The sequence below is a fragment of the Ricinus communis genome, chromosome 4 (assembly GCF_019578655.1).
Source record: "Ricinus communis isolate WT05 ecotype wild-type chromosome 4, ASM1957865v1, whole genome shotgun sequence".
Classification (NCBI taxonomy): domain Eukaryota; kingdom Viridiplantae; phylum Streptophyta; class Magnoliopsida; order Malpighiales; family Euphorbiaceae; genus Ricinus; species Ricinus communis.
The window spans coordinates 26,523,533-26,588,787 of NC_063259.1; the positions used below are offsets into that span (position 1 = coordinate 26,523,533).

Here is a 65,255-nt window from a genome sequence, read left to right on the forward strand (position 1 = left end):
CTCTTAAAACTTTTTTCTCTCTTCTTTTTCCTCAATCCAAAAAAAAATAAAATTAATTAAATTGGTAAAAGAGTACTCATTTGAATGCTTATTTAGAATGATGATCGTCTATCCCTCTTAGAAAGCACTAAAGGATTGTGCAATTTAGAAACGAAACTAAAATCAGTCCACTGCTGAGTGTGATGGGGAAATGAAAATAAGGAGATTCAATCCGTGCTTTAATAGTTTTCTGTTGTATGGATTTCAAAGAGAAATAGTTTCTGCTGTCTGGGCTCAACGTCACAGACAGGTGAGAAGCCAAAACGTGATAAACAAGTGCACACTGTCAATCTATAATATAGGGACGGAATACTTCAATCCGTGACAGAATCATTCATCTTCATGGAAAATTCAGTCCAATCTCTAATGCCACTCATGGCACCTATACTGCAGGGGTCTGACAAGATAATCAATAAAAACATTTATCTAATAGCAATATATATATTGATTGTGGAAAATTAGCATCTACCATTCCAGCAGAAGACTTGGTTGATTTTTTCCAATTATACTTACATTTTGTTTTTTGAACTATTTTTGCTTCACATTGAATATTTACTTGGTGGAATAACTTTTTATACTCTCACTCATTATACCATTAATAATTCTTTTGTTTCCTTATACCAACACAATTTCTTTCTTTTTTTGCTTTCCCTTTTTTGAGTAAAAATGTTTTTATAATTTAACCAAATTTATTAATTCAAATTTAAAAATAGATACTTATTATCTTAGTTTTATCAATGATCGATACATCATTATTTATGAGAAAAAAAATATTAAATAGATTATTTTACCACGTTATTTATAGATAAAAATAATTATATTTAATAATATGTGGATAAAATTAAAAACAAATGAACAACTCGCATGAAAACAATATAAAAAGACAAAATAATATAATAACTCAGTATGATAACCATGTAAAAAGACAAAATGACATATAAATAGAGAAAACTGAGCTTAATACCAGCTAATATGATTTGGGGGAAAGAGGTTGGGATCCCATTCATATATTAGCCATCTTTCTTCTTTTTATTGGAAAGGAGAATTGATGAAACTGAAAGCAGACATACATATGATGAAGTAGCTAACTAGTATAGTAGTACCATTAGTATATACTCAGGCCATTCCTCATAAGTCCACATCTGCATCAAGAAAAGAAAGCAGTGACATGATAGCTGATGAGTCCAAGTCATCAGCCTGAACACATTCATCCCTTTCCCAGTTCTTCGCTGGAAATTGATCTGATACGTCACTCTTCAATATTCCATTTGTATTAATACCACCATCCCCTTCTCTAACATTATTAGTTGCATGATTGGTATCATTGGCAATGAGAGTTGATTCAGGAATCTGATAAAAGTCTTCCGCATCAAGATCAAATAAGAAGTCATATGAAATGTCATCACCAGATGCCCATGATGGTGATAGGTCACTCGATTGATCAGTTCCATAGGTCCCAGTAATATTAACTTCAGGACTTTGATATTTCCATTCACGCAGTGCTGTGGCACCAACCACATTAGTGCCAGTTATTTCAGTGCTTCCACTCGGGCCTGGTACAGCCACATCGCAAGGTCTCGTTACAACCAGTTCCTTGTCAGTTTTAGGTAGTGTTAACTGCATTTCCTTCGCTTTCTTAGATAAATTGGAATTCCAATAATTCTTTATTTCATTATCCGTTCGTCCAGGAAGTCTCCCTGCTATCAGAGACCATCTGCTCGTAGATAATAAAAGAAAGAAAATCAATTGAGAATCTTAATTCTTTCAATTACTTCTTTCAGAAGAATAGTTTCTAATACTCCAAAAAGGATTAAAAAAGAAAAATAAAATTCTGAAGACAGTAAAAATGGGCTCTACGCATGCAAACCTATTGCCTAAGAGCTTGTGGAGCCTGACAATGAGTAGTTCTTCGTCTTCAGAGATGTTCCCTCTTTTAATATCAGGTCTCAAGTAATTAAACCAACGAAGCCTGCAGCTCTTTCCACGTCTCTTTAAACCTGCATGCATAGACTAATCAATGAATTAACTAATTCTGGCCAAAAAGAGCATATGTACGTGCATAAGACTCTACTCTAGGCAGTTAACTCGAGTAAAACAGACCTGTATTTTTTACGACATTGCTCCATTTACCTTCACCATGGATGGAGATATAATCAGTGAGCAATTTGTCTTCAACTGCAGTCCATGGTCCTCTGTTTAAACCATCCTTTGAACAGCGAGGTGTTCTTCTCATCTCCGTCTCCGTCTCTCTCTGCTCTGCTGCTTTATTGAAAGAAGAGAACCGCAGCTGTGATGAGGAAGAGGGGTTCACTTCGCTTCCATATATATGCTGTCCAAAGTGGCCCATTGTTTGGAGACGTGCTGATTGAACATCGATCGATCAACCAATACAAATTTCTTTCAAGAAAAAAACGTGAAATTTGAAGGATCACGTGGCCCTTTCCGATGAAGACAAGTTTGCTCATATTTTTATTTTCTTTTCTTCAACTGTTCAATTTCCAGTACAAGGCATTCGCTATTCCTGTAGACCTGTTGTGGTGCTGCTCATTGCTCAGAAAAATAACGCATACACCTATTTTGCTGTTTTGCATTAGACACGAACAATTACATGTTTGACAATATTGCATCCTTTAATGAATGCTAAATTACTATTTTCTCCCTTCTGAAAAGAACTTCTTTTTTTCTATCCCAAAATTATAATTTATTTTCTTCTTTCTTTAATTTTTTTATTAAATAAGTAATGGTATAAAATATTATTAATTTATTAACTTAAATTTTATTATTTAATAATAAATTTTTAATTTTTAATTTAAAATTATAAATTTTTATTGAATATCTCATTGAGTTTTAATTTAATATTTTAGATTTTTTATTTAAATTTTACTAATTATAAATCATATGGCAATAATGGATTAGTTGAGAAGTCCAACAAAATTAAACATCTGATAAGAGTATTTCAACATGATTTTTTTATTTAAGATCTCGAGTTTGAATCTTATATATATATAGTTGTATTAAAATTTTTAAGAAAGTGTTTTGTCACTTATAAGAGTCCTACGCGACACGCTCTAAATTAATTTTAGATATATATATATATATATATACCAAAAATATATATAAAATCTCATATACTCTAAATTAACTTTAAATATATGTATACCAAAAAATATATATAGTCACAAATTATTCGTGCATGAAAACCTCAAAGCAGTTTGTCTAGATTCGAGAAGGTTTCGACTAGCTAGCAACACAAGGATTATTATATCCATACTTTACATGCCATATTTTTTCTCAGTTTTAATTTGTTCGCTTGTTGATTAAACCCTTCTCATTTTCTGTCATACTTAGCGATGGAGAATGGAGAAACATAAGCATGTAGGATATTCAAATTGGAACTCTACCGATTTCTGCCATTGTTTCCGCAGCTTTCTCTCGATCACACTTCTTTAGTGTTTCAGTTCAAAGTTATATTTACAAAAATAATTATAAATATAATGATTTATTACATGAATACTTATGGAATTATTAAATAAATAAGAGATCTCTTCTGTTCCTGTTCAATGAATATTTAACTAGTTATTATAATAACTATTGAAATATTATATCAATCAATTTCCTTTTGTAATTAAGTAAATGAAATAACAAAAAATAAAAGAAAATCTTAAAGGATATCATGCATTAATAGTAGTATCTAAACATGGTAATGTTATTGACCTGTAAATATGCTTATTCGATAGAAATAGGGGACAGTTGCATATTGGCAGTATGCGGTTTCAATACAATGAAGGATTGGATCAGTCAGTTTATACTAGGCCCGGACGGAGGGACAGGACCTTTATGCAGAAGATGAAAGTAACTTGGTGTGGATGGTTGAGTAGGATCCCTCTTATGCAACATACCAAAAGTCCCAAGCCGCCTTTTCTTAAATAGGGGTGATGGAGGTTCTGAAGTGCGCTCACTAGGCCCAGATGGAGGAATAGGAACACCTTTAGGTAACATGCCGAAATTCAAATTCTTGTTGAACGGATTTCCTGTAAGTGCTGGTGGTGGTGGAGAACGCCTGCTAGGCCCAGATGGAGGAATAGGGACGCCCTTAGGTAACATGCCGAAACTCAAACCCTTGCTGAATGGCGGCGGAGAACGCCTGCTCGGACCAGATGGAGGAATAGGAACACCCTTAGGCAACATGCCAAAATTCAAATTTGATGGTTTTACAAGAGGTGGTGGGGGTGGTGAAGGAATTGAGCTACGTCTACTGGGTCCCGATGGGGGAATAGGAACACCCTTAGGCAACATGCCGAAGTGTAGTCGTTTCATACTTAATGGATCCGCATTCATTCCCTCACCATAGACAACAGTGGTTTGTGTCGGGCACAAAGCAAAACAAATGAAGAACAGAAGAACAGAAGATATCCATACTGGATTCTTACCTACTTCCTTCATTCTTTTCCTTTGTGTTTTCTTTTTAGTTTCTCTAATTAATGTATCAAGACATGTTCTCTCCTTTATATAACAATGGACTGACAATGAACACCCAAAAAACTCGTTCGTATCTTCATAATTGCGTGGATTTGGAAATATCTGCTCCATTAGTACATCCCAACAGAAATAGGATTTCTTACTTTATTTAGCCATATGTCTGGTTGGATTTTAGGACCAGAATTTTCATTTATATCGCTAAATCAGGCAAAAAGAGAGAAAAGAAAAGGGAAATCGTTGAAAACATTTTGATAAATATTGGCTATTTTTTGCGGGAACAAAAGTCAACGCTTATGATACATATTTTTAGCATTTGTTGGAACATTCCCAAACCGGGATTGTGTTGTTATTTTAAACAACATAATTTTTATTATGAAAAGTATTTAAAAAAATATTTATATATAAAATATATATAATATTTTATTTAAATCGAATAGATTTTTTATATTTTATTTTATTTTATTTTTATAAACGTTAATAATTTTAACTTTTTTTACTTTTTAATTTTTATTAATAGAAAAATAAGAATTGCAAATATCAATTAAATCAAATATATAGAAATTTACTATGCATTTATTAAATATAGAGTAGAGAATGAAGTTTGGCTATAGAGAATTAAATTGACTCTTTAATTTATATTTAAAAATAAAAATATATTAAAGTATTATTTTATAATAGAACTATTTAAAATAAAGAGTTAGACATATATAAAAGATGCATTAGAAATAGTCTTAGTTAATTGAAGTTGCTTTAGTTTAGAGGTTAAATTTGCAACTAGATTGTTTTAGCTACATCATCGAGGAAAGTTTGCATGCTTATATACTGGGAATGGAGAAGCTACTGTATGAAATTATTCACCATATTATTAAAAAAGTTTGCTATTTTTTTTTCAAATTAGCTTTATTTTTAAAAATTAGAAATAAATACATAAAAGAATTATATGATTTCATTATTTAAAAACTTTTAATATATAATATTTTTCAGATAAAAAAAGACATGTGATCACAAATCATAATAAAAAAAATATTCACGGTTAAAATGTCTCGATTTGTAAGAATTTAACAACTTTTACGCTGATCGGTCATTATTATCATGGTTATCTTTATTTGATAACGTAAGCTTAAAGTTTAATAACTGCTAATTTCAATATTTGACCATTAAATTGTAATTTAAGAAATCATTGATTCGATGGTATTAATTTAATGGTCAAATAATGATGTTCTAAGTTGTTAAGCTCTAAATCTAAGTTATCAAACACAAAAAATATGATAAGGATAGCTAATTGGAATAAATATGGCTAAATCCTTACTAATTAAATTTTTTTAATAGTGAGATACTTTTTTGTGTCACAATTTATAACTACATGTCTTTTTTTATCTAAAAAAGAACTGCATATTTAAAATTATCAAATAATGAAACAACATAGTACTTTTATATATTTATCCCTAAAAATTAATTTGTTAATTCTAGAAATATGACTAATATATAAAATGATGTCCAATATTATATAAATTCTGGAGTTGTAGTTGAATAGCTTTTATACTTTTATGTATTTATTGAATAAAATCATAAAATTTTAGATAAATTTACATATAAAAATATTTTAGTATTTATATTACATTTTAAAATATTTTATTTAGATTTAATTCAAATTTTATAATTTTGTAAATAAGTAAATAAAAAATATTATAATAATGACATTATAAAATTCATCTAAATATTATTATTTTATTAGATAAATTTTTTAATAAGGTAGTAGATCAATAATTATATAATAACTTGGTCCTCGACACGACCATTGAGAGGTGATTTCGGCTTTCCAACCATGCCATACAAAAACAAAAAAGGAGAAGAAATGTTTGTGAAATGTGAAAGCTTGGTCATTGATATGGAAGCAATTGTAAGAGGTTTCATTTTGAAAAATGAAATATATATATAAAAGATTACGATAAAAATAAAATGAAATATCAAAGCAAAAGGGTGGCTCTCATGCAGTGGGGCCTCAAGTTATGACAGTATTTGAGGAAGTTATCTTGAACCAAACTCTCTCCCTCATTTTATAAGCCACCCAGATCAATCATCATCGTCTTCACTTAACTCGACCTTTAGCTATCCACGTCTTTAATGTATGCAGTAGCAGTAGTAAAGAGAGGGATTCCTGTGAATGGGTTTGAGCTGCTATTATTTCCTTGTTCCCGTTGCATCAGCACCGACGACGTTATCAACAACTCCGGCGATGCTTTCCTGTCAACTCTCTATTAACGACTTTTGAGCTAGCTAAATGCTTGCTCATCCACTTAACCTCGATCTGATTATCAAATTTAACCAGTCCTCAGGTAAGTAAATTAGGTTCTTTAAACTCCCAATTATGCCAGGTTTTTCAAGGGGTTGAGAACTAAATCCATTCTTATTGAAATTGGATGATTATGCTGGGTTACTTGAATTGGGTTCTAATTTTATTTTTTTTAAGTTTATAAAACTATATATAAGGAAATGTGAGCTGAAGGATTAGTATTTATTAATTGGTATCTTCGTTTATTGTTTGAGTATTGTAATTATCTTAATGAAAAATTGAAATTTTAAAACATAAATAGAATTTTATATATCTTAAAATTATTTATTATATTTTGAAACATAATAATAATTTAAAATACTTTTAAATGTCTTGTTTAATAGAATTTGTAATATTCTAAAATACTATTAATGAAAAATCATGTCAAAAATATATTTATTAATTATATATATTAATATAATATTTTTTAGAATTAAAATCATTATTTAATTAAAAAATAATTTGAAGTAATTATATAATAAATATAATAATTATAGATCAATTTTATACATATATATCAAAATTGAATTAATATGAAAATTGAAGTATTGGAGGAATGACTAATTATTGGTTGATCAAACGAGTTAAATGTATCAAAATTATATTTAGTTATGGAATGCCACTTAAATGCTGGCTATGAATTCTTAAATATATAATATGTGGTTTTGATGCTAAAAGACGCGATTATTTATATTATATAATTCTATAAAAATCTAATTTGTATTTATATATATGGTATATATGATAAATTATTTTTGTTTGTTTTTTCTTGTTCTTCATTTATTATTTAAGGAATTTGTACTCACCCTTCTCCACCTGCAGTTTATGCAGGATGATATTTAAGAGTGGATTTCGGATAGCTGTGAGAATCGGATGCAAACTTTGTTTCGTTTAGACCGCACGATTTTATAAAAGTAAAACAAAAATTGCCAAAAATGCAGACCATAACCACCAGACCTCCAGCATCCCTATCTCCTTCCTCGTCCATAACGACCACCACCACTGCCGTCACTGCTTTCCAAGACCCTGACCATTTCCTTATTAAATCCATAAACCGTCGCCACCTCCTCATTGCAATCTCCATCTCTCCTCTATTTGTACCGGTGGTCGCTAATGCTCGTGGTCTCTTTCAAATGCCGCCTTTCCGCCTCAGCAACCGGTATTTTCATTACCCCATAAAGTATCTTACTTTACAAATTCTTTTTGATTGGGGTTAAACTGAACACGTCGTAATTTTAAAGACCACACAGTACCATTAAGCCAAAGCTCTTTGTTGTATAAATTTAGTGGTTTTTACTATATACAGTATAGGATACATTATTCAAGATTTCTGTGTATTTGTTCTAAAGTTTCAGCTGGCAATAATCTTATTGCTCTTCTCATTATTGGTTTTTTGGTGTTGAAATTGTTTTTGTGACTAAGTGAAGGTACTACTTAGTGAGAGCTGGGGAATCAGAATTCGAGAGCCTAGGAATTATCAACACAAACCCAGTTGCAAAAACATCAGTTGATAGTGGTTTGTCTGAGAAAGGGAAGAAGCAGACAGCGAAGGCCGCTTTAGAATTGAAGAGAATGAGAGCTTGTGACAATGGTTGTTGGATTTGGCCTTCTATTACCCAGAGAGCTTATCAGGCTGCAGAGATTATTGCTGCAGTTAACGGAATCAGTAGAAGGTACTCAAATTGTTTTTGAATTTCTTGCTCTGAAATTCTTCCTTATTTTTGTTAGGATACTACGCTTAGACAAATTATATTTCTTACGTCTCTTTTTTCTTTTGGCTATTTTGAAAACCCAATAGTTTGGTGATTATCGTTCTTAACCAGTGTGGAATTAATATTTAAGAGTGTTTATTTCTTTCGGTGAAAGACGTAATTGGTATTAGTCTTTGGCATTTGTTGATGTAGAGCAGTTTAGTCTATTGCTTCAACAGTGTCCTGTTGGTGGCAGTTATATCGTTCCAGAGTACAGCTTCCTGGATGCTCGTGGATTAGGAGCTTATGAAGGCAAGAAATTGGAAGCTCTTTCAGAAGTAAGATTCTTCTGTCTTCTTTGTTTATGGAATTAAATGGACGTGACTTGTGAATCTAAGGTTTTTTTCTTTCAGTTGGATCATACATTTCTTGTTTCTCCCGCAGCTGAATTTGTTTAGAAGTTTAATTGAATTTAGATGTAGTATTGACAAAGATTATAATAAGGAATTGAATTTAGGATCCAGCAGCTGAGCATCTTCTCACTCTTTTGAAATGGTTCAGGTATATGAATCGGATATAATTTCTCCAAGAAACAAGCCTCCTCCCATAGACGATGGCACCCCCAATGAAAGTGTTTCAGATGTATTTGTTCGTGTGACACAACTTATGTCAATTCTTGAAACCCAGTACTCTGCAGAAACAATCGTTATTGTCTCTCCAGATTCTGACAATCTAACAGTCTTACAGGCTGGTTTAGTTGGACTTGACCTGAGAAGGTAATAAGGGAATCTTTGCTGTCTAGTTTAAAGTCTATAAAGGAAGCATCATTTGTTAAGTGATAATTTTTCGTTGTCCATTGTTGCAGACATAGAGATCTTTCCTTTGGCCCCGGGGAAGTCAGATTTGTTGATACCAGTAGTATACCTACTTATAAGCAACCTGCATCTGCTTTATATAAATGTATAAATCCACCAATCTGTAATTGAAACGATTTATTGATTTGCTCGTCTAAAGAAATGACAACTCGTCCACGTGGAGATTGGTACTAAATTATTGTTGGCACAATATGGGACGACAGTGTCAAGTACACCACAAGTGCGTTGAATATATTCACCAAACAGCTATACATGACAGCCGGACCTACTAGATTTGGCACACACATTTTAGGCAATTCATAGTCAGTGCACAATTAGAAGAGGAACCCATGTAAAAGCCGAATGAAAGGCGCAATGATGTACGCTTGTGAGGCCAACACATTCAGAGGTGGAAGCCCTCCACTTATTTCCACCTCTTTTTAGGCTAAAGTTGCAGATCAGATAATGCTTCTCATTTCCGTCGTGTAAAAGTTGGAAATGATAAAAAGCTACAGTATCTAAATACTATCACAAAGAAAATATTTTACTAAGTGTTTGATGCATGGATCTAAATAGTTTTCGAGGTTGCTTCTCGATCTTTTACATGCAAAATTTAAAATTCTTATGGAGATTCCTTTTAGTCCAATATCACACCAAAGTGGACTTGATTTTGTGAGGATGATTGTTGGTTAGTTGATAATAATCATTGGTCCCAAAACTTAAGGTAAGTTCCTCAATCTACAAACCTCTCGATTTAAAGAGTACATTTCTGAAAGCTGCCTTTATCTTACTGACTTAACATAGCAGCTTATTAAAAGCAGCTAAATACGTGTGCATATGTGTTTTTGAGGAATTTCTTTTATTTCACTGATTTAGTGAAACAATTTATCAAAACCAATAAAGTAACTTCTCAACTCTCATATTCACTTTAATTAATACAGGTAAACTCAATAAGCCCCTCAACTAACTAATTCCTGAATAAACACATAATTCAATTCACCGCATCCAACTCCAATTAAATATCCAAATTAGTCTTTGAGATGTACTTTACATATGCAAATATACAAAGTCTAAAAGCTGTTAATATTGTTAAGAAAAAGAAATCCACAAGTGGATAATTTAACGCCGTCAGCACACGAAACAGAGACTCCCGTCAACCTTCCGTCTCCTTTTTTTTTTTTTTTTTACACTGCTTTCTTCACTTCATATCTCTCTTCATCTGCTTCAAAGAAAAGCTTCGATCTTTTCGTAACATGGAAACTTATTTCTTTTAATCTCTTACCCTACAAAATCTCTAATTCCGGTAACTGCATCAACAAAAACGAAACTCGTACATGAAAGATTCGGATTCGTTTCTTCTGGGCATCGGATTCGGGGCTTTTTATTCTATTACTAATGTTAGTCAAATGAGGGTTTTGTAGTGCTTGCTGCTGTTTTTCTTTCTCTAGTTATGGCTATCAGAGGCGTGGATTTCAAGTGGTTAGTTTTTATTTTAAAATTTATTTTATTTTACACTTCACTTCCATTTTGATTGCTTTGGATTTGCTAATCTTGAAATGGGTTTCTGCAGGTACGATGGTTTCTTCTTGTCCATGTTGGCAACAAGCGTGTATCTTTTTCTTTTATTATTGTCAATTCTTTTGCAATTTAGCATTCGCATTCTTAAAGCATTTGAGATTTTTCCAAAAAAGTTGTTTCTTTTTATGTGGGTATTTCCTTTACAATCTTGTTTAGAGTCATTGTTGCAATCAATTGGAAACGATATCATCATTGTACCTACCCCTTGCACATATGGATCGTGGTGAGTTTCTCTTTATTGGATGTTTTTTCCCTTTGGTTTTATACTTTAAATTTATGTCTACCTTTGTTGCCTCAGGTTGATTATACTACTGTTTTTGTTTTTCGCCTGTTGATGTTCATAGATAATGGACTTGCTGCTGGAATGGGTTTGTAAGTCCTCTTTAATTCTTATCTTAATTCTTTCTAGACGAGATTTTGTAGATTGTGGTCTCATTTTCATTTTATTTGTGTACTTTTCTGGGGTGAAGCAATAATAGTATTAAAATATTGTATTAGATCAAGTTACATATCAGCATTGCTGTCTCTGAAAATGAGTCATGACGAAATGTGAAAGAGTTCTAATTTTATTGCGTTGCTTAATGTCTAACATCTTATAGAAGATTATGATAATTCTGATACTAGTTTTCACCAGCTTTCCTAAAGAGGCTTACTGAAGTAGCTGAGAATTTGTTGCTTTTTCTTAATTCAATGAAGTCACTGTTGAATTTTGTTTTTCATGATGATTAATCCTTATGTTAAGAAATGGAACTTTCTAGTCCAAAATCGCCTCTCCTGTTATTTTATCAGATATTCAATTTGTTCGGAAAGTTTTTGCATTTTAAGTTGTTCTTCTTACTTCATTTATCTTCATTTGCTTTTAGGGATTTTGGGTGGCAACAGAGATATGCCCGTTTTTGTGGAAGAATTGCGGTTCTCTCAATTCTTTCTCTATTACTCTATCCATTTCTTTGGGCTTGGACTATAATTGGGACACTCTGGTTCACGAGTGCAAGAGATTGTGTAAGTTTATTCCTCTTTTTTGTGAGATTCATAATCAGTAAGAGATCAACCTTAATGAAGGAGATGATGTATTTAATTGCTTGCAGTTGCCAGAAGAGGGTCAAAAATGGGGTTTTCTTATTTGGTTGGTTTTCAGCTACTGTGGACTCCTTTGTATTGCCTGCATGTGCATGGGAAAGGTTAGTAAAGCACTCTTTGCACCTCATGTGGTGTTCATAGACCCAAACTAAAATGTGTTCTACGAAAGCCATGATGATCATGAACTGTCTTTTCGTCTCTCTTGTTTGCATCTATGTTTAAATTGCACCCTTTTGGGTGGGGAAAATCTTCTTGATGTTTTCTTATTGCAACTGCTCCTTCTCATACTTGTTGTTGGACTTCTTTCAACAGTGGCTGACTCGAAGACAAGCACATCTATTGCGTGCGCAGCAGGGCATTCCTATTTCAGAATATGGGGTAACATTTCATGCATCTGGAATATTTTAACATTTATTACCCTCTTTTGGGTGGTTTCTGTAATTAGCCTTCATATGGTAATCCAGGTTTTGGTCGACATGGTCCGGGTACCAGATTGGGCATTTGAAGCTGCAGGTCAAGAAATGAGAGGTATGGGTCAAGATGCTGCGGCATACCATCCTGGACTCTATTTGACTCCTACACAGGTGAATGCTGGTTAATTTGCGGCCAAGAATTGGCTTTCCTTCATTTTTTTGCTTAACTATGTTATCATGGTTCTTGTTGCTGCAAATAATATGAAGTCCTACTTTAGGTTTCCGAGCCCATACTTTACATTTTCCTCCTTATCTATATCTAAAGGTACAATTTGGCAGGAGATAGTTTAAATGGAATATGGTCTTGTATAACTTAAAGTTAATGCGGTTTGCTTTTGTTCCCAATCGGATAAAAATTGGTTAGATTTTGTTTTTTCCAAATGTTAGCAATTATTTCTCTTACCATGCTTTGATGCCATGTACTTTTATTTATTTTCTCTTGACATGCTATATTTTTCATAAAGTCTGTATCAGGCCTTGACTTTGATGGCTGTATTTCTCATTTTGTTTTTTCATAGAGAGAAGCAGTGGAGGCACTCATTCAGGAACTTCCAAAGTTCAGGCTAAAGACTGTTCCAACTGATTGCAGTGAATGCCCTATCTGCCTAGAAGAGTTCCATGTAGGGAATGAGGTAATTGATTCATCTCTCCAATAACTAATAAAAAAACACATGTTTAGTTGATTGTTTATATGCCAGACTTGTCCTTGAGGGATGGGGACAGTCCCTGGCCATCCTCTATCTCTGCTTCTGCTTTTGCTACCTATTTCATTTCCTTTGTCTCTTAAGACTGGCTACCTGTAATGCCAGACATTCCCTAATGTGGTGAAAAAATTACAATTTAACCACTGGAAACCTGCAGAAAGGCACATAAAAAATAAGTATAAGTTGTAGTACCCTGGAAGATGTAGTTCAACAGAAGTTTTTTGCTGGTAATGGTGCAGGTCCGCGGCCTGCCTTGTGCTCATAATTTCCATGTAGAATGCATTGACGAGTGGCTTCGACTGAATGTGAAATGTCCACGCTGTCGTTGCTCAGTTTTCCCAAACCTTGACCTCAGCGCCTTGTCCAATCTTCGTGCTGATCCTGAACGGCCTCCTGCTGCTGATGTGACAACCAATCGTTATGTGAGAACCCAACCTTCCAGCCAGAGCTATCTGTTGAGATTGCAGGGTCTGCTCCGGCCAATTCGCACTGAGGATGCAGGGTCTTCCAGTGATGTAGATGTTGACTTGGAAGCCGTTGAGCATGGACGTGAAGTTGTGGCAACCAGAGAGGCAATGGTTATGGAGCCAGTTTCTTTAGTGGGAAGCATGCTCGTTGGTCAATCCTCCCCACCCCAACACTAGTCTATTAACCTACTTCTAACCTGACGCAAAGAGAAGCTGAAGGAGTTTTTCCATGGCCATTAGCTAGTTGAACTGGTTCTCACTTTAATTGAAAAAAAAGAAAAAAAAAAACTCATTCATCAAAAGCGCCTTACGAATAGAAAAATCAGTGATGATATTTCATCTTTTTGTTTGGGCAAGAGGGAGAAAGTCCAAGTCATGTTTGTTGATGGCCACTGCTTAATCACTTTACTAATTTCATAGTTATATGAAAGGAGAATCATTCTCCATCAGCTAGCACATGAATCTGTATGAATAGGTAATGATTCCTTTGTTGATGCTCACTGTGCAATTTGAGTCCCTCCCACATGCAGAAGAACTGTTATAAGCAATGATCAAATCCAATGCATGGATTGTAGGATGGCTATTTGATATTGGAAACATACGAGGTCGAAAGATTTGAGCTTCAGTGACATACTTTCCCAGTAAGATGACTTTATTTTTCGCGTAGTTATGTGAAAAATAAAATAGGCCCTGGGTTGAGCAAGGAGTCTGTATAGTGAGAGTAGAGTGTATTAAAGAAATTTGATATTGAATGTAAAATTTATGGTTGTTATATGAAGAGCTGAGAAAATGAATTGTCTGGTTTAAGACATTCACCAAGTGAAGATAGGGGAGGGGCCACTTTGATACATCTTCATAATAGCATCTCCATCTCCATCTCCATCTCCATCTCATTATCATTACATACATCTTCTCCTTTTCATCATTTTTCCACCGCTCATTTTACTTGACTACTGTGAAATGGATTCCTTCTTCCTTTTCACTTTCTAGTTTTTCTTTTTCTCCAACTGAGATAACTTGATAGATTTACACCAATTTCCTTTTAGCTAATAATAACAAAAAATAAATAAAAGATTTTTTTTCCTTCACTCACAATTTATTTGCATAGAAACCGAAGCAAAGCTCAGAATTAAAATAAGAACCCCGAAAGAGTGGCAATTGGCAAACACAAGATTTTGGATCCCCACGTCACATTCAAAACTCACATGTGTGTTTGTGCGCGTGTGATTGTCTAATTGGTTTCTCCAACTTTATCCTTTCATGTGTCTAACCAAAACCTATCTATCCCAAAATTTTCTATAATCTTTTCATCCATCACCATTAAAACCAGAAATAAAAAAGGAGGACAAAAAAAAGAAAAAGAAAAAGAAGGCTTACCTGTTAGAGAAAGGGATGACAGGAGCAAATGGATTCGGTCTGGGGCAAGCAATGACAACAGTGCCTCACCTAAGACCCTTTTGTTGCATAGATTTCTCAGCTAAGAAATCTAACAATTCTAGCTTCGTTCTTTTTCCTGATAACCAACACAATAACAAGAACGTCAAGAAGCCTTCTTTTTCTCTTAGTAGAACCCGCAGTTTGCATTGTTGCCGTTGCAGTCACAGTAACACTAATTCTAACTCCACTAACCTTGCACCTTCTCCTTCTCCTCCTCCTTCTTCGTTGGATTGGGATTGGATTAGATGGAACCGCCATTTCTCTGAGATTGAACAAGTTGAGAGTTTTGCCTCTGTCCTCAAGGTACGTTCTGCTTTTCTTTTTAATTTTATTTTGGATTTCTTTCTTTGTGAGAAAAAGTACTGAATATTGTTACTGAGAATATGCTTTATCCAGAAAACAATTGGGATAAAATTGCTATGCTATTGTCTGAATTCTCTCTTAGAACCTGTAAATTCTTTTTCAAATTTTTTTTTTATGCCACAAAGAAAATGAATGAATTTTACTTTTGGGTTTCAAAAAGCTGTTTATATTTTCGTAGTCAATATCAATGTGATTTTTTTCTTTTCCAATTTTGATATTTATTTGATCAGCTGTTGTTAATAAACAAGTTGCCAATCAGCTCTTGGCAAAATTGATTACTGGTCTTACTTTATAATTAAGCAAGAAATATACCTGCTTAATGATCTTCTAGTTTGCACTATGCGTGAAACTTGACTCTAGTACCTGCGTTCAATTTTCAGTGCTGCTAAGTAAGAAGTTCAAATTAAAGAGTAAGCTGCTCGCAAATTGGATATTTCTTTATGCTAACCACCAAAATGCATGCTTTTGTTTTTTCCAATAAACAAATTAAACAGTTCCAACTTGAAGATGCAATTGAAAAGGAAGACTTCCAAGAAGCTGCAAAGTTAAAATTGGCTATTGCAGAAGCTACTTCAAAGGATAGTGTCGCTGAAATAATGTCTGAGTTGCAGGTTAGAAATCATTTTTACTCCCAGGAAGTGTTGATCTGGAGCTATATATGAGACCTCTGAAGACCTGCATGCATAATATGTAGTTCTTATTCTTATCTGTATTTTGTTTGCAGAATGCAATAGATGAAGAGCGATATCATGATGCTTCAAGATTGTGTAAATACACTGGCAGTGGATTGGTAATTACTGTATCTCTTGCGTATCTTCAATAATTTGCTTTTCAATTAAGACCTGCTTTACTTTCTTCAAATGAACTCGAGTCAGCTTGGACGGTAGACGTTGATAACATAGATGTAGTAAGGCCACGCCATTTAGTGGAGATTTGCTAATTTGATAAAGTTCTCTGGTTCCATCTACTTGGGTTAGCCACAGGAAGGACTAACTTTTCAAGCTGCCTTTTCTTATAGGCACAAGCTTAGGGGTTATTATGCTTAATTTATAACTGAGGAAAATCTCAAGCTCCATGCTCTGTTTTGGTTTTGTGTTCTCACCTGTATGAATTTTGGTGATGATTTATAGCTTTTGCCAATCTCTAACTAACAAGGAGGCAAGAGATGGATGCAAATGACTTTGAAGTTGTAATGGAGGATTTTACTTCTAATCGTCTTGCCAAGAACGGGGTCCTAGATTGGGCAGTGGAGGAAAAGGGTTCATACTCAAGTTATATTGTTTAACTCAGTAAAAGAGAGAGAAGTGGAGATGAATGAACCAGGTTCATGTGTTAAAACTATATGGAATAGACACGACAAAGAACCTGAAATCTATTCTTTTAGAGAGATGAATCTTTGACAATCTAAATCTGCATTCAACCTTGGTTTTTGACAAGTTTTATTGAGAGAGCATTGATCTCATTGTCTCCTAACCATACATGTCAATATTTTCTGTTAAGCACTTATTTCGAGACTTCTAGATATTTGTTATGTAATTATGGCTTATTTTAGCTGTATCTATAAAGGTTTGAAGTTTTGACAAAATTTTAATTTCTGATGACAGGTAGGTTGGTGGGTGGGCTACTCAACAGACTCTGATGATCCCTTTGGCAGACTGGTACGAATAACACCTGGAGTTGGCAGATTTGTTGGCAGGAGTTACAGTCCGAGGTGAGAGAATCTTTGTGGCTGTGATTAAATTCTTAATACACAGGAAGATACTTATAAATACTGTTTTCTGCAGGCAGTTGGTAACTGCATCTCCTGGAACTCCATTGTTCGAAATCTTTGTGGTCAAAGATGCAGATGAAAGATATGTTATGCAGGTGAGCCCTAGCACTCTCTTTTAGATACAAAGTACAAACCAAAAGTGTGAGCGTTTAAGACCAACACCGGGAAGATTTCAAATTATGCATTTAGTCATGACTGAGTATGTAACTCTAAAAGACTTCTAGTGTCATTCAAGGAGTACATCTGGCATGATATGGAAATTTCACAAAACATCTTAATGGATAATTTATTTCTAATATCTGCAGTCCCTCAAGTTTTCTTATGCTGTCTTGAGTTATTTCTGATATGAGTTTTTCTAACAGGTTGTATGTCTGCAACGAGCTAAAAGTGTTGCAACGAACTCCACAGGTTCACCTTCTAAATCTGGTAAGAGCCCATCCCCTTCTGAAGTTGAGAAGGAATCTGAGCTGGATGTTCAAGGAAATGAAGTCAAGGCTGAGAGAAGTGAGGAGAAGGGCATAAATATTGAGGGAGCAACTGAGGAAGGGATAAAAAGTGTGATAAATTTTCTGAAAGATAAGATTCCAGGCTTGAAAGTAAAAGTCATGAACGTTAATGCTACTGAGGAAGTGGTAGAGGATAATGATTCTGTGAAGCAGTTGATGCAAGATGATGAGAAGATAGCATCTAGTGAGAGTTCTGAAGATGAATCCAATGAGTTAGAAGAGATTCAACCTGCTGGAGTATCCGTGGAAGGTAATACTGATCCCACAGATGATGGGAAAGATTTGGATATGAAGCTTTTTATTGGTGGAGTTGTACATAATGATGAGGATACTCCTAGTAAGGATGAGTATGTGCGTCTTCCGGCCGAAATTAAAGACATAGAGAGAGATTCTTTTGCACTGCATATTCCTGAGAAAAGTCTAGAGTATGACAGTAAAGAACGTAAAGCATCCAAAATAAAAGTGGCAGCTATAGCAGCTAAAGGTGTTTCTGAGCTTATGCCTCCAGATATTGCAAAGGCATTTTGGGGTGCAGATAAAGTTTCTTCAAAGGTGAGATTACTCCACTAGATCCAAGAAATTGAATTATTGTACTTTATCTTCTGCATTGATTTTATAGAAAAATCTTGTATATATTTTCTGCTATAGATGTTGGGCCTAAAAAACTTCGTCATTTTTCAGTTTGTAATTTCACATCTTATCCTGATTATAATTGTGGTTCTGACAATCTGTTTTAGCATCTAATTGGCCAATCTTATTCTCAGAACTCTTTGTTTACACAGTATTAACATTCTTTCTTCCTCTATTCATTTTTTGATTTTTATCTAATGATCTAGGACCTGATACTGGATGTGAAGAAATAAAAAAAAAAAAATATAATGCTGGATTTTTGTAAATTACGTAGATCAGTTCTATTGTGCTGATTCTGTTTGAACCTGATTGATACTGCAGTTAATATTTGGGATCTATTTGATTGTTGAAAAATCATTAATGTTGTCAGTTGCTTTTTAGACCTCCCTCCCAAGAGTTAAAGGGTATCCTGCTAGTTCATTCCAACAAGAATATATTTCTCTCAGCAGGAAAGTTGGTTATATGTTTATTTGCTCTCAGGTTTCCAGAGATGTCCGCGAGATTGTGAAACTTGCTGTTAGTCAAGCTCAGAAGCAGAGCCGTTTATCTAAGCATACAAACTTCAGTAGAATCAACACTTCCAATAACAATTTTGATCCATTTGATGGTCAGTCAGTTTTTTTGCTTCTTCCCACCCCACCCCAACCCAACATCCCCATCCTCCCCCCCACAGTCTCTCTCTTCCCTCCCTCCCATCCTCTGCCCCCTTCTTAAGAAATATAAAATATATTTATGATGGTTTATTGTAGGCCTATATGTTGGTGCTTTTGGGCCTTACGGAACAGAGGTAGTTCAGTTGAGGCGTAAATTTGGCCATTGGAATGTGACTGATGATAAATCCTCCGATGTGGAATTCTTTGAGTACGTTGAGGCAGTAAAACTAACAGGGGATCTCAATGTTCCTGCTGGACAGGTTTGCATCTTATACATTTCTTGGTAGTCATGCTGCTCAGTTAGGTTGTCTTATGCAAATGATATATAAACATACTAATAATTTACCATTTGCACATTTAGGTGACATTTCGTGCCAAAATTGGGAAAGGGAGTCGTAATCCCAATCGTGGGATGTATCCAGATGAATTAGGAGTGGTAACTGAACCTGCACATGCATCACTCTTATATTTTATTTTGTTTGTCTGCTAAGAAAAAAATAGTAGCTATTGGTCGTTTGTTACTTTAATCGTTATTATTGTTGTTTCTTGTTCTTTTCCCATGATGCTAATATTTCACATGTAATGGACCTATGGATAATCAAGAAATGGCATTATTGAAGGGATACAAGTAGTTTCTTTCAGAAGTCTGCACCATTACTATAACTCTCTTTTGAGAAACAGCAGAAAGATTAAATCTAGTTCTCTAACCAATTCTACAGGTCATCAAACCGGTGCCAAATATTATGCACTATCTGCAGATGTTAAAATTTATATTGCTAGAGATTCACGAATATAAACATAAAATTAGCCAGATTCGTCTGTGTCGTATAAACATGTTATCATCAAATTTCTGTTTATGTTTGGAGAGAAATCTCAAAGCTCAGGCTAAATTTTACCTCACTTTCTAGGTCATATGGTTCAGCTGCAGTCGAGTGTTAAATTACTTGTTGAGTGATTATTTGGTTGCTTTATGTCGTACATATTTATGCTTTTCATTTGTAAAATTCTTCTTTTATCCAGGTCGCAAGTTACAAAGGTCAAGGAAGAATAGCAGAATTTGGGTTTCGCAACCCACAATGGGTTGATGGTGAACTTCTTCAACTAAATGGGAAGGTAACATATTCTTCAAAATGTTTGCTAACATTTATTGCTGCTCTTCTCCTCCTCTACTTCATCCTGCGATCTGCTATATACTAGCAATTTCTTCATACAAACCTAAATGATACAATCAAACTAAAGTTTTGAAATTTGTTGGTATGTTCTTACATAATCCTATATTTAGGGCCTTGGACCATATGTCAAAGGTGCAGATCTTGGTTTCCTGTACGTTATCCCTGAGCAAAGTTTCCTAGTGCTGTTTAATCGGTTGAAACTACCAGAATAAGCCCCAGTTTTGTCTCCACTCTTATATGCCAAGACGTGAAGGTTCACCTGATAGGAAGGAGAGTACTTGTGTATATTGAGTTTGAGAAATGCATGCAGGTTTATTCCATTATGTAAACCCTTGTACTTTACCATTTTTACTTTATGTTCTGTGAGGGGCATTTTTCCTTCTTTGCCTTTCATATATCATCCCTTTCCTTGTGTAAATCTCCTTCACAAATTAATCATATATAGATTTAGAGTTACCAATAAAACCTCATGTTGTGCTTCTGAAGGTTATTTTTTAGGCAGTTTTTTGAGGTGCAAAGGTGTTCTCTTCTCTCTCTCAATCAATGATGTTTGCTTTTGAACGACTATTCTAGTGGACAGTTTTATTTGGTGCTTCTATCAGCAATGACATAGTTAATGATGGTTATGAGATGCACATTGTAATGAGTTTTCATCCTAAAGGAGAATGTCTACATAGGTCATTTCCCCCTCGGCAGCATGCCACAGCAGATCCTCATGCATAAGGGATGGGGATAACTCTCTTCCGTGGTAGTTGACTAAGGCTCTTCACATATAATGGGATTCTATATCTGATATGCGGCTTGTTTAATGTCCTTTATGGCTCGGTGCATGTTACCTCTCTCTTTGGTGGTTTGACAAGGGCTGTTGGTTGGGGAACAAGGAAAACTCTTGACTCTATTTCTCTGGCTTTAAGAAATGTGCACTGGTTCAAAACCAAGGAGATTCCGAGCACTAGGTCAGAGGTATTGCAAGTGCTGTCTTGGTGTTGGAGGCAGCCTAGCAGTACCAGTTGAGTAATTAGGTCGTCTTATTTGTTACTTGGTATAACACTGAAATATGTCCACATTTCGTTGTGGAATGGAGATAAAAATCCATGCAGTTGTGACATGAAAAAGTTTATGATATGATACACGGGGAAATCATAAAGCTTATAAGAACCTTTTTGTGGCTTAGATATATTACTCTTTGAGTGGGGGAGACCAGTGCCCCCTTTTAATTTCAGTTTGATATTACGTGTGGTAGTTATAGGGTATTAAGGAAGGCTTGATCTTTAATTGCCTCGTGCAGTCTATGAAACCTGCTACTGACCTAAAATAAATATCCAGCTCGGAAAAAAACATGAGCAGTAGTACTCCTTAAATGGCTATTGTATAGATCTCAACGGGCAACTAATAAGAACTGTGTATGGAATGAAAGGGAGAAGCTTCTTTGTATAGAAAAGATCGGGCTGAAGAGAAGGAAGAGTTCTGACGAGAAGGATATCGAAAGAGCCCTTTTCCCTATGGGAAGGGTGAAAAGCAGCTTTAGTACCCTTGTACCTTTACCTTAGAAGGTGGGGAAGGTTAGCATTGAGCCATCTGCTAAGGTAAAACAAAGGCGTAGATAAAACAAAGGCCTAGAGACTCTGTTATAACTTAAGAGGGGAGCCTCTGGTTCAAATTTAGATGTTTTTTCACCCTTGATCCTGTGGGTAAGAGAAGACCCATCTCTTTCATCACACAAAAAGTTCCCGCTTTTCAATATTCGAGCAAGGTTGATGGGCGGGGTAGGTTAAAGCTTTTTCCCTTAGTTGTTGCAAGGAGCTGTGGGGGTGCTGCCCAAGCTCCTCTCATGGCCTCCAGCAGCAGCCTTTTTTGATTCCTAGGTTGGTTCAATTTTGGCTGTTTTAAGTGATATTTAGCCATGTAAAGAGTGGTTGAGCTTTCTTTTTGGAGTGTATTTGAGGAGGCATGGTATACATACTCGTAGGTGCTTGTCCTTGTGCTTGAGCTTCCTTTTGGAGAGTATTTAGGGATGCGTGTTCGTAGGTACAAGATTGTGTTTTCAAGTGTACGTCTGGATGAGCATTATCTGAAAATCAATTGATGGCTGCCTGGATAGCCTTTGATACTAAAAATTGGCATCAAAAGTTTTTTTTTTTTTTTTTTCTTTCTAAAAGCACAAAACATCGGTCGTTTCTTTTTGTTAATTAAGGCACAATAAAGCAGTCCAGTTGCTTTAAGGCTAAATGATATGGAGAGAGATAGAGAGAGAGAGAAATTAAGAGAATGATTTGATGCTTTTCTTGTGCCCTTTTAGGTATATTCTTTAAATTACCAATAGGTGTTGATATAAGAATGTAATAAAGCAAGAAGTGGGTAGAGAAGGAAGGTCCACTGCTGTTAGACAGGTTTCTTCTCATGGTGGTTATTGTATTTGAAACCAAACGTTGCAAGGAATCTGTTCACTGTAAGGAAATGGGCAAAAGTTTAGAGAGAAATTTGTGCCTTGCCTGATTTAAAGCATAAAAGAAAGCCCACCTATAAAGAAATGCTAAAGAAGCTCACTTTTAGTCACTGCATATAAAGTAGAAGTCTCCACTCAAAGCTTGCTGTTATTAGTTTCTTTTATTTACTCCTTTTTCCTTGCTTATTAATAATTAAATGCATCATTACTGGGACTGTAATTTTTAATGATGGATTGCTTTGTGTTGTAATGAGAAAGTCTCCTTCTGGAGAAATTCCTAGTTTGCCATATGGAATTAAAAAAATTTCACTATAATTATTTATGGTATATATTCTTTTTATGTTTTCATTTATATATGTTGGTTTGCAATAAACCAACTAAACTAACATATAATAAATGCAAAATATAATAAAAATAGGTATGCGACATAATTACGGTGGAAATTTTATAATTTTAAATAGTGAATTATGTCTATTTAAAAAATTTCAGATTTAAACTTTAACAATCTCTTCTTTCTTTAATATGACTATTCATTAAAAATGATCCACTTTTGTATTAGTGATCAACAAATTGAATGGCGTAATTATCAATATTAAAAACGACCATTAGAAAATATTTGTATAATTCACCCTCCTATATGTGTTTCCTTAAATAAATCTTGAGAGGAGAACAAAGGAGAAAGACTTGTAGAAATTCAGAGATATTATGGGGGTAGATGTGCAATTTGCATATAATTATAATAGTAAAAGAGTCTCTCTCTACTACTAGTAGGGTGCATCATTTTAACATGGAATCTCACTCTCTTGAGTAAGAAGAAAACTCTCGTGCAGCACAAATCACACCCTTACTCTTAATAGCCCTCTAACAAGATGCCACGTCGCGCACTTCACTCCTTTTCAATTAATTATTGGCTCTCATTCATGCCAGGTTCTTATTTTTGTATACACACTAACATATTCCTCACTTTAATATGCCACCTGAGTTATGGTTATGGTTATGGTCCCCACTAGAGATTACTGCCACTTTTTGCTTTCTTCCTGCAAAACCCAAATTCTTAAACAGAAAAAGAGTCGATTTCCGTGCCATTAAATTCCGCGAAATCGAAATCCAAGAAAAGGAAAGTAATTCAAAACAATGGAATTCAAATCCAAACCTAGAATTCAAATCCCAATTCCAAGCAATAACACCAGCAACATGAAACGATCCGCTTCATCAAACTCCGATTCACACTCACACTTCGAATCGCCCCACTCACCACTCCGACTCCACTCACCTCTCCCGTCCGACCAAGGCGATCCACACGAGTCGCCTCCTTTCGTCTCTCCGATGAACTCGCCACAAAAGTCGCCGCCGGTGGATAACTCCATGGCAATCATCGCCGTCGATAAGTTCACTCAGTGCACTCCTCAACCGTCTCCTAAACCACAAGAAAATGCAAACTTTTCTCAAGCTCAGGCGAAGGCTTCGATGACGGTGAATAGGGCGGTGAGGGAGGAAGGACCACCTGTCGTCGAAAGGTATAAGCCGGGAGGCAGAACTTCGGGGGTGGGAGTCGTGCAGCCGGCTGCGACGTGGAGATCGGGGAGAGAGGAAAAGATGAAAGTAGCTGAATTAGGGTTTAGGATAAGTGAAGTTGTTTTGTGTTTGATTTCGTTTTCGGTTATGGCTGCTGATAAGACTCAAGGATGGAGTGGTGATTCTTATGACCGTTATAGAGAATACAGGTCTGTTTTTCTTTTTAAAAAATAGTTTTACTTGTTTTAATTGATTAATTAAATTAAAAATTGTCACTTTTGGTGCTTAGTAGTCACTATGCGTTAAGTTTACTTGAAGTGAATTGTTTGCGTAATTGGATTTATTTGTCAGGTATTGCTTGTCTGTGAATGTAATTGCATTTGTGTATTCGGGATTCCAAGCTTATGATTTAAGTTATCATCTGGCCACTGGGAAACATGTTATCGGCCACCATCTCCGTCGTCATTTCAATTTTTTCATGGATCAGGCAAGTTGCTTAACCTCTATTTAATTTGCTTTTCATGCACTCCATGATATTCACTCTTTCTGCCCTTCTGGGTTCAAAGGGGACATTCAGTTTACTTCACTTCATTGTCACAGTATTTTGCTAGAGGAGCATATGCATTTTGCAAGAATGCCAGTAACTTAGGAAATTATTTTGGCTAAATGCTTAATCCCTGAGGCATCGCATTCTTATTGTAACTTGTCATTTGATTAATTATCCAGAGGAGGATAGACATGTTCTCAGTTATTCAGGGATTAGCCAAAAACCTTCCATCTAGTTGCAAGTAGTTTTCTTACGGTTACAACTTTTTGGACTGAACATGGCAAAACATTGCCGAAAAATTCTTATATTACCAATAGGAGTCCACATTGAATTTGGCTGATAATGCTGACAAAATGTTAGGAAGGGTCTTCGCTGGTGGAGGGTTAGAAGGCCAGACTGTCTTAACGTTATGCATACATTGGTTAAGTGCGTTTGTTTTCAACATGAAAGCTCATGTAAGGTGGTTTGACCTGAGAAGTCATTGTGTGTGATATGCAGCAATGAAACTTGGTGGGTATTTAAGCAATGTTTACTGAGTGCAAATATGCCTTTTTTGGGTCTTTTCCATATATGGTTGTATCTTGTGGTCCGTAAAGTTCTAGTTGGCATTCCAGTGAATACCCTTCTGCTGATCATAATACTAGGAATCACATATTAGCTATTCAAGGGACTCAACATTCTTTGATCTCTTAAACATGGTTCCATATATGGATGGATTTACAGCTGGACCTCATTCTGTTTGAATTCATGGCAAAATCTGTTTTTCCTGCCTCTAATTTGGAGGTAAGCTTTCTATGGTCTGTAGTTGACCACAGATTCATTTACTTGTCCAATGACCAATTCAGAGAGATTAACTTCTGTGGCACAAGGATGTTTTAGGCTTGATTCATCATTAAGACAAAACTAGCATACTAACCACCAGTATAATGATTTTAACATTTAAGTTTACCTGAATGGAAGTTTTGATTTGTTGAATCAATTGGCAGATATTAGCATATCTTCTGATATCAGCTTCGTCGTCAGCAGCTACTCGGGTAGACGACTGGCAATCTAACTGGGGCAAAGATGAGTTCACAGAGATGGCAACTGCTTCAGTTGCGATGGCGCTCCTGGCTTTTATTGCATTTGCTGTTAGCTCCCTTATTTCTGGTTATAACCTATATAACAATGGGTCCACCTGATTTTAATGGCACTTTTGAGGTTGTATTTTAATAAGAATATGGTGAAGGGAATTGAGAAAATGTCAAATGGAAATAAATATATATCATCTTTTTATTCTGTGTATAGAGACATAGCAACTTTTCCCTTACAACTTTTTGTTTTTGTACTTTTAGAAATAGATAAAAACAAATGTAAAAGTTTGGGTTATCTTATGTATATAGAATAACTTTTCCCCAGCTATTAATAACAGAGAGTATTTAATTTTGAGCAGCAATTACTTTAGCTTTTCTCATGAGCACATGAAAATGGTTGATAAGCTTACTTCAGGTGTTTATCATATTTTGCTTTTTAAACTTTGGTTTCGAATTTAAAATACATACTCCGGTTGGTTTTAATATTCTTTTTAGAAACGAATTTTAGTACACAACATTTGACAGACTTTTCACTTGAAAATTATTGAACTAATACATTGCAAAAAGAAAATCAGGAATTCAATTTATTGTTTTCCTGTCTTTTCCTTTTCTTGACAACTGGGCATCGAAAGTCTCTTGATGGCTGACATGATGAAGTGTATTAACCTGGGCCAATGTCTTTTTTCTTCTGGGTCTAATATTAGCCATTGGACTAAACTATGAAATCAAATCATCTCCTTGCTAGTTAAGGGAATCTATATCCTGCTTCCATCTCTTCATGGACTTTGATAGGACCCGCAACTTTTATCTTACACTCGCCTGAGCTCCAACTCAGAGAAACCCGACCACATCCGTCTAACAAGTCTGCCCGAAAAATTTGTACGTCCACCCAAAACTTGAAAAATACAAGTTCGACGGAGCCTGGCTTTGCCGATCTTTTGAACAGGTCTAATACTGTTGGATCAACAGATCCGAATAATCCGGAACATATATTTTTCACTTAGAGCAAAGTGTTTAGCAAATTTGACATTTATAATGTTTACAGATTTATATTTAAATGGTAAATAATTTATTTTCTAACGGAATAATATATGTTAATATTAGTTTATATAAATATCATAAATAACTAAATTTAGTCCGTAATTGAAATAATTATTTAATAGATTAATAAAAAAGTAATTTCCTGTTCCTATCTAATATTTTTTATTATACAATACCTCAGATTTTGAGCTTGATAAAAACTTATTGGTAATCTCAAAAAACCTATAAAAAGGATAAAGAAGTTAGGGATATGGGAAATTGGGATTGAACTTTTTGACATCATTGCCAAGTGCACAATGAATAGACATAACTTCTCATCCTCTTGATATAATGAAATTTAAGCTTCCAAATACTCAACATTGTAAAATAAGCTGTGTCGAGAAAAAGAAAGAAAGAAAACACAGCGAGAAGAGTTGCGTTGGCCTGACATATTCAAGACCTTTTCCGCTCTCTTTTGTATTTTTTGTTTCTTTATTTGCCAATTAATTCCTGAAAATCCAAAGGTGAAGCCTCACATCAAGGACTTAATTGAACAGATTTAGACAGATGATAATGTCCTAATCCAACAACAACGATCCTTCCTATTATATATGGGCTGATGATAATTTTGCTTTTGTGGGGTTTGCTTTGCCAATTGCCAAACAATTTCAAAGGCTTTATGTCATCAAATTCTATCTGCTTATCTTTGCTTTGCTTTTTTCTAAATCTATTCACAAACATCCTAAAACGTCACCCAACAGCCAGGGAGATGATAGGAGGAAGGAGGGGTAGGGTTAGTTGTAAAATTCTCCTTTCTCAAGTTTTGTTTGACTAATCAATTAGTTAATAAATTAAATTGTTTGATAAAATTTTATTAGCAGTTATTTTTAGTATATTAACAAACTGTATCAATTTATCGTTAAAGGTATTTTATTTTATTATATTATATTTAATGATACAAATTAATAAAAATAATTTATAATAATTAAAAATATTATAGTTAATATTATTTAGATTAATTATATTTATTATTAAAAATATTTATAAAAATTATTTTAACAATAAAGATCTAAATTTTAATTATATTAATAAAATTTTCTAATTTCAAATACCATAATTATAAACATTATAATTATTTAACTATTTAGAATAATGTTAAAATTATAATTATTTATTATAAAATAATAATTATAAAATTTTATTATTGATTTAAAATAAATCATTAATAATAAATTTTAATAAAAATAATAGTATCAAAATAAATAAAAATTAAAAGCTCTAAAATATAGTTAATACAATCAACAGCTGATTGTGACTAAATTAGTTATTGATTGTTTTTTCTTAAGTTTTTATCAAATGCTTGAATATAATTATTTAGTGTGAAATAACTATCAAACTTCTAAACCAAATATCCTTTTTATATTCTAAAGGTTAACTTGATGAGTAAATGATGAATCCCATCAATTTTGTAATTTCTTTTACCTAATCTAAGCATATATATACTGATAACTAATTCATATATATTTATTAACTTTAAATAATCATTTAATTATAAAACATAAAATATCCATACATATATTTTCATATTAATTATAAATCCTTACTTTCTTCTAACATTTTATAGATTTCTTAACTTTATCATATGTAATTTACTTAATTAGATTAAATATATTAACTTAATAACATAAAAATTTAATTTAATTTCCTCATTGTTCTTTTAAGTTAAATATTAGATTGTCATTAACAAAGTATATGAGTTTGTGAAAATTTAAATAAAAAGATATTATTGGATCAAAATCAATTGAAAAATGGATCTTGACCAAGAATTCTCTTAAATCATTTGGCTGTCAAAATATTGTATATATAAAAACCAAGGGTTGGTGAGGCGTGAAGAGATGAACAATGTTTAAAAGTGATTTGTCACGTGTGTATGTGTATATATATATATATATATTAAAATGACAAGGCTATAATAATTTTGATTTTTTATTTATTTATTTTGCAAAATGAAAAGAAAAAAGAAAAAAGAAAAACAAAATCCTCAATTCTCTCCATGAAATAATTAACCAAAGATTCACGTGGTGTCCTTCATCAGCCATGTTCATGCAGTCTTCTACACTTTGACTACATGACAATTATTCTCCATCTTTTCTATTTTTATCTTTCTATCTACCTTTACAAATATTGTTCCACTAAATTGAAATACAAAGCTTTTTCTTTTTTAAAATATTATAATTAAGAACATTAATTTCATAATAAGATAAGACCACGAAGTTCTAATTTCACCAATTTCAAAACTATAATTTAAATAATCTCATTTTGGACATTACCAAACTCAATGAGTTTCACTTAAACTAATACAATATACTAAAACAATTTATATTGTATTTTTTGTTGTTGTAGCTCAATCCCCATCATCTTCTTGGCTCCTTTCGCCTCCAAATTTAACATTAATATTATTATTATTATGCCAATTCACATCAATTAGAGTCTGCTGATTCACAAGACAAGCATATATCACCAAACTTTTAGGTTTTTATAATACAATCCTTAGAAGCAATTTTGTGCCATCTTCCACCTAAACTAATATATTTTCATGTAATCATTTTATAATGAAGCTTTTTAAGTACTCACACCAACCGTAATTAAGTACGGATTATAGATAATATTATTATGCGCAAAATGTTTGGCTTAATCCTATGATTAGTGGGTTATAATTATTTCTTTAAAAAGGAAAAAAAAAAGCAGCCACTGCTTGGCATAGATTTTCCAGTTCATCACCGTATATGTTAAAAAATCAATGCATGTGCATGCATGTCTCCAAAATTATGCAATAAAAAGCATAAAATCCACAAATCGATCAGTTTTTTGATAGCTAACTGTATCATCAATGATTTGCAACACCTTTTTTGTTTTTCTTTTACTATAATATCAATAATGAAATTAAAATAATATACTGAAAATCAGACCCATTTGATGATGACATATTACCTGTAATTACTAAAATATCATGGCTTGTGGGTGTTGGATTAATTAAATTAAATATTACAATTAGGGTTCCAATTAATTAATTACTTAACGACGTACAGAGAATCAAAGTTTGTTGACGTTTTAGATTTATTTTAATTAAATAATTCGGGACTGGGATCCCACATAATTGTTACTGTGTGTACGGCCAATATTCTACATCAAGAATGGGTTTCAAAAATAAATCACTAATTTCGACAACAAGAAGAAGACCAAATAACCTAATTGTTGAATTGATTAGTTGTTCTTACATCTGTGTTTTCACCCACTCATCGTTTTAACAGTCCAAAGCATTTTGATTGATTACTTAACAATAGTTTTCTCCATTGGAAGACTCAACCGGTTTTACTTTTAGGTTACACAATTAGGGGACTCTTAACTATTATTATTATCTTTTGGAAAGACTGTTATTATACGGTGAATCATCCCTACCTAACACTACCTTTTCAACGAGATATATTGGTATTGGTATGGTGATCAAAGCTAAGGTTCTTAAAAATGTAAGTTTTCATTATTTTTCATGTGTAAGAGGTGAGTTAGTATTTTAAAATATTGTTTATTTCAAGTTTAAATATCAAAATAAACATGTATAAAAAAAACAGAAATAATCCCACAAATTAATGACTAAATTAAAAATAAAAAAAAAAGATCGGGAAGCATGTATTAACTCATACAGATTATGTTAAATAAACCCAGCACTTGAAAATACAGTTACTCATTGCAAAGATTGAAAATTACAGAAGCAGGAAGTAAATAAATATTTGAGGCACATTTGGAACCCAAAAGAGAAAGAGAGAGAGAGAGAGAGAGAGGATATGGAAAGAAGATGAGGTAGCTATAGATGTGGAGGGGATGAAAAGCAAAAGGAGACAATAAGGAGACCTAAAACCGAGTGTGTCTAAAGAGTTGCCGGCTATAAAGACAAAGGTAGGAGATGCCAGCCCTAACCCAGCCAGTCATGGCTGGTTGGCTCTAGGCAATCACCCGAACACTGCCTGTGGTGGTGCTACTTCTGCCACTCGTTCTCCACTATCTGTGGGCCTTCTTTTTATCTCCTAATAACAACACCATCATCAACAAAACACAGCAGCTTTTGCATTTACGTTCTATTTCCCCATTTCATTATTTTCACTTCTAAATCTAATTAATCATGTGATTAAGAATCTTTTGTCTCTCTTTCGCTTTCGCTTTTGTTTTTCTTTTCTTTTCTTTTATTCAGGGTGAATTACTACAAAACTCATATAAATAAGAACCCTCTAGTGGTTACACCAAAATCACTTTCAGAAATAATTATGAGAACTCATATAATTAAAGTTCTCCTTTGTTATATTTTGTTATTAGTCAATTTAATTATAAGAGTTAATTAATAAAAGAAAAATTAAAATCACTAATTCATCCCTAAATACTTCAAAAAGTTTTTTTCTTTTTTATCATTTATATTTAAAATTCTAAAATTTAGAATTTGAAATGTTTTCAATAATTATAACAAACGGTAAAAAAAAAAAGTCAGATTATTAAATTTTCTTCTAAACTCTAATAAATATGAATAAAATATTAAAAAAATATATTATTATTTATTTATTTACTTAAATAATGTTGTGTTTGATTATGAAATGAATTAATAATTCTAATGCTAACTGAATTTTTTATTATTATTATCAGAGAGATTATAACTACATGAATAAATCTTAGCTAATAATTCCATCGGAAGTTAAACTTAAAATTAATGTCAAATTGTCAAAATTAGAAAAAATAAATTCTACATGTGAAATCTGAAAACAAATTTAAAATATATAATTTATTTAGCAATTAGGCTTATTAAAATAGGAGGGATCTACCACTAGGTTTTATATAACCTGAAGGGGGTAATAGTAATTGAACCATTTTATTAATTACAATGGTTTGCGAATATCGATGGAGAGAGAGAGAGAGATAAAAAGGTGACCGTATACGGAAGAGGACCATACCATACGGCTTTGTCCGAATGCATCCCACGGATACCACTCTCTCTCTCTCTCTCTGCTGTTTTGCTGGGTCCCACTCATCCGCACCTACCTTTTCCCTCTCTCTCTCTCTCTCTCTCTCTCTCTCTCTCCGTTTTTCCGTTTGAGTTTCTGTTATGTAAGTTGTAACGCCTCACTGCCCGTAGCAACACAACCCTCTCTCCTTTTTCTTAATTACCTATCTGCCCTTTCCTCCTTGTCCGCCCCTTTTTACCGAACTAACCTCCCTCCTATAACCAATCAATCATCTTTATTTATTTATTTATAGAAAAAGCTAAAAGATATTCAGCTGAACTTAATTAGTTACATTCAAATTATATAGATTTTGTCTTACATTATCTAAACATAATACTTTCCAATCAGATCGTAAAAATTATATATTTATTAGAAGTTTTATTATTTTAATAATAGAATGTGCAAAACAATACTATTAAATTATGTGTATTTGTAGTCTTTAGTTTCAAATGCATCTCTTAAATGAAAAAATGGATTATTTTAAATTTATATCTTAATCTAATTTACTTTCAACACATCAGCAAAAGATAAAATAATGATCTAAATTAGCAGTGAATCATCTTCAGAATCATAAGAAGACACTATAAAAGATACATTTCTCTTATATGCTATATGTATATAGTCCAGATATAAATAATTTGAGTAGCTTAGTCACCTTAGAAAAGAAAAGGGATTCATGTTGGAGTCCTGATGTAAGGGTAAGTTGGTGATAAAGAAAGCAGGAAGAGGATAGGCTTGTCAATGGAGACCAACAGAAAGCAAAATGAAAAGGCACATAAAAGGAATGACAAAGTTGAAAATAAATAAGAAAAAGAAGGATAAATAATGAAAGAGATGGGCAGATGTCACCATCACAAGAAGACCCTCCTTGTCTCCTCAGAAGTGGATCTTCGCACGTTATGAATGTTATAACACTTCTGAATCCCTTATATGAATCAGCAATGGATTTTTATTTATATTATTTTTAATAAATTTTCAATTGCAGTGTGTGTGAGAGAGAGAGAACCGCCAGCTCTTTGCATATGCTCTCTACTGCCTGCACACACACACACACACGCACCAGAACTCAACAATAACAACGACACCAACAGTATTTACACAACCCAACCGACTTTCTCCTCTCTCTCTCCCTCTCTCTTTAATCTTAGCAAAGTTCTAATCTTCCTCAAGAACCCACTCACTATGGCATAGTTTTAATGTATGAAAAGATCAAAAGCTTGTGTCTTTTGAGCCATTTTTCCTTTAAAAATAAAAACAAATGTGATAACTTTTTCTGTTCATTACGTCTCTTTTTGTCTGGTTTTGAGCTAAAGATTTGGGATTTTAAAAGGGTTGTTTTCTTATCCAGAGAATCACTAATCTTTCTATAGTGGTAATATTACTAGCAAAGATATTCTTTTGATTTTGTTTGCTGGCTTGAATTTGATATGAAAAAACAGTTTTTCTGTTTTCAAATTTGTTTTCAAGTACGAGAATTCAATTTATAAATGGCTGATTAGAGCAATTTATGTTGTAATTTTTAGTTTGTTCTTCATTGTTTGAAACTTTGAATTTAGGAATTATGACTATTTTAGAAATGTAGATATAGGAGACACCATTTCAATGCTTGGAAGTTCAGATTTTTTACTTCTTGGGTCACGTTCAAGTAGATTTTGAACTCTTAATTTTAGTGACTTTTGTGGTTTCTACATTGGCTGGTCTCTACAGGGTACTGAGATCAAATATTTGATGATTTTGTTGAAGCTGGTTGGTTCAGACCCATGAAGAATCTTTACTGGTTTAAGCAAATCTCTAACAATGGCAGATCAGGGAGGAGGCTTTCACTTGGAGAATACAAGAGAGCGGTTTCTTGGTCTAAGTATTTGGTGTCATCTGGGGCTGAGATTAAAGGCGAGGGAGAGATAGAATGGAGTGCTGATATGTCCCAGTTGTTTATTGGTAACAAATTTGCATCAGGGAGACATAGTAGGATTTATAGAGGGATATATAAGCAGAGAGATGTTGCAATTAAGATTGTTAGCCAGCCTGAAGAGGATGAGGATTTGGCTGCTATGCTTGAGAAGCAGTTCACTTCGGAGGTGGCTTTGCTTTTTCGGTTAAGCCATCCTAATATCATCACTGTAAGTTATGTTTCTTTAAAGGCATGTTGTTGTGTTCTTGCTTTATGTTATAGTACATGTCTATATGGTATTTGGTTCTTATTGTTTTGTTGTTTAGAATTTGAGAAAAGTAAGATATTGGTAATTCCCTATGGAGCTTGGTGCTAATTAGAGCTTGTGATTGGTAGTGTAAGATGTTAATAATTTAACCCCTTTGAAAGGGCAGTCCAATTACTTATGAGGTTCATAAAACTGCAAATCCATATGAAAGCAACATTCTTATATTGATGATCTATTCAGAGTTGGGGAACCACACTTTTTTTTTGTTCTATGATGGATGCATTGTTCTGCCTTTTAGTGATTCTAACATATTTCTGATTCAAGTTTGCCAAACTGCTCTGATAGACATTTATTGCAATCTTGCATATTAGGTATATCAATGACATATTACCCATGTGCATTATTTATTATTCTTGCTTCCTTGGTCTTCCTCCTCAGGTAGCATAGAACAAATTTACTTCAGGAGTTGTGAGATTTCCTCAACTTTCTGGTTTCCCTTTAAATAACAAACGGGAGTTACAGATTCTAGGATTTGATATATATTACCAAGAATTCTACCATACTTTTCCGATAATGGCGATAAGTAGATGTTTGCTTCAGGTAGAAGGGCTTCAAAGTAGGTTCCTAGTCATGTACCTAATCTAGCAGTAGTTATCTATCTGGTATTTTTTGATTTGCACTACTTACCTTTTGCATTTAGTAACATGTAATAGTGCTTTCTTTGGCATTTGTAACATAGTGCCAAAGTGACTATATATTTAAATTAATTTTCTTAGAACCAAATGATCCTGTAAGGTATAGATCTTACCAAAATTATGATGGCAAGTTGTGTCTTTGTTATCTTTTCCAGATTTGTAAGTTAGGGGACAGCAATAAAAGAAGCGTTGCCTCAACTCAGGACTAATGACTTAAAGAGTGTTAAGGGCAATTTACTTGTACAAATAAATAAATACACACACACAAACACACATTGACTATTTATTCAAAATTTCAAATTAATTTTGTTAGAAATAAATGAAACTGAAAGTTCTAGATGTTATCAGAAATTATGATGGCAAAAGTGTTTCTAATCTTTTCCAGATTGATGAGTTAGGAGACAGCAATAAAAGAAGACCTTAGCTCAACTCAACATTAAAAAAGATCGTTAAGGGAAATATACTTGTATGTGTGGGTCTGGGGGAGTCCTCGGTCAAAGAGTTTAATTCTATGAGAAATGCTACTGTTAATAGATTAGTATGCTGATTTACATAGTGCCCTATGGAGATAGGAGATGCGTTGCTATTGCTAAGTGGGCATATTATACATACTTAAACTTCAAGTTTTTCTCTTTCCTTTTGACTTTCTTCATTCAGTTTGTTGCAGCTTGCAAGAAGACTCCTGTGTATTGTATAATCACTGAGTATTTGGCTGGGGGCTCATTGAGAAAATATCTCCATCAGCAAGAGCCACATTCTGTTCCACTTAACCTAGTTCTGAAATTAGCTATTGACATTGCACGTGGGATGCAGTATCTTCATTCCCAAGGAATACTTCATAGGGATCTTAAATCAGAAAATTTACTGCTTGGAGAAGATATGTGTGTCAAAGTAGCTGATTTTGGCATCTCGTGCTTAGAATCTCAGTGTGGTAGTGCAAAGGGATTCACAGGTACATACCGTTGGATGGCTCCTGAAATGATCAAAGAGAAACATCACACAAAGAAGGTTGATGTTTACAGCTTTGGCATAGTGCTCTGGGAGCTTTTAACTGCATTGACACCATTTGACAACATGACTCCAGAACAGGCTGCATTTGCTGTCTGTCAAAAGGTAAAGTCTCTGACTTTCTGCTGTGGTATTTTTCTTTTAATAATTTTCAACGGAAGTTGGTTATTCTACAGTAATGTGAATTGCACCTAGTCCACTTATGCATGCATGTAACTCAGTAGGATATGTCCTATCGCCTTTGTGGTTGCTCAGTGAAATACTTGATTGGATTTCCTTTTAATGCTTACGTGAATAACGGAGACCAGATCCTGAAAGTTTTATTGAAAGCATAAACGAGGGGCAAAAAATTAACTGGGAGTACAACGGAGCAAATCTACCCACTGGGCAATTGATGTTTGATATAACAGTGAGTTGTCATAGATGAAAGAACTTGTTGCATGCTGAAACTGTCACTAAATAATGATTTTAAACAATTTGACTTGAGAAGAACTTCCTATACTGATTTTAAACAATTTAACTTGAGAAGAACTTTCAAATTCTTACAAACTGAAGTTTGATAGAAAGATTTCATGGCCAAACTAACAAATAACATTTAAGAAATGAACTTCTAGGTATCTCTAGAAATTTTAAGTCATGCACTTCTATTGATAAAATTGCATAATTTTTGTTGCTTTAAATTTATCAAACAATATTGTTCCCTTTTTCAGTTTGAATAGTTTGAGGACAAGTAGAAGAAAGTAAACTGAGTTATCAAGACAGCAAAATTCTTGATAGGGAAGACCAAAAAATGACTGTTTAAGCTAAAATGCACGGTCTGTATGAGTTTTTATGTATATTTTATTTAATTTTTGGGATTTAATTTTCTTATATTTGCGTTTTTTTAGGATATTACAAGGATCCTGAACTATAAATTTTAGGCACATATTAATTGGACACCTTCTGTGCCTTTGAGATGTTACGGTGATGTTTTTCGATCTCAATAATGCATTCAATGTCATACAGATTATGCATGCCAAATTAATATTATAGGCACTTACGGTGATAATGGACCTCATACCGACAAAGATTGTTGGGGAGGTTTAAACTAAATGGGGTCATGTAGGTTTTAAACTAAATAGAGCCATGTGTCTGTTAGGCTAATAATTGGTATATTACGTTCTGTTTACCTGGAGAGGTCATTTGAGAATATTATCCTTCTATCTGGGTGAAAGCACTGATAGTTCATTGACAATAGAATCTCTGGAACTTGTAATTTGTTTTGCACTGTTAATCATGCATTTCTATTGTCATCTGGTCATGGCAGCTTAAAACTGTTAACTGTCATATAGCTGCTAAGTAGTATGTATATTATTGGGACATGCATATTATTTTATGTGTGCAGAGACAGCAAAATTCAGTTACATATTGCATTTGAGACTTGCATTCAACGGTGACTTACAGTAGGAAAGATTTAAGCACTTAAGCTGTAGAGAACAAATAACTGCAACAATTACTGCAATAACCACAATGCGCAAACTAATCTGTAATGATTTCAACCTGCAAATCTTGAGTCTTCTAGATTTATCTACCAACTCAAAATCTTCCTCACATGATTGAGCATTATGAGCACTATTTGCTCACATGTGCCCATCCCCGTGTTTGTGGCCATCACATTTGGGACTCTGCTGCCTTGGCCATCTCTTCGGTGCTCTGGTAAAGCAAAGAAGTATTTGATGGTCTAAATCCTAATTGACACTTCTGATTTTGAAAGTTCAGAGCATTTTATGCGCAGTCATATAACAAATTTCAATCCAAATGATCTATCTTCCTTGTTCATACATGTGTGCACATCCATTCACTGAATTTAACATCCCACTATCTGTTCTTGTCCAAAAATAGGTAGGCGATTGGATTTTACATTTCCACTTTTCACATTTCACCACTCATGATCTGCAAATAAATGTGTTTAAGCAAGCTCTAGAAAATGGAAAAACTGATGTATGCTACCAATGATGGCTGCATAGTGCTCTAAAATTATAATGCTCCTCTTCTCAACCATTGGGTTTGTTGTGGATTCTTGTTTCCATATCTGGTAAATTAAGCAGTTGAACTGAGGATATACATCGAATTTGTTAAAAGACAAGACTTTAAAAAGATTCTACTTTTTCCTGAGAGATAAAGCAATGCAAAGTATTTTTGTACTAGAGTTCATCAAGTTCTTCTGTATGATATTCCTGGTTTTCTGCAGAATGCAAGGCCACCATTACCCCCTGCATGTCCACCGGCATTTAGTCATCTTATCAATCGATGCTGGTCAAGCAATCCGGACAAACGTCCGCATTTTGATGAGATAGTTGCAATTTTGGAGATTTATACAGAGTCCCTTGAGCAGGATCCGGAATTTTTCTCAAATTACAAACCTCACTCCGGACATTCTATTTTGCGTTGCTTCCCAATATGTAGGGCAGGGAATTGTTATAGTTCTGTAAAAGCATAGAATCTCTTCTTCAACTGGGCGTGTTGCTAAGTCAAGTGTATCATATTCTTTTTCTTGTGTAGGTTTGTATGTCCAATTATGAGTAGTAGTTTCGTTTGTCTGTGGCCTTTGCTTTGCTTTCTTGATCACCTTCTCTCGCATAAGAATATATTGGAACAAAAGCAGTTCCTTATATTTGGTACTCTGATGCTCAGGTACCTTACCTTGTCTTTCTATGTACACTTGCTTCCCTCTTTATGCAATTTGAGAAAGAGGAAAATGAAGTTTATGAGACTGTCATTTGATTATATTTATGTCCCTCACAAGTCACAAGTGAGAACCAAAAAGTTGTATTTGTATCCCATCTTCTGAAGTCTTTTAATATTTGACTTAAATGGTTGAGTATACAATTCCTTTTCTTTTCTTTTCTTCTTTTGGTAAATATTAAAAGGATCAACTGATAAAAGCTGATCCAAATAATTTGGAACACAAGACAACCAAGTAAAGGGAAGATTTCCCTTTAACATATTAGCTGCCAGCCATCTTGCTGTTTATTGTTGCCTTTACAAACATAATCTATGGAAACCTGAGGGAATAGAGAAAGCCTTTCTCTTGCTTGAAAGATATGGTCCAGAATATCCAAAATCATGAATGATCATACCTCTTTCCAGATTGAAAGCCACTAAAACTGCAAAAGCTTCAGAACCAAACTTTGAGAAGAAAGCTTTGACACAAGTGAAGCCAAAGATCTTCTTTTGCCTGTCCCTGCAGATAATGGAATGGCAGTCTGCTCAGACGATTTGCCATGTAACCCTATTGGAGGCCCATTAGCAATAACCAAGAAATGGATGGCCTAAATTAACTATCAGATATTAGGGGATTCATGAACATGATGTATATATCAAATGGTGCATGAGCTCAATACATAATGTAAACATAATATAGGTGTTGCCCACGAGTGCCTTTTGCTGTCCTCCTTGCAGAATGGAACGTACGTGTGAAGCATTATTTTTCAGACCCACTTGGGAAGAGAAAGTATATACAATACTTTTAAGTAATAATTTATGGATTGAGCATATCTGTTTTTTAAGTACCAATGCATCATTGGATACCTACATCAGTCCAGCTTTGAGGATTGCAAGGTCTCTTGGGCTGATTAATTTATACAAAAGCTATGCATCTTTACAGTACTCATCATCTTGGTTTTGGCATCTTAAAAAGCTTCTAAAACCACCAACTGGTTATATATTATATTAAATTAAGTATCATCTTTTCCTTTCGTATGCCCTCAATAATTGCTATTAATATTCTCTATTATCATTACATTCATAATCCTCTCTGACTCTGACTGTTTGTTGGTTCTTTAATTTGTTATCAGTGAACCTTTTGTCAAGCCAGCTTGGAAATCAGCTCTCTTTCCTTTTTTTCTTTTTTTCTTTATGTGAAACATGAAATAAAGAGGCATTAGTATAACTTGTAGTAATTTGAGGTTGGTTTTTTTCCTTTCTAATTCACTAATATTGTAGCAGTTTATTATTTTCATATTGTAAATCGAACCTAAAAGAAAAGAAAAAACAAAAGAGGAAACATAATCAAACAACAGAAATTGCTTCTTTAAATTTTTCTCAATATAATATGACACTTTTAAAAGAGAAAATCGTCATTAGCAGGAAAGTGACAATTACATTCTTGATATGGATAATCTGCAATAACTGATTCACGTGCCATAGCTGCATTTAAATAAATGCAGGAAGAAAGATTGAGCCGCGGGTAGGGATTTTTTTTGCTTAGGGCGGAGGGTCTCTGCTAGCCAACCTTCACATAAACGTTGTGAGCTATTTGCTGCAATTACTAGCCCACAGAAGAACAACAGAATAGGCCATTTCTCTTTCTCTTCTTCTTTAATGCTCATATAAATTCTAGGTTATTGTGCTAAAATTCCCATATTCAGGATGCAAAATATATCTCCAATAATCAGGTAACGCAAATGAAGGTTACTAGTACCTTATAAAAAGTAAGGTTAAATGCCTCGCTCAATTCATCCACCGAAAATCATTGCTTATGGTGCGAGCTGTTGAAATATCTCTTCAACACTTTAAGATTCCAATAACCCTGCATACAGTACAAATCCATTAATATAAGCATCAGATTAGACTAACCAGCAACAAAAAAGTTTCTAATTTTACAGTTCCTGTTTACCAGTTAAGGCGCAAGCTAATAAGATTAGATTTAGTTAGATGTATTATGTATTTAATAAATTGATAGATTGTTATATATAATTGTTTAAACACAATTTCTTGAATAGCATAAAGAAAACTTGGGTGAGACAAAAAGAAAACATTTAATAGATGGATACTCACTAACCTTACGTGCTTAGATATTAAGGATCAGAGGCGGCAGGTAAACTTCATGAAAGTGACTCCCATCTCCATATGCAACACCTTACATTCCATTCCACCACGGCGCCACCCAAAGTCAAAAGTCAATAAACCCATCAATGACATCAAGAATACATACCTCATTGGCCAATGAGTTGGAGGGTCAAATTGTCTTTTCGAGTATTGCCTAAGTTTTACCACTGCCACGTGGCGAAAACCCGGTTAAACAGGAAGAAAAAAGAGAGAGAAAGAAAGAAAGAAGATAAAAGTACAGACAGAAAACAGATTGGCAGTTGCAGGCCAGGGCAGGGCCAGTACTCTCGCGCTGTTGACATTCCACCTCTGCCAATTTCTTTCTTTTTTCTATTTTGGCCTTTAGATATGCTTTGTGCCTTCAAATTCCCATTTTAGCCTTACCCTTTTTACAGAAACATTTTTGTTAATTTTATTTTTTATCTCCCTCCTTGGCTCTGTTGCTTATATATACACACAATCCAAAAGTGGGATTTTTCTGTGCATATATTACACACACATGTAATACCTTGAAAATATCTCTATCTTTTTATCTTATTGTTGTTTATGACCTAGCTAGCATTTCACATTGGTTTCTCCTTTCATGGCTGTTTCTTAAGGTATTCAGTGCTTTTAATATCCTCATTCTTCTTGTTTTATATTGTGACCCTTTTATATCTGTTGTTGAATCATTTTGACAGGTCAACTGCAATTCTTTTGCCCTTTATTAGCTCAGATTCTTATTTCTTTTGGTGTGTGGCAGTTTTATTATTTGAGGGTTTGTGCTGTTTTTCCTTGGATTGTGTTGATATCTGCTATTGGCATGTTTAGTTGTTGGTGAATTATTATGTGGTTTACTTTTGTTGATTTTGGAAAGATCCAATAAGGAAGCTTTGAGACTTTTTCGGTTGTTACTTGATGTATGGTTATGTTTTTTCAGACAAAACAGGGAAAGTATGATTAACAAATAGAAAGTTAGCAAAGAAAATAAAGATTGAATTTTTTTTTTATGTTATGGCTGATGTTTTTTGCTTTTCAATTGTTCTTTAATGATGTTGAGTTATGTGTATTGGTTGGTGTGTTTTCTTTATGTTATTGGATCTTGATGCTTGCTTTGGCCACTGTTTGATATATGAACTGTTTTGCCTGCAGATAATTCACTGGAATTCGACGTGTTTTAATTCTGGTGCAGAAACATGCCTGGTATTGTCATGGATGGAAATAATGAGGAAGCAATAGTGAATGAAATGAATGACAATTCTGTACCCATTAAAGAAAATGCAATGTCAAATAAATCCCCCAGGAGCACATTGAGTCCGCAAAGCCCTTGCAGCAACTCTGTAGATCTTCCTGCTGGTGGTGTGCCTGTTGGTGAATTGACTGTCGATGAGGTGGTTGTTAATGAGGTGGCTGCCGATGAGACAAGTGTTCATGGTGGGGTTGACACCTCCATTGAGCAGCTTTATGAGAATGTTTGTGATATGCAGAGTTCTGATCTGTCACCATCAAGGCATAGTTTTGGATCTGATGGTGAAGAGTCTAGGATCGATTCGGAGCTGCGCCATCTTGTTGGAGGAGAAATGAGAGAGGTCGAGATAATGCAAGAGGAAGAGGTAGACAAGCCAGAAAATGATACTCACAGTAATTCCTCTTCTAAGAAGGGAAGTTCATCTGGGAGTAAGAAGTCGGGAAAATTGAACAAGAACCAATCTGCAAGCAGCAATTCCATTTCTTCAAACACGTCAAAGAAAGACTCTCACATAATATTGGACTCTGAAGCTTCATCGAAGTTGAGTCCTAAGAGCAAAAGTCCTCCAGAGAAACCGCCGATTGATAAGCGAAATGATAAGAATTTTAAAAAAGCTAATGGAGGAGTCAAATCAACAAAGAAGTGGAGGAATTCTCCATTGGGAGGAAAGAAGTTACAGAACGGAGTTGAGGATTCCTCTGATTCAGGTTTGGGTAATCCAGATCTGGGACGATTTTTGCTAAAGCAATCAAGGGATCTAATTTCTTCAGGGGATAATCCTCAGAAAGCTCTTGAGTTAGCTCTTCGAGCATCTAAATCATTTGAAATTTGTGCAAATGGCAAACCCAGTTTAGAATTAGTGATGAGTCTGCATGTTGTGGCCGCAATATACTGCAGCGTAGGCCAGTATAACGAGGCAATTCCTGTTCTTGAGCAGTCAATTGAGATTCCAGTTATTGAGGAAGGCCAAGAGCATGCCCTGGCTAAATTTGCTGGTCACATGCAGTTAGGTGATACCTATGCAATGCTGGGCCAGCTTGAGAATTCAACAAAATGTTACACAACAGGGCTGGAAGTCCAGAAACAAGTCCTGGGAGAAACGGATCCCAGAGTTGGTGAAACCTGTAGGTATTTGGCTGAAGCACATGTTCAAGCCTTACAGTTTGATGATGCTAAGAGGCTTTGTCAGATGGCTCTAGACATTCATCGAGAGAATGGTGCACCTGCTTCTCCTGAAGAGGCGGCAGATCGGAGGCTCATGGGTCTCATTTGTGAGACAAAGGGAGATCATGAAGCTGCTCTTGAGCATCTTGTTTTAGCCAGCATGGCTATGGTGGCAAATGGCCAGGAAGCAGAGGTTGCTTCTGTTGATTGTAGTATTGGAGATACTTATTTATCTTTGTCTAGGTATGATGAGGCTGTGTTTGCTTATCAAAAGGCACTCACAGCTTTTAAGACCACAAAAGGAGAGAATCATCCAGCCGTGGCTGCAGTATTTGTACGCTTGGCGGATTTATATAACAAAACTGGGAAGCTAAGGGATTCTAAATCATACTGTGAGAATGCCCTTCGGATTTATGAAAAGCCCGCGCCTGGTATCCCTCCAGAGGAAATCGCAAGTGGTCTGACTGATGTTTCTGCAATCTATGAATCAATGAATGAGCTTGAGCAGGCCATCAAGTTGCTACAGAAGGCATTAAAAATATACAATGATGCCCCTGGTCAGCAGAGCACAATTGCGGGTATTGAAGCCCAAATGGGGGTCATGTACTACATGCTGGGGAACTACTCTGAATCTTACAACACTTTCAAGAACGCAGTCTCAAAGCTTCGTGCAAGTGGAGAGAGGAAATCCGCTTTCTTTGGCATTGCTCTTAACCAAATGGGTCTTGCTTGTGTGCAGCGTTACTCTATAAACGAGGCTGCAGAATTGTTTGAAGAAGCCAAGAGTATTCTGGAGCAAGAATGTGGACCTTATCACCCTGATACTCTTGGGGTATATAGCAATCTCGCTGGCACCTATGATGCCATGGGAAGGTGTGCGCCCCTGCCTATTTCTTTTAGTACCATCTTCCAAATCCATCTATTTAAAGTTTATTATTGCACCAAGTTTATTGTTACATGTCTGCAGAAAACCATCATTGGTAGTACAGTTAAGTTAACTATGTGCATACAACTGTCTTGATTTGCTTTATCTGCTTCATTTGATGCTAATTACTGGCAACTTTAGGGAAGTATTAATGCATTTGGGCATGCGTGCATGTACACATCTTTATCGCTCTGTAAACGAAGTTTAAATCAGTCACGAGCCTAATTGTTGAGGTGCTACATGTTGCAGGTTGGACGATGCAATTGAGATCTTGGAGCTTGTTGTTGGGATGAGGGAGGAAAAGCTTGGTACAGCAAATCCAGATGTTGATGATGAGAAGAAGAGGTTGGCCGAGTTATTGAAAGAAGCAGGCAGGGTTAGGAGCAGAAAAGGGCGGTCACTTGAGAATCTCCTTGATTCCAATTCTCATAGTATAGACAAAGCTGGTATCCCAGTATTGTAAGGATGATGTATACACACATGTATTTAAACTGAATACGATGTATTATAGGATTTAATTTAAGACCCTAGAAGAAAATGACAAAAAAAAGAAAAAAGAAACAGAAAAGAAAGGTATAGGTGGTTGATGTTCTGCTCAGATTGTTGTTTTGGTTGGGGGGGGGGGGGAAGTTGAAGAAAATAACTGCTATTGCAGATTTGGGTTGTGTTATTGATCTGATGATTTTATTTTTATATTTATGAAAAGCTATTCTATTGTCTAAGTCTAAGTCATCACTGTAAATTCTTGGTTGTATTACAATGTTCACAATCCATGATACCTCTCCTCTCTATTGATTCATTTTGTACCGTGTTCAATTATGATGCCTGCTGCTGACCATTATTGGAGTCGTGCGTTTGGTGAACTAATTATTCTAATTGCCATTTGGTGGATGATTTATTGATAACTAGTGGTCCTAATTGCATCTCAATTATTCAACTAACTACTGAAATGTTAACCCCTGGTAGTGATCTATCCTGAGCAAAAGTTCTGAGTTCTCTTTTTCTTCAACATTTACTGCCGCTTTTGAACCATCTCTACTGTGCTTTGATAAGTTTTGACTTTCTGTTTTTTTTTTTTTCTTCTTTAAATTTGAGCTGCGCTCTAATCCATTTATTGAAGTCTGTGTAGTTCTCTTTTCTTACAAAAATGCCATTTCATTTAAGAGCTCCTTTTGTTTTTGTGTATAGAACTGGGGTTCAGTATTTCCTCTGCTGTGACGAGGCCCCTGTACTGTCAAGGTTCGAGTTGCAACTTTCAAACTCAGTGACACCTGTGTACAATCATTTCAAATATATGAACCAAGTCATTCTTAAGTTATTACCAAAGCCATTATTTATTATATAATCCAAACCTGTAGCATGTGAGTTAATAATTAGAATCAATTATAGAAAAAGAGTGATTCAACTTTTTTCTTTGTACAAGGTTGATCTTATAGACGTTCAACGCTAGGCTTCTCTTCTCATTATAATCATGTGAGTTGATAATTACAACAATATTCGTACATTAGTAAAAGAGTTAAAAAGAAATGATTAAAGGTATCTCTTAAGACAAAACATCATTAAAGAACTTTCCTCCAAGCAAAAGAATTAAAATATATATGTATACATATAATTAAGTGATGATTTTCCATATTCAGGAAAAATCTTGAAAGGTATCTGTATTAAATCATTGAATAGCTGGCCTCATCATGTTCTTGTTTTCTTGTGGTCTTTGTGAGAGCTTGTGCTCCAAGTAGCTCAAGTATCCTAATCTGTTATATTCCTTGCTGGCAGTGTCCCCACAGTTGAAAGTTGACATTACAACTGGTCACAGTTGGGCAAGCAATCGAAAATGTGCTACTTACATAAGGAAATAAACACAAGCATACTTCAGAGGTTGTGAAGTAGCATCAATTAGCCTCCTTAGACTTAAAAATGGATGTTGACGCCACAGGTTTTGACACCCTATCGTCCAACCCCGTTGACAGCTCAACTCCTCTCATTTCCATTACATTTAAACTTCACCTTACTTTTCCAGGTTTCAAGTAGAGAGATGGAACTCGACTGACTTGCCTCAACCATTTCACTCTGCATTTCTGTCAGATTTTTCTCAGTTCCATCGCACCTGAAATTAAGATATCATGTTAATGCTCGGAATAGATCCCATTTACACATTATATAGATGAATCAAAATGACCAAACTGCACGACTCCAAGAGATGTCAAGCTCCTGTACTGGTTGCCTTCATGGCCTCACAAATCAGACATGTAATCTGGTACTGAAAGAGTATCGAATAATGACTCTGAATTCACGATTCAACTAAATTTCTACTTATATGCTTGTATCTAATACCGCCAAACCATTATGCTCACTTTAAACGGGACCATCATCAGGCACAACATTTGCTGACAGCAAATGATGAATATTTTCCAGTTTTTTTCAATTTATATTGTTAGACTTTTTAATTATAGCATAAATTTTTCCTGCTGCTGAGGAATCTCTAACAATAAAGACATGAATGTTGTAATTGACTTCAACTCAACCGCATCCTGGCTTCCTTTCAACCCCCTGCATATTCAATTTGTGATCTAGCTAGAGTAACTTCATTCCATTCCGCTGATTCTTCATATAGATCTGCAAGGAGGACGCAGCAACCAAAAATTATTAGGATCCTGCTAAAAAGATTTTGTGATGAGCCACGACCTTTGCCAACTTAGCATTGCCATGGTTTCTGCAAGATTCAAGAAGTGAACCATATGCAGTCTTCTGGAAAATAAGGCATTGCCATGATCAGATTATATGCCTCATTAGCTCGGCCTAAAAGATCAACCATGCAAGTATATTATTCCAGTCGAGTCTCAAGGTTTTAGTCTTCAACCATGCTATTAAACTAATTCCATCCCATTTCAACCTTCCCGGCATGGCTTCCAAAACCTAATATTATCGAATTCCATGATATTTCATTTCCTGCAAGCATTTTCTCAAATGGAGTCCAATTATGTCCCCATTGGCATAGACTCTTAATAAGGAATTGCTTACAAGAACTTTGAATTCAAACCAATGCCTTAGTAGGTAGCAATGAGCTTTTACAGAGGTTTATAACGGACAAGTGAGAGCAAACAGAAAGAATCCATGCCACCGTTACAGTATTGGATTGATTTGTTCATACTGCATATCAGGAAATGCCTTAAAGCTTTATCTGCACAGTTTTGAGCATATCCAGATATTAGAGCATTGGATGACGCCAAATCCCTGGTTGATAATCTAAATAAATAAATTAAAAAAAAAAAAACCATCTTTGCAGACTCCACTTCCCCACATTTTCCATAGAAATCAACTGGGGCACAGCCATTAAAAGTATAATTATCAAGCCTAGGTTTGACTGCCAATCCGGGATTTCTCCGCCTCCAGGCTCAAGAACCAAGGATGAACATGCTTGAAAGTGCAGCCAAAAGGGTTACAGAATCCATAAAACCATAATCCAATATAAAGTCATGAGACAACTGCAAAGCTTCACAGGATTTATCATGCTGGGACAATTTGATATCACCGAACTCCACATGACAAAAATCATAATTTTGAGACTGTCTGAGAATTTTCGAACCAGTTTCAGGATCACCACATCTAAAGCACAAAAGGAAAGTAGAGTAGCCTAAATATCTTGGCAAACAGCTCCAAAGCCATTGTCAAATGCTCGTTAGAAACATGTCCCAAAAGCATCACATTCCATACCACTCTATTTTCTCTAATTCTTCGTCAAGAATTCTACTGACAATATGTTCAGCGTTCTTTATATCTCCGCATTCATGTATATCTCTATCAGTCTGCTAAATCCAATTTTTACAAGGAACCCATGAATCGCTTCCCCGAGAGACAATTGCTTTATGGAAGAACTGTTGGGTTTTTTTTCTTTCTTTGTTTTTTTTGACCCATGAGGAAAGCCCAATCATTGAGCATATTAAAGTCTTATTTAGACTTTCTATTTTGGGAGCATATTATTATAAAAACGTCTAGGGCTAGGGTTTTTTTTACCAAGACTTCATATATTAAAAGAAAAGAGAGAGGTGAAGAGAGGAGAATACACAGCAGCAGAAAAGTTCCGTTTCCCGTAGATTGAACCGTTGGATCGTCGTGATTTTTTGACAGCAGCTACACAGCATCTGGGCCAATATTTTGGACGGTGGAGATTGGTTTTTGAGGTCCGGAGGTCGGGTTTCGTTGGTCTGGACAGTAGCTAATTTTCTGGTGATATATTTCTTATCTTGGCTCTATTTTGATTCCATACACCTTGATGTGCTTACTTCCAAGGATATGATGATTTTGTATGCCTCTAGTATTATCTAGAGAAGACTTTGTATTGATCCTTTGATGATGATAGTGGATTTAAGCGGCCAAAATGGTCCCGTGGTTTTTCCCTAGTTTATAGGTTTTCCACGCTAAAATTTCGGTGTCTTTGTGTTGTTGTGTGCTTACTGTTTTAGCTCAATATCTTGGTGCATAGCGGTGATATTGTGTGTGTTCTAATTGCATTAAGAACATCCTATTTGTTTGCATCCTCGGGGTTCATTCAAGTTGGGAAAGTTTAGACAAACAGAGATTAATTCGCATTTATTTGTTTACCGTTTGTACGTTTTTCCCATCAAATTGGTATCGAGCCTGGTTCTTCTATATTGGGTTAAACTTGTTTGAATGATGGAAGCTAACACAAGTAGGATGATTAATATGAATGGTTCTAATTATCATATTTGGAAAGGCAAGATGGAAGACCTACTTTATGTGAAGGATTATTATTTACTGTGTTTAATCGATAAACCTGAGAGTAAAACAGATGCAGAGTGGAATATTTTGCATAGACAGGTTTGTGGGTATATTCGTCAATGGGTTGATGATAATGTTTTGAACCATATCAGCGGAGAGACTCATGCTCGCACTTTGTGGAACAAGCTTGAACAGTTGTATGCTAGAAAGACCGGAAACAATAAATTGTTCTTAATAAAACAGATGATGAGCTTGAAATACCATGATGGAACTCCTGTCACTGATCATTTGAATTCTTTTCAGGGAATCATAAATCAACTTGCAGGAATGGGTATCAAGTTTGAAGATGAGATACAAGGCTTGTGGCTCCTGGGCACTTTACCGGACTCATGGGAAACTTTTAGGACATCATTGTCCAACTCTGCAGTGAGATGGTATTATCACCATGGAATTAGCTAAAGGCAGTGTTTTAAATGAAGAGATGAGAAGAAAGTCACAAGGTTCCTCTTCACATTCTGATGTCTTAGTTACAGAAAGCAGGGGGAGAAGTCAGAGTAGAGGTCCAGGTAACAAAGGGAAGCATCGAAGTAAATCCAAAGGAAAGTTTGCTGATTTTGAATGCTATCATTGTGGTAGAAAAGGGCACACAATACGGTTCTGCAGGCAATTGAAAAGGAGAAGAAGAAGAGCGATTACAATCAAAAGAACCATAAGAAAGATGAGGATGGTAATGGCAATGCTGAAGTTAACATTACTACCGATGAGTTCCTTATTTGTTCCGATCTTGATATGATCAATATTGCACATGATGATTCGAGTACGGGTTGTTGATAGTGGTGCTACATGTCATGTAACATCACAGAGGGATTTTATTCATCTTATACTCCAGGTAACTTTGGTAATGTTAGGATGGGTAATAATGGACTATCAAAGATTGCAGGCATCGGAGATATTTGTTTGAAGTTTGACAACTGGGATAGAGTTGGTTTTACATAATGTAAAACATGTTCCAGATATGAGACTTAATTTGATCTCCGTGGGCCTACTTGATGACGATGGTTACAGCAACAACTTTGGTAATGGAATATGGAAACTCACTTGTGGTTCTTTGATCGTGGCTAGAGGTAAAAGATGCTCAAAGTTGTACATGACACATCCGAAGATCTTCAAGGATAGGGTTAATCTTTGTGGTGAATCGACATGACTGATTTATGGCATAAGAGACTTGGTCACATGAGTGAAAAGGGATGTCTCTTTTGTTGAAGAGAAATGTGTTACCGGGTGTGCATGATATTCATCTAAAGAAGTGTTCTCACTGTTTGGCAGGTAAACAGAACAAGGTTTCCTTTAAGAGCCATCCTCCTTCTAGGAAGGAGAGTATACTTGATCCGGTGCACTCGATGTTTGTGGTCCTATGAAGACTAGGACACTTGGTGGTTGCTCCTACTTTGTCACATTCATTGATGATCACTCCAGGAAAGGTATGGGTTTATACCTTGAAATCTAAAGATCAAGTATTTGAAGTGTTTAAGCGGTTTCATGCCTCGGTTGAGAGGTAATTTGGAAAGAAGCTTAAGTGTATTCGGACAGGATAATGGAGGTGAATACATTGGCCCATTTGATGCTTATTGTAGAGATCATGGTATTCGACATCAAAGAGTCCTCCCAAGACACCACAGTTGAGCGGATTAGCGAGCGGATGAGCGAACTTTGATGGAGCGTGTCGGATGTTTGTTGTCACATGCAGGTACGCCAAGTTCATTCGGGGAGAAGCTTTGAATCTGGTGGTACATGTTATTAATCTAACTCCTTGTGTTCCTTTGTCTTTTGATGTACCCGATAGGGTTTGGAGTGGCAAAGATGTTTCTTACAGTCACTTAAGGGTCTTTGGATGCAAAGCTTTTGTGCACATTCCTAAAGATGAAAGATCAAAGCTTGATGTGAAGTCAAAACCATGTATTTTCTTGGGTTATGGCCAAGATGAGTTTGGTTCTGATTATATGATCCTGTCCACAAGAAACTTATTCGGCCGAGATGTTGTGTTTGTTGAAGATCGGACCTTGAAAGATGTTGAGAAGAAAGAGACAGTTCCTCAACATAATGATGATGTTACTGATTTGGATCCAGTGCCTCCTCAGCATGTAGAACCACCTCTTGACGATGATGTTCGGAATGATGAACAACATGATACCGATGATATTGATGCTCCGAACGGCCGGAGGTGGATGAAGAATTTCATTCGGAGATACCGGTACGGACGTGCCACCATTTGTCCCACTTAGGCGGTCTACAAGAGATCGTCATCCTTCCACTCGTTTTTCGGCCTAATGAGTATGTCTTACTCAGCGATGGGGGAGAGCCTGAGTGTTATGCAGAGGCCATGGAAGATGAGCACAAAAGGGAGTGGGTTGAAGCCATGCAAGATGAGATGAATTCCTTACATGAGAATAATACTTTTGAGTTGGTGAAGTTGCCTAAAGGCAAGAGAGCTTTGAAGAACAAGTGGGTCTACAAAGTGAAGACCGAAGAGCACACCGCACAACCTAGGTACAAGGCTAGATTGGTGGTCAAAGGGTTCAGTCAGGAGAAAGGGTATTGACTTTGATGAGATTTTCTCTCCGGTCGTGAAGATGGGATCTATTCGTGTTGTTCTTGGTTTGGCTGACCTTGATCTTGAGGTTGAACGGATGGATGTCAAAACAGCTTTTTTCATGGTGACTTGGATAAAGAAATCTACATGGAGCAACCTGAAGGTTTTCGGGTTAAGGGAAAAGAAGGCTATGTGTGTAGACTTGAAAAGAGTCTTTATGGGTTGAAGCGAAGCACCAAGAGCGGTGGTACAAGAAGTTTGAGTCGGTTATGGGGAGCAAAATTACCGAAAGACTACTTTAGACCATTGTGTTTTCTTCCAGGAGGGTTTGGTGATGATGATTTCATCATTTTATTGTTATATGTTGATGACATGTTAATTGTTGGCAAGAATGCAGAAAGAATTACTCAGCTGAAGATACAATTGAGCAAGTCTTTTGCTATGAAAGACTTGGGGCCAGCAAAACATATTCTTGGCATTCAGATCACTCGAGATAGAGCTTTGAAAAAGCTACACATGTCACAGGAGCAATACATCGAGAAGGTGCTTCGCAGATTCAACATGGATAAAGCTAAAGAGGTTAGTTCTCCTCTTACTACTAACTTTAGGTTGACAGATAAAGATTGTCCATCTTCTGAGAAGAAGATTGAAGAGATGGATAGAGTCCCTTATGCCTCAACTGTAGGGAGCTTGATGTATGCTATGGTGTGCACACGACCTGATATTGCTCATGCAGTAGGTGTCGTTAGTCGTTTTCTGTCAAATCCAGGTAAGAAGCATTGGGAAGCAGTGAAGTGGATTCTCAGATATCTACGTGGTACTTCCAAATTAGGTATAACATTTGGAAATGGAAAGCCGATACTTGTTGGTTATACTGATTCTGATATGGCAGGAAATAAGGACAACATGAAATCCACTTCTGGATATTTGATGACTTTTGCAGGGGGAGCTGTGTCATGGCAATCGAGACTGCAAAAGTGTGTGGTTTTATCCACCACCGAGGGCCGAGTATATGGCTGCAAGGCGTGTAAGGAGCTATTATGGCTCAAAAGATTTATGCAAGAGATTGGCTTTGTGCAACAGCGCTCACGTGGTTCTTTGTGATAATCAAAGTACTATTCACCTTGCTAAAAATTCTATGTTTCACAAACGAACCAAGCATATTGATGTGAGGTATCATTGGATTAGAGATGCACTTGAAGATAAACTATTTGAACTTGATAAAGTTCATACTGATGATAATGGTGCCGATATGTTGACAAAGGTTCTAGCAAGGGAAAAGTTGAAGGTATGTTGCTCCATCGCCGGTATGGCGAACTCTTCCTCATAAGTCAAAAAGGGGGAGATTTGTTGGGTTTTTTTTCTTTCTTTGTTTTTTTTGACCCATGAGGAAAGCCCAACCATTGAGCATATTAAAGTCTTATTTAGACTTTCTATTTTGGGAGCATATTATTATAAAAACGTCTAGGGCTAGGGTTTTTTTTACCAAGACTTCATATATTAAAAGAAAAGAGAGAGGTGAAGAGAGGAGAATACACAGCAGCAGAAAAATTCTGTTTTCCGTAGATTGAACCGTTGGATCGTCGTGATTTTTTGACAGCAGCTACACAGCATCTGGGCCAATATTTTGGACGGTGGAGATCGGTTTTTGAGGTCCGGAGGTCGGGTTTCGTTGGTCTGGACAGTAGCTAATTTTCTGGTGATATATTTCTTATCTTGGCTCTATTTTGATTCCATACACCTTGATGTGCTTACTTCCAAGGATATGATGATTTTGTATGCCTCTAGTATTATCTAGAGAAGACTTTGTATTGCTCCTTTGATGATGATAGTGGATTTAAGCGGCCAAAATGGTCCCGTGGTTTTTCCCTAGTTTATAGGTTTTCCACGCTAAAATTTCGGTGTCTTTGTGTTGTTGTGTGCTTACTGTTTTAGCTCAATATCTTGGTGCATAGCAGTGATATTGTGTGTGTTCTAATTGCATTAAGAACATCCTATTTGTTTGCATCCTCGGGGTTCATTCAAGTTGGGAAAGTTTAGACAAACAGAGATTAATTCCGCATTTATTTGTTTACCGTTTGTGGCTGTTTTTCCCATCAAGAACATGATGAGGTAGCAGCGGACAAGCTAGCCTATTTTGGGAATCGCACCACCACCTTGCTTGACCATCCTACTAAAATCACTAACGAATTTACATGATCGCGAGATTGGCAACAGCCAGATATCATTGTCTTTAAAGAACCAAATCTCTCCATTCCATTTTCTCAAACATTTTTAAACAGCATGCCCAACTGCCCCACATTTTTAATACATACTCATAAAGTATTAACGTATATGTCTTTTGAAAATCCTAACTTAGCATTGCCATGGTTTCCATGCCCTTACTAATATTACAAAGCCCGCCATAAGCTTTAATCAAACAAGGAGAGAACTGAAACCACAGGAAAACCAGATTCAAGCAAATTAAGATATACAAAGACAGTAGGCCTCTTCTCCTGCAAAAACTATTTCTTTCCCTTTCTCGCGTTTTACAAAATTAATTCATGGACGAAACTACCCTTATTCGCGTGCAGAAAATTTTTTAACTACTAGTTCATTTACCCGTTTCCTCCTAAATATTAATTATTTCACTCATTTTTATTCAGTTTAGATTTATCATATTATAAATTCAAATTCTTTTTAAAATATATAACAGTATAATTACGATAAATATTAATATATTTACTTCAATTAGATTATATTTTAATTTTTGATATACTCTTTATATTATTAATTTAGATATATCTTTATATACTATAATGGATAGTGAACACAAGTAAATCAACATAATAAATTATTTTTATTATTTAATATCGCCTGATTTTTGCTATTTTAATACATTATTTTGATTGTTAATTATTACATTGTCATTAAATTAAATATATAATTAAATATTAAAATATAATTAATACATTATTTTTGAGATACAAATTATTATGTAATTAAGAAATAAATATTATCAGTTAATATAATATAAAAATAATAATTATAATGCTTTTCAAAATTAAAATACTGATAATTTTAAATTCTAACACAGTTAGATTTTTAAAATTAAATCTATATAAAATAAATTATTAGATATTATATATTGTTAAATCAAAATAATAAGAAGACTAAATTAATTTAATATAACAAAAGAAATTAGTAAGAAACCTATTAGTAGATATATTATTGGCCTTTCTCTGTTCGGACTTGTATATATTATGAGCTATAACCGCCAGTTCTTTTCAATAAGAGAGTGAAATAATGGAAAATAAGCCATCTAGTTCACCAGCGAGCTTTGTTGATGAGTTAGTTGTGAGATTTGTTTTTTCCTTTTCCTTACTCTTATGATTCTTTCACGTAAACTTTTTCTTTCTTTTTCTTTTGTTTGCTTAGTATTGGAGTTTGTGTAATTCATAGGTTCCAGGAGATGTGGTTCTTGATCTTTCAACTATGACTAACCAGACTATCAAGCTTGGTGGCGGCCTCCGTCAGGTTACTATGTTAGGGTTTTGATTTTTACTTCTTATTTCTTTCTTTATTGATTTTATGCTTTAATTATTATTTTTCTAGAAAAGGATGTTCCGAAAGTGTGCGTGTTTTTTTCTTTTTAATGTTGGGAACCCCTTAGGATTTTCCTTTTTTCATGGAATTTATTTAAACAGATTAATTGATTGTGTCAATAACTGAAGACTATATTATGCGCAAGAGCTACTGTCTCTCTTTTTTCTTTTTCCTTTTTTTTTTTTTCCTTTCAAAGATGGGAGCTAATGCTTGGCTAAATAGCGACGAGCGCAATGCCTATTGGCTTTTGGTTTGAGTAAACTAGTCCTAGATTCATGGTTAATGTTTTATTTAGTAAAAACTTCTGATTGATTCTTACTGTGTTTAAATCCATCTGAATTTTACTATGAAGGTACTAAGTGCAGTCACCCAAAGTGAATAAATAGAAAACATCACTGTTTAATTTTATGAGAAGATATTGATATTTGTTTTGGGTGATTTTCTAGGATTGTGATGCTGTTACTGTCATCAAGGCCGGGAAGCTAAGGTTCTCAAAGCCAAACAAATATTGGGTCGAAAGCTCCCATAAAAGGGTAAGTATGGATAACGGTCATATAGAATTTAGCTGAGAATTAATTCTGTGAACTATAAGAAGCTATGGCTTTAACTTCTCTCATCCGAATTGCATTATTGCATTTCTTTTCAGACCTTTTTTGTCAATCTAACCATGAGAATAACTGCATGCTACACAAATGCTCCTTTTCTTTTTTGGCGTTTGGGGGGATGTTTTCCTGATTGAAATATTATCAGTATGTTACTAGAGCAGATAAGTCGGATTTTATTCCAGCAAAGTCCTCTCTGTCCTCCTATATTTTCATGTACTCTAGTCATGTCGAGTAGATTGCCCTTGGTTTTTGCTGCAAATAGAAATTTCCCGCAACAAAGGTGCACATTCACAATCTTTGGTTGCACAAACTTTTATTTAATAGTAATCTTAGATTTCTATTTAATAATTCAGCAGTTAACACTAGTGAAGTGCTCAACCATGATGATCGATTCTTTATATTTATCAATAAAAATACTTTATAGTTTGTTTTAACGTTTATTTAATGGTTTTTTTTTTCTATAATTTTCTTTTTCTGGTGTTCTTGTTTCTCTAATTTGCTTGAGAGGAAAATTTAAGATTGGATACTAGTGCTCATCTTGTTTTATTTGTCCCATCGATTTTGATATTTTTATTTCATGGTTAATAAGGTAATGGATTTCCTTGCATGTAATGCTCTATCTGATTGCTTGTGCAGTACATGCCTTGTGCAGAGGACAGTGTTCTCGGAATCGTAGTAGACTCCAAAGCAGAAGTAAGCACTTTGTGTTATGAATCTTGGAACTTTTAGCTCTTTGATGTCAGTAACTGTATCAAGCTTTCTGAAGTAATTTGTGCATGTTCCTCTAGACAAAGTAGGCAAATAACTGTAACTTTCGTCATTGGCAAGCCTTTTCATTGTACAACTTTGACGTCAATTGTGACTTGCATTTTTCTAATAAGAAGGGTTGCAGGGCTTGTCATACAATGTTGTGGGGCAATTCGAATGGTGTGAAATAAATCATAGTTACTAGCAAATTTCTTAATAAGAAAGGATGACATATCCAGAGCATCAGCCTATGTGACTTCAGTTTCTTTCCATAGTTCTCTATAATACTAATTTTCATCCGTGAAAAATATGTTTTAGCTCTAACTTGTTAATAAAATTGGCAGAAATTGCGTCAGAAGTCTGCTTGCGTTATCATGTTAGACTTCCCATTCATAGGAAAACAGTGATCTTGGGTAATCCTGGAAATAATAACATCAATTTTGTACTTCTTAGGGATGTTGTACCTGATGCTTCTTCCAGAGAATAATTAATGCTTTCAAGTAGACTGGCTTACCAGCATAAGATTGACTGGCTTTGATTTTGAGCAGGAATGTGAAATGCTTTCAAAAATTTCTGCAGCCATGATGTTTATGTTAATCTAACCAAACATATCATGGTTCGCATTATTTAGCCTGCTTAATCCAGATTCCCTCTCTTTTGAGTACTTCTATAGAGTTCCTTTCTCTTTTTTTTTGTTTTCTGGAGTCATATCTCCATTTGAATCATTTATCTAATAGTTGTCTCTAGCGAATTTTTATATCCTATAGAAAAGATGGTAATAACCATTAATTTTTCTGTTGTATTTGATCCAATATAAGATCTCTTCCAAGAATTTGGCGTGGCATGTGCTAAGATATTCATGCCTGACCAATGTTAATTTTATTTCTGATATTAATAGCAATTTTTGTGTTGTAGAAGCAGTCTACTATGAATATGCAAGTGTTCTTGTTTTTAGTGCTTTTTGTTTTTGCAGAATTTTCTAGTGGATATAAAAGGACCTGCCATGGCATTTTTGCCTGTGCTTGCATTTGAAGGAGGCACAAGGAGAAACGTTCCAAAATTTGAGGTGTGTCCTATGTAGAGTCATATAGATACGTTCATCTGAAAGAGAAGGAGATTTTAGAATGGTTTCTAATGATGGCGTGAACTTAGAACTCTCAATACTCCTTTTATAATGACTTCTCATTTCAATATCATGGATTCAGCAGTGAATTCTGCTTGTTGTAATAAGATATAATCTCATGAAATTTCTGAGGCTAGATTACTGTTTCAGCAAACATTCTTTGCTGAATTTTATAACATAAGACCGCTCTAAAACTTGCACTGTGGTGAAGTACATATCTTGCAGAATCAATGGTTGGTGAGATTAATCGTTTCCCATGTAGTAACACTACCTGCCTTTAGGCATAACTCCCTAAGTATTTCTTTCTTCAAATAATTATTTCTTGGTAGGAAACAGAATGGTTAAATGCATTAAGCTGAGTTGAAGATGTCCGCACAAATCATCTTTTGTTATTTGTACCATATTTCTCCAATTTGGTAATGTTAGCTTCATGGCACAGGCAGGTACTTTGCTTTATGTTCGGGTTGTGAAGGCAAATCCTGGGATGAATCCGGAGTTATCATGCACTGATGGTTGGTTACTTGTCATGCATCATTTATATTTCATATACATGTGCTGCTTGTTTTCTCAAACTATTACAGTATTGTTGTGTTGAAATTTTACTTATAATTTATAGCCAGTGGGAAAGCTGTAGAATTTGGTGTTCTCAAAGATGGGTACATGTTTGAATGCTCAACTGGTCTATCAAGAATGTGAGGCATATTCTTCCCAATTTAACGTTTAGGTGTCAGAAAACCAACTACCTTAGAACGTTACTATTAACACTATTATGAAGCTATTCTTTTTGTGTTGATAAACCTTTCATTTAATTTTTAGGCTATTGAGCTCACCAACATGCCCAGTTCTTGAGGCTCTTGGCAAAAAGCTCTCCTTTGAGATAGCAGTTGGCATAAATGGCCGTGTTTGGGTAATGATTTTTCCTCTACTGCAGTAATTATGTCAATCTCTTTGTTTGCTCCCAACTCTTTACCCTTATTTGGCAAATCACAATCATTTTCTGCTTTAGACATGATTCAAAATGTCCTTAGCACATCCTACTTTGCACAACTATTGTTTCCCTTTTCATATTTTCCCTCAAAAACTTGTTAACTTTTGTGTTGAAATGAGGCCAAGTTTAACATGTTCTCAAGACAGTCTTCTATGTGTAGCCATTTTTTCTTTCTTGTTACTTTCAGGATACTAAAATACAATGCCTACTAAATCTTTGTTTTCTGTAAATTTCTTATTAATCTAGGTGAATGCCACCTCTCCGTCAACAATAATTGTTGTTGCTAATGCAATCATGAACTCGGAGACTTTGAGTGCGGTGCAGCAGAAAATTATGGTGGATAATCTGCTCGACAAAATCCGGAGTACGTTTACTACAGTTTCCATTCAGCCTTTCTCATCTTTTGTTTTTTTTTCTAATACTACTTATTGAATTAAAATGGGGAAGAACATGAAACTGAGACATAGCCGAAAGTCTCGCCCAATACACCCATAAACAATACCTAAGCAACTCAATTCTGTCATAAAATCCCAAACCTTGAAATACAATTGAAATATCTGACACATTACACAAACCACTAGCCACAACTCAATCACTACTATCAATACAATACCAAAATTAAGGTCCTTCCAATTACTATAGTAGACTGAGGTAAGGCCTGAAACAACAATTCCTGCATTAAATATTGACCTTCTTGGATGTTACAAAGCCTGAGGGAAGGAAGACCTGCATAGATACAAACCCCGACAGCAACAACATATCCATATCCATATACAATCAATCAGGTAGCTGGGATTTTTGCAACCCAATATCATGAAACCAGCCACGTTTAAATGTGCAATACAATAAACCCATTAACATGTTATACAAAGATAGCACATTGATGGGCCGAAACAAATAGTAGCCACTGTTAATACTAATTAAAATACATTAAAGCAACTCATAAACAAGCTATGAAATCTGAATTTTTGTAAACCTTTTTTATTCATATTTTTTGGGTACACTGGAAAATACCTTTTAATGATATTTCAATGACCATATTGTAATGATTCTTTTTTTCTCAGCATGATTAGAGCACTCCGAACAAACTTATCTATTGGATCCACCATTATCATTACATGTAGAAGTTCCAACATACCAGAACTTAAGGGTTACAAGCTCATGCCCTCATGAATATAAAAGGTTCCGGAACCAGTATGTAGATTCTTAGGCAGAGGTATTCATTTATGATGCTCGAGGTTTTCCATTTTTCCTATTTTAGAAGATGTCCTCTGTAATTCTCGGGTATTATAGAAGTACACGAACTGTTAGTATCAGGAATGCCCTTTCTGAGTACATCTTTATCAATTCAGTTTGGCTTTTGATTTTCTTTTTTGTTTTTTTAATGAAACAAGATTTCAATCCAAGAATTCAAATTGAAGCTGCATCAATGCTTCTAAATATTTATTGTGGAAATATTGAATCCTTTATTTTCTGGCTTAATTGTTAGATAAATTCTATATTTTACACTTATTCTTAGTGTAGTTTTCATTTTTTTAAATATTAGCAATGTATTTTTATATTGATTTTAATTTTAACCTTCAGCATTATTATCGGTAATTTTAACCTGCAGCGAGATTATCCGTTAAAATTTGCTAATGTGTTTACAATTTCGGCAATAAATAAAGGAATTGATTTAGTATAATGCTATTGACTTAAATGATGCTATTTTAATTATGAGAGTTGATCTTTTATTACTATTGTTTAGATTATAGCTATTTTTATAATTTATAAAGTTAATAAAGTTTAAATTAAATTAACTTTAGAGTACATTATTAAAAATTACGTGGTAAATTGAAAAAAAAATTTAAAAATAGAGAGTTTTATTTGATACTTACCAAGAGATTGGATGGTATATGATATTATTGAATAAACGTCAGCCTAAGGGACATCGAAATGGTCCATTTAGGATTTTTGGTAAATATGAAATGTTTAGCACATTGAAGACTGCCAACTATATTAATGTCCAAGTCGCTTTCTTCACTCTATTGTGCATATTGGTAGGCCACTTTTTGTTTATTAGTGACAATTTGTCTAGACATTTTTGGGCTGGAAAGTTAGGTTCTTAATCTTACAATTCAGTAGATAATACCATAAAAGAATAGAGGAAATTACATGATTTATTGTTTTCTTTGACAAAATATCTTTTATACGGTGTTGTTTGATTTCTTCCATTTTTACTTTTGTTTTTCTTTTATGCGGTGTTGGTTTTTTTTTCTTTCTTTTTTACTGTTTACAAAAATTAATCACTCCGACCTTAAGCATGATAATCGGACTGTGGATTGTCCAAAGGACGTCGGCAAGAGGTGGTTTCACGGTGGGTGGCGAGGCTCAACCACCGCTGTCTCTATCTCTGTCATGCTCTGCCGATGCTGCCTTTCTGCCGCCACTAAATTCATACTCTTTGGTCTGATCGACTACGAGGCAAACAACCCAGATCCATTACTACTCGTAATTGAGACAGATTCTGACCTCCATTTTGTTGTTCTTGATGCTGATGTTGTGGGGGTTAATTGTCGTCTCCGACGCTAATGCCGGTAGACCTGAAATTGCAACCCCAAGTGGCCCCACAATAGCCAAATGCTCTTAATCCTAGTCGTTGTTTTATAGTCATCCTTGTGGTTATGGTCCTGCTTCTCCTGCTGTCCTCCTCCATTTGGTCTTTCAGCAACCCATGAATCGTTTTGACATCTCTTGCTGATTCCTGCAATATCAGTTTACTAGTCATTTTGAGTATGAAGAAAACAAAATACAACAGTATGATAGACAAGAAACAATAGATATCGTAGAGGTAGTAATATTTATTTGGATGAGACTGAGAGGTGGTTTGGGGCATGCAAATCTCGTGAGCATCGACTCCTCCTATCCTTCATGGGGCTAAAGGCAGCAGCAACACTTGCATTAGTGGTATTACAATTAGAAGCAATCAAACAGAAACTGAATAACTAAATTAGACTGAAATTGGTAATTTCATGTCTCCCAAGTGAAAAAGCCATTGAAGCTGGAGCAGTAGACCATGAGGTCTGGCCAAATGGCATTATTTTTGTGTTTCTTTTTAGTTTTGGTGGGAAATTCTTTTTTCTTTTTCTTTTTTATTTCTTTTCTAAAAAAACGAAATACTACATAAACTAAAATACAATAATTTAACATTATCTTTGTATCTTTTACGTGATGAAAGCATTACAAGCTTCACGTTAGTTATCAATTTCATGTTTCTTGTTTTTTTTTTCTTTTCCGTCTTACATTATATTATATTATTATTGCTGATAGTTTTTATATATAGATGAATGATTCGGGGTATATATAAATATCCTTAAATAATATAGTATAAAACTTTCTAATTAATTTATCTTTCTCAATTTATATCTAATTGTAGTTAATTTTATCGTTTCACTATAGAAATGGTTGTAAATATCAGTTATATAACAGTTGTATATTAAATATATATTAAATTAATTTTAAAATATGTAAAACAAATATTAAAAATAAAATGAGCATTAAAAGATAATTTCAGATATTAATTTTAGATATTATCTATATACCAAATGTATATTAAATTTATACAAATTAGTTAAAAAATTATCTGCATGTCTTACTGTAAATTAAGTGGGATATTAAAAAGATTCAAATACTCTATTGAATGTACGTGGTCATATTTTTAATGGTAAGAGTTAATTATGTCTATTTGAAGAAATATACCATATAATTGATTAAAAAAATAGAGAGCGAAACTTTTGAAAGAAAATGCATTGCACCGTATAAAAAAATCATTTTCTCATTATTTTTACAATTCTCAAATTTTCTCAAAAAAAATAGAGGTAAAATTTAGCCGTTTGAATACTTGTAATTTTAGTATAGTTTAATAAGTATTTAATTTTTTTATAATCGCTTTTAATTATTGACATGTAAAATAATATTTTGAAAAAACAAATATGAAAGAATATGTGGGCATGGTTAATTAGCATATTTTTTGTGAGATATATTAATCATACTCTCAGTGAACATATATTTGCAAATAAGTTACCTGTAGATTTTGTCAGGATTAGGATACAAATATGTAGAAGCTCAGCTGCCGCATAATGGCACAAAAAACGCGCAATGATCAAACCAATGTTAATGATTATGATTATTATTGTTAAACGAATTAGGTTTAATCAATACATGCTCTAATCATGCTTATTATGTTATATTATTTGTGGAAGCCCGTCGTTATTACCTTCCTCGTGAATGACAAATTCCTTACGAGAATTTTATGCTGGCTTGTCGGAAAGTGTTCTGAACAACGCCACACAGTTGTAGTACAGTGGCATTTAATGAAAAAGAAAAGGACTTCCTAATCTAATAGCATTTCAAACATTTAAGAGTTCTATAATTACTTTAAGACAAAGTAAAATTATTTGGCATTATGAATAGATCCCCGCTATATTTCAACTGAATCGGCAAGCAAACCCTTGTCTTATACAGTTTCTGTGTTTCCATGGGCGCAATGGTGCGGAAACCTAGCTCTAGACTGTGATAAGGGACCGGCTCCATTAAAAGACCAACCAGGATCCAATGTGTGTTTGATTTGGCCCTGATAGAGCTAGCTTAATTAATTGCATTAAATGGTTTTTGTTTGTTTTAGTTTTAGGAGCAGTCCTAACACACAGAAGCTGTCTTAATACAACAAATTTTAATTACTCCGCAAATGCATGTGCCTGCAGATAGAAATGTTTTTCTATATATAAGAATAAAGCAGTGGTATATATATATATACATATGTTAAGTTGCATGTGAAACTTGCTTCGACGATCTGACAATGATTGATCACAAACAAGAGCTTACTACTGACATCTCCTTTCTTACTTACGCTATAATTTTGTGGACTCCAATTAGAACTGCTGACCTGATGATCTACCTTCTTCCGCTAGACATTTCACTGAGTAGAAAACTCGCAGCACAGCTAAGCGTACCTCCTGCTGATCTCCATATATATATATAGTTTCTGTGTTAAGAAAAAATAACAATAATAATTGTCTAATAGACTGTGGACCATATATATATATATATATATATATAGCTGACTTAAAAGAAACAAATAACAAAAATCCATTTTATCACCAATTTAATGCTTCTGTGGGTGTCAGGGGGGCCATGCTAATCTTCTCCGGATATCCGCAAAGGGACGGACTATCACTAATTTCATGTTATTGCACTCAGAATTCGCAGTTCATAAATGCCATGATTTTATATCATATATATTTGGCTAATGCTGTTGGAGACATTTATTTATTTCCAATGCTAGTTCACGCCTGTTCTTAATTATTTCTCTTCTTGATGGTTCTATTTTTCTCCTTTCATCTTTCATAATCATCCAAGAGCAATAATTCATCAACTATCCAATCACCCAATGAAGCTCTGTTATATTGTATGCTAATTCACTGTAGTTGAGAAATATATATATATATATATATATATTAAGGGTCTCTTTTGAAGACCAAATAATAATTGAATATTTATGGTACTTAAAAGATGCAGCAGATGTTGGCACTACTACGAATTAAATTCCTACAGTATTTTTTTGCCAAAGTGCTGATATGAAAGACAAAAACATATCTTTATTTATTTCTTTCACACTAAAAATTATTTGCCCTCAATTTTATGAGTTGGATGCCCTATTTTTTCGCTCTATTATTCATAAGTACCTACTATATTACTCCATCACATTATCTCCAACGGCTATATCTCAAAAATCTTCTTAATACAAAGCTTTTTACCAATAGTTCTATCTATATAAATGATAGATTAAATTAATTATTTGTCATTATTTTAAATTTTTTATTATTCTTTTAGTCTTAACTATAGCTAACTTGATTTAAATGTTTTAAAAAAAAAGCAAAATAATTATACCAGTGATATTCTAATTATGCATTTAGTTTCAATTTGGTCGTTTAATTTTAATTCTTTTATAAAAGTTATTTAATTTTAATTTAAGTTTCATAATGGTCACTTAATTTTAATTTTTTCGTGAAAGTCACTTAACTTTAATTTATATTGCATAATGATCATTTAATGCTGATGGGAACATGAAACAAATTGAAGCCCAAACTATAGTTACCATTATGCAATTCAAATTAAAATTAGATGAACTTTATGAAACAAATCAAAATTAAGTAGCTAATATCCAACTTAAATTAAAGTTAAATGACTTTAATGAAACAAATTAAAATTAAGTGACCAAATTGAAACTAAATGCATAGTTAGATGACTATTGGTATAATTATCCCAAAAATAGTGATATACATTTATTTTGATGTCTTTTAAGAATATTTAATTTAAAAACTTTTAAACAACTAAAATTAAAAAAAAAATGCTGCCTTCTTATTTTTTGTATTACTACAAAATTGTTTATAGTATAAATATAAAAATATTGATAATTATTTTATATAACTTAGTAGATACATAACTAATATATTCAAGTTATTAAACTAATAATAAATGATATACAATATTACAAATAAAATTCTAATTAATATTTACATTAATAAGTGAATATGTTATCAGTAATATTTAATAACAACTTTCCAAACACTCCACATAAAATCACCTACCAACTACTAACTATTAGTTGACAACTACCGGTTATAGTTATTGGCAATAGGTTAAATACACATATTCTAAAATGTTTCACATTAAAAGTTTAAAGAAATATAAGTTTTGATCAAATTTTTTTAACTAAAATGCTGAAATGCGGGGTGCATGAGTATGCGACTAGTTCTAAAATATTGTCTTACATTTAAAATTATTAATATTTATAATTAAAATAATTTTATGATTGTTTTGTTTAAAATTAAAGTTTCTATTTTTTATTTTAAAAAAGTAATAAGAAATTGCCAAGTCATTAATATTATTAAGATATTTTTTTTATTAACTTGTAAT

The 65,255-nt window shown here is 34.4% G+C and overlaps 8 protein-coding genes, 2 long non-coding RNA genes and 1 pseudogene across 10 annotated transcripts; 7 read left to right on the top strand and 4 right to left on the bottom strand.

Annotated features, from left to right (window-relative positions):
* Window positions 1–1,024: 1,024 nt before the first annotated feature.
* On the bottom strand, window positions 1,025–2,284 carry LOC112535462 (transcription factor MYB1). Its single transcript, XM_025158053.2, has 3 exons — window positions 2,140–2,284; window positions 1,907–2,036; window positions 1,025–1,753 (listed from the first exon to the last, which is right to left on the bottom strand). The coding sequence occupies exons 1-3, from the start codon at window positions 2,270–2,272 to the stop codon at window positions 1,168–1,170; spliced, it is 849 nt and encodes a 282-aa protein (XP_025013821.1). The 5' UTR covers window positions 2,273–2,284; the 3' UTR covers window positions 1,025–1,167.
* Window positions 2,285–6,510: 4,226 nt separating this feature from the next.
* Window positions 6,511–9,591, top strand: LOC8289019. Its single transcript, XM_002511366.4, has 6 exons — window positions 6,511–6,854; window positions 7,673–8,009; window positions 8,278–8,523; window positions 8,798–8,879; window positions 9,103–9,317; window positions 9,407–9,591. The coding sequence occupies exons 2-6, from the start codon at window positions 7,786–7,788 to the stop codon at window positions 9,525–9,527; spliced, it is 888 nt and encodes a 295-aa protein (XP_002511412.1). The 5' UTR covers window positions 6,511–6,854; window positions 7,673–7,785; the 3' UTR covers window positions 9,528–9,591.
* An 850-nt stretch (window positions 9,592–10,441) lies between these two features.
* LOC8289018 (E3 ubiquitin-protein ligase SIS3) lies at window positions 10,442–14,197 on the top strand. Its single transcript, XM_002511365.4, has 10 exons — window positions 10,442–10,874; window positions 10,966–11,004; window positions 11,130–11,196; window positions 11,272–11,345; window positions 11,837–11,975; window positions 12,062–12,154; window positions 12,366–12,431; window positions 12,518–12,637; window positions 13,045–13,158; window positions 13,470–14,197. The coding sequence occupies exons 1-10, from the start codon at window positions 10,846–10,848 to the stop codon at window positions 13,872–13,874; spliced, it is 1,146 nt and encodes a 381-aa protein (XP_002511411.1). The 5' UTR covers window positions 10,442–10,845; the 3' UTR covers window positions 13,875–14,197.
* Window positions 13,148–13,563, bottom strand: LOC125369881. The gene is made up of 2 exons (XR_007215568.1): window positions 13,423–13,563; window positions 13,148–13,323 (listed from the first exon to the last, which is right to left on the bottom strand). It is a non-coding gene; the product is annotated as an uncharacterized LOC125369881 (long non-coding RNA).
* Window positions 14,198–14,841: 644 nt separating the features above from the next.
* LOC8289017 (protein EXECUTER 2, chloroplastic) lies at window positions 14,842–20,796 on the top strand. Its single transcript, XM_002511364.4, has 11 exons — window positions 14,842–15,437; window positions 15,992–16,108; window positions 16,222–16,287; window positions 17,102–17,208; window positions 17,282–17,363; window positions 17,631–18,326; window positions 18,885–19,011; window positions 19,154–19,317; window positions 19,419–19,493; window positions 20,078–20,170; window positions 20,340–20,796. The coding sequence occupies exons 1-11, from the start codon at window positions 15,090–15,092 to the stop codon at window positions 20,439–20,441; spliced, it is 1,977 nt and encodes a 658-aa protein (XP_002511410.1). The 5' UTR covers window positions 14,842–15,089; the 3' UTR covers window positions 20,442–20,796.
* A 2,410-nt stretch (window positions 20,797–23,206) lies between these two features.
* Window positions 23,207–26,172, top strand: LOC8289016 (CASP-like protein 4A3). Its single transcript, XM_002511363.4, has 3 exons — window positions 23,207–24,399; window positions 24,542–24,677; window positions 25,724–26,172. Exons 1-3 carry the CDS (start codon window positions 23,810–23,812, stop codon window positions 25,916–25,918), a joined length of 921 nt encoding a protein of 306 aa, XP_002511409.1. The 5' UTR covers window positions 23,207–23,809; the 3' UTR covers window positions 25,919–26,172.
* Window positions 26,173–32,759: 6,587 nt separating this feature from the next.
* On the top strand, window positions 32,760–38,503 carry LOC8289015 (serine/threonine/tyrosine-protein kinase HT1). Its single transcript, XM_002511362.4, has 3 exons — window positions 32,760–33,995; window positions 35,387–35,842; window positions 37,968–38,503. The coding sequence occupies exons 1-3, from the start codon at window positions 33,636–33,638 to the stop codon at window positions 38,214–38,216; spliced, it is 1,065 nt and encodes a 354-aa protein (XP_002511408.1). The 5' UTR covers window positions 32,760–33,635; the 3' UTR covers window positions 38,217–38,503.
* Window positions 38,504–39,784: 1,281 nt separating this feature from the next.
* LOC125369952 lies at window positions 39,785–40,734 on the bottom strand. The gene is made up of 2 exons (XR_007215677.1): window positions 40,560–40,734; window positions 39,785–40,307 (listed from the first exon to the last, which is right to left on the bottom strand). It is a non-coding gene; the product is annotated as an uncharacterized LOC125369952 (long non-coding RNA).
* Window positions 40,735–41,781: 1,047 nt separating this feature from the next.
* Window positions 41,782–44,722, top strand: LOC8289014 (protein KINESIN LIGHT CHAIN-RELATED 3). Its single transcript, XM_002511361.4, has 2 exons — window positions 41,782–43,871; window positions 44,173–44,722. The coding sequence occupies exons 1-2, from the start codon at window positions 41,782–41,784 to the stop codon at window positions 44,384–44,386; spliced, it is 2,304 nt and encodes a 767-aa protein (XP_002511407.1). The 3' UTR covers window positions 44,387–44,722.
* Window positions 44,723–45,375: 653 nt separating this feature from the next.
* Window positions 45,376–54,160, bottom strand: LOC125369871 (annotated as a pseudogene).
* Window positions 54,161–54,434: 274 nt separating this feature from the next.
* LOC8289013 (putative exosome complex component rrp40) lies at window positions 54,435–59,753 on the top strand. The gene is made up of 10 exons (XM_002511360.4): window positions 54,435–54,586; window positions 54,692–54,766; window positions 55,282–55,368; window positions 56,077–56,133; window positions 57,161–57,253; window positions 57,750–57,822; window positions 57,927–58,002; window positions 58,127–58,217; window positions 58,545–58,662; window positions 59,363–59,753. The coding sequence occupies exons 1-10, from the start codon at window positions 54,536–54,538 to the stop codon at window positions 59,365–59,367; spliced, it is 726 nt and encodes a 241-aa protein (XP_002511406.3). The 5' UTR covers window positions 54,435–54,535; the 3' UTR covers window positions 59,368–59,753.
* Window positions 59,754–65,255: the final 5,502 nt, after the last annotated feature.

Excerpts from the sequence above, each read along its gene's own strand:
- LOC112535462 (XM_025158053.2), bottom strand. The coding sequence starts at position 2,272 with ATGAGAAGAACACCTCGCTGTTCAAAGGATGGTTTAAACAGAGGACCA. Across the intron at positions 2,037-2,139 it reads CAATGTCGTAAAAAATACAG|GTTTAAAGAGACGTGGAAAG; the intron begins GTCTGTTTTACT and ends CTATGCATGCAG. Across the intron at positions 1,754-1,906 it reads CACAAGCTCTTAGGCAATAG|ATGGTCTCTGATAGCAGGGA; the intron begins GTTTGCATGCGT and ends ATCTACGAGCAG.
- LOC8289019 (XM_002511366.4), top strand. The coding sequence starts at position 7,786 with ATGCAGACCATAACCACCAGACCTCCAGCATCCCTATCTCCTTCCTCG. Across the intron at positions 8,524-8,797 it reads GTTAACGGAATCAGTAGAAG|TTATATCGTTCCAGAGTACA; the intron begins GTACTCAAATTG and ends TGTTGGTGGCAG. Across the intron at positions 9,318-9,406 it reads GTTGGACTTGACCTGAGAAG|ACATAGAGATCTTTCCTTTG; the intron begins GTAATAAGGGAA and ends CCATTGTTGCAG.
- LOC8289018 (XM_002511365.4), top strand. The coding sequence starts at position 10,846 with ATGGCTATCAGAGGCGTGGATTTCAAGTG. Across the intron at positions 11,976-12,061 it reads TCACGAGTGCAAGAGATTGT|TTGCCAGAAGAGGGTCAAAA; the intron begins GTAAGTTTATTC and ends AATTGCTTGCAG. Across the intron at positions 12,155-12,365 it reads CCTGCATGTGCATGGGAAAG|TGGCTGACTCGAAGACAAGC; the intron begins GTTAGTAAAGCA and ends TTCTTTCAACAG.
- LOC8289017 (XM_002511364.4), top strand. The coding sequence starts at position 15,090 with ATGACAGGAGCAAATGGATTCGGTCTGGGGCAAGCAATGACAACAGTG. Across the intron at positions 16,109-16,221 it reads AAATAATGTCTGAGTTGCAG|AATGCAATAGATGAAGAGCG; the intron begins GTTAGAAATCAT and ends TTTTGTTTGCAG. Across the intron at positions 19,012-19,153 it reads CAATTTTGATCCATTTGATG|GCCTATATGTTGGTGCTTTT; the intron begins GTCAGTCAGTTT and ends GGTTTATTGTAG.
- LOC8289016 (XM_002511363.4), top strand. The coding sequence starts at position 23,810 with ATGGAATTCAAATCCAAACCTAGAATTCAAATCCCAATTCCAAGCAAT. Across the intron at positions 24,400-24,541 it reads GACCGTTATAGAGAATACAG|GTATTGCTTGTCTGTGAATG; the intron begins GTCTGTTTTTCT and ends TTTATTTGTCAG. Across the intron at positions 24,678-25,723 it reads TCAATTTTTTCATGGATCAG|ATATTAGCATATCTTCTGAT; the intron begins GCAAGTTGCTTA and ends ATCAATTGGCAG.
- LOC8289015 (XM_002511362.4), top strand. The coding sequence starts at position 33,636 with ATGAAGAATCTTTACTGGTTTAAGCAAATCTCTAACAATGGCAGATCA. Across the intron at positions 33,996-35,386 it reads GCCATCCTAATATCATCACT|TTTGTTGCAGCTTGCAAGAA; the intron begins GTAAGTTATGTT and ends TTCTTCATTCAG. Across the intron at positions 35,843-37,967 it reads CATTTGCTGTCTGTCAAAAG|AATGCAAGGCCACCATTACC; the intron begins GTAAAGTCTCTG and ends GGTTTTCTGCAG.
- LOC8289014 (XM_002511361.4), top strand. The coding sequence starts at position 41,782 with ATGCCTGGTATTGTCATGGATGGAAATAATGAGGAAGCAATAGTGAAT. Across the intron at positions 43,872-44,172 it reads ACCTATGATGCCATGGGAAG|GTTGGACGATGCAATTGAGA; the intron begins GTGTGCGCCCCT and ends TACATGTTGCAG.
- LOC8289013 (XM_002511360.4), top strand. The coding sequence starts at position 54,536 with ATGGAAAATAAGCCATCTAGTTCACCAGCGAGCTTTGTTGATGAGTTA. Across the intron at positions 54,587-54,691 it reads GCTTTGTTGATGAGTTAGTT|GTTCCAGGAGATGTGGTTCT; the intron begins GTGAGATTTGTT and ends TGTAATTCATAG. Across the intron at positions 54,767-55,281 it reads TTGGTGGCGGCCTCCGTCAG|GATTGTGATGCTGTTACTGT; the intron begins GTTACTATGTTA and ends GTGATTTTCTAG.